Here is a 53,378-nt window from a genome sequence, read left to right on the forward strand (position 1 = left end):
GCCTTTGCAAAAACGTTCCAAATTCTTAACAACCATGACTTATATTTTCACAACTTAGTTTTTAAGGACCAGATGACTGAGTCTCAAATATTGAAATTTCCAGTAAACAATGAAAAGTCTAAGTGTTCAGTGGGTTCAAAGGAACACACCAGTAACAAATATTTAGAAAAATTAATGTCAGATAATTTGATGGGATTTTATAGAAGTGTTGGTTCTCACAGATTTAGTAATGTTTAAGATGATGGCCCATGAGTTCGCTTTCTGGTTCCTTGAATAAAATGCCCGACAGTGCATTGTCCTATCTTATCTCTGTGTTTAGGCCACTGCCGTGCAGAAGCATCCTTTCTTTCATAGGCAGGCAGGCAGCGTCCACAGGTGTGAATCCAGAAGTCAATGGCATCTGCACCTTCAGAATATCTACCTGACTTTCCCTACAAGACTGAGGTTTCAGAACCCACACCAACTCTGTGGGTCTTATTACCAGATTCACCCCCAGTGTCTGCTCTGGACCAAAAGGGCAAAAATCAAGGCATCTGGATAAGTGGCTGCTAGTCCTGTCCTTCCACTGACAATTAATTGAATCTGTCTGTACAGGTCCCTGGACCTCATCTGAAAAGGTGGTTGCGGAAAGTGAGAGGAGCCGATGCTTCTCTCTCTGCTTTCTTTTCAGGCCTAAGCCTCTGTTCTCATTTTAGTTTCTCTGGAGAATTTAATGGACTTTATAGACACAATACACCCTATTCCATCCTACAACCCAGAATCATTAGAAATAAGACTCGCAGCCAGGCTTGGTGGCTCACACCTATAATTGCAGCACTTAGGGAGGCCGAGGCGGGTGGATCACCTGAGGTCAGGAGTTCGAGACCAGCCTGGCCAACATGGTGAAACTCTGTCTCTACTAAAAATATAAAAATTAGCAGGGCGTGGTTGTGCACACCTGTAGTCCCAGCTACTCGGGAGGGTAAGGCAGAGAATTGCTTGAACCCGGAAGGCGGAGGTCGCAGTGAGCAGAGATCGTGCCAATGCACTCTAGCCTGGGCGACAGAGTGAGAATCTGTCTCAAAAAAAAGAAAACAAATAAATAAGTAAAAAGACTCGGTGGCCAGGCACAGTGGTTCATGCCTATAATCCCAGCACTTTGGGAGGCCAAGGTGAGTGGATCACTGGAGGGCAGGAGTTTGAGAAATAAGGCTCACTGGATTTCAAGAGGCATTCGGTGACATCAGATTTTCCCAAATTTGCCAGAAAGATAATTTTACCTGATTAAAAAAACTTGCCAGAAAGACATAAGACATGTGGTAAAAACTCTTTATAGTTTTCTTTGAACTGAAATTCTTTTTTTTTTTTTTTTGAGACAGAGATTTGCTTTTGTCGCCTAGGCTGTAATACAGTGGCACGATCTCAGCTCACTGTAAACTCTGCCTCCTGGGTTCAAGCAATTCTCCTGCCTAAGCCTCCCAAGTAGCTGAGATTACAGGCCCCCGCCACCATGCCTGGCTAATTTTTGTATTTTCAGTAGAGATGGGTTTTCGCCATGTCAGCCTGGCTAGTCTCAAACTCCTGACCTCAAATGATCCACCTGCCTCAGCCTCCCAAAGTGCTGGGATTACAGGCGTGAGCCACCACGCCCGGCCTGAACAGAAATTCTTGAAGCCAGAGAGTTATTAAAGCTAGACAGAAATACACTTTTGCATCCCTTTTGCTAAAAGCCACCAGGCCTGGCAAAGCTATGACTCTATTCAGCCACAGCATTCAGAGGCTGGGCCGCAGCATTCAGGGGGAGCAGTTCCTGCTGAAACAACTGGCATGCCCAGACTCTAAGAGAAGGCCAAATACTAGTATCAATCAACGGGTGCTTCCTGAGTGCCTGCTACAGATATCACACATGCTACACGCCTGGTCCTGACAACTAGTCCTAACTAACTAACAGCCAAGCATTTTGGCCCATTAGAGAATCTGTAAGAAGGGCACCATGGCTGCCTAGGACTCAAATGAGAGAGACCAAAGCCCCAGAAGCTAGAACCAATTGAGAAAAAGTTTCCGAGAATTTGCTAACATTTCACTTGCCCTTATTATTGTGGAAGCTGAAATTTAGGTCTTTATTAAAAAAATCATATTAATTTATTTGATTAGAAAATGGTTATTGGGGTACTGGTGTATATGAGTCAGTGTGGAAAGCAAAATCAATGCTGGCCTTGCTTTTTAGAAGTGCAGGTGTTTGAGATGCTGTCTGAGAAGAACATGTTATGATACAGATGTTGCACATCTGGAATGTGGAGCTCATTTCATTTATTTATTTATTTTTCTTTTTTTGTTTTTTTTTGTGTAAATTTATGGAGTACATGAGAATTTTTTTACAAGGTATGTAATGCATAGTGATCAAGTCAGGGTATTTAGGGTCTCTCTCTCTCTCTCTCTCTCTATATATATATATATATATATATATTTTTTTTTTTTTTTTGAAGCTGAGTATCTTTGTCACCCAGGCTGGAGTGCAATGGCGCGATCTCCGCTCACTGCAATCTCTGCCTCCTGGGTTCAAGCAATTCTCCTTCCTCAGTCTCCTGAGTAGCTGGGACTATAGGCATGCATCACCATGCCCGGCTAATTTTTTTGTACTTTTAGTAGAGACGATGTTTCACCATGTTGGTCAGGTTGGTCTTGAAATCCTGACCTCAAATGATCTGCCTGCCTCGGCCTCCCAAACTGTTGGGATTACAGATGTGAGCCACCGTGCCTGGCCACAATATATTTTCTAAGTGTAGTCATCCTACTCTGGTATCAGACATTGAGTGTCTTCTTCCTATCTTCCTGTATGTTCGTACCCTTTATCTCTCTCCTCTGCATCCTCTCCTTCCCCGCACTTGCCCTTCCCAGTCTGTCATCTGTTTTTCCACTCTCAACTTGCACGCGTTTAAATTTTTTAGCTCTCACGTATAAGTGAGAAGATGTGACAGTTGTCCTTTTGTGCCTGGCTTATTTTCGCTTTAAAGTGAGAGCCGAGGTCAGCTTGTACATGGCAGCTCCCAGGATTGTGATCTGAGGATCTCCGCAGAGCATGGCTCGGAAGTACAGGCTTCTTAGACCAGTTAGTACAGGAGCGGGGCCAGGAGAGTGCTGTCCCCTCAGCTCCAGTGAGTGGCTGCCCATCCAGAGCAAGCCTGCAGCCCCCACCCGCCTCCTCCTTTCACCATTACGTTGTACTCCCTATGAAACTCCCATGTTTACTGTTGGCGACACCCTCACATTGTGTCTGACTTCTGTCACTTTCCCATCTCAGTGCATAAAGTGCAGCCTGCCTGTGGTGTTTGTGATCTTGTCTTGTTTTAAGTCATCTGGGCGAGTGTCCTTTCTCTAGTTTCTTCTCTGTTGTTGACAATTTCTAGATTGATTTCAAAACAGGCAAATCCTCCCTCCCCATCACCTCTGATTAGGGAGGAACAGAGCCGTGTGCAAAGGACCTATTCCCAACACCAGGACACCCCAAGCTGCTGCATTCCTGCTGCACTCCAACAGGCAGCATGTCCATCTCCTTGGAAAAGAAAGACATGATTTTCTAGGGGAACAGCTCCTAGCATATGAACTGCCTCTGGCTTTGGTGTTGGGAGCAGACCTCTAATTTGTACCTTTTACGAGGAATCAGCAGGCTACAACAGCAGATTTCCTACCAACAGCAGCTTTATTCCCCTGTGGCCAGGCCGGGTCCCTTAGTGTTGCCTTGCTGAGCTTTGGCCATCCTCAGGCAGCCCTGCAGCACAGCCCAGAAGCACTGAGGTCCCCAGAGTATCACCTCATCAGCTCCCTGGGGTCTCAGACAAACACAGCCTTCCTAGTCAAGGAAATAATGTCCCCCTTGTGATGCAAAGCCCCCTGGAGGGACTGAGAGGAGCTTCCTGGCTTCACTTTGAGCGCAGCTGTCCTCAGTTCCTCCTGTGAAGCAGTGGGTAATGGGTGGCCTGGCTGGGCTCAGGTGGGCAAACAGTCCTTCTGAAGGGAGAGACACCAGGCTGGGGATGTGTATTCAGCCCCTCAGGAAGTGTCCAGGTTCCATGCTGCTCGGTGTGCCATGGAGATGCAGATTTCCTCTCAGCTGCCCGATTTCAAAGCCAGACCTGGCTGGAGACTTTTCAGAGCGTCACACCTGGGACCTACTCCTTCCAGAAAAAAAGGACTTCCACTGACTTTTCAGGGAGGTTGGCTGAACTCTGAACTCTGAGTCTCTTCAAGAGACTTCAAGAAGGGGAGTGTCTAACGGCTTTTTCGACTGCATTAAAGCAGTGACTGGTTCTCTTAACATTCAAGGTGCCTTCCCTAATTTCCTTAGTGAGCAATTTAAGATACATTTGAAGATTCCTGCTTTTGCCTTTTCTCCCCTTCACCAGACACACTTCTTAAGAACAAAATGTAAACTCTTCTACATTGTGCCATTTTGATTTTCAAGAACCTGCTATAGCTCCCTATTATCCGAGAATGAAATGAACCTGATCTCCTCAGGGACACCTATGTAGCCTGCCGGTTACATGTATGTCACATCTTCAGGAAAGTCTCCCCAATGTCTGGGCCTAGGCAAAGTCAGTGTCTTCCTGCACTGCTTGTATGTGTGCAGTCCATGAGAGGAGACCCAGGTCTGGTTTGCCTGCTGCTGGCTCCTGATGCCTAACTCAGTGCTGTGCACAGCAGGCTTATCAAACTTGAATTACACATTTTTTAAAGGAGTCTCAGGAGAAATCTTTGTGCTGCCAGGCTAACACACAACATATCCTTACGTCCCTGATCACTGATTTCTGCTCCAAAATACCCACAAATTATCCACTCTTTGAAGCCCAGCTTGTCATATTTTCTCCATGCACTTTTCTAATGACTGTAGCTCATGATATTATTTTCATTTTCACACACCTTTTCACAGGCTACCATGTGGTATAAATTAGCATCTAAGCATCTTTCTCAGTTTGTTTTCTGCTATGTTGATGGAATATCATGGACTGGGTAATTTATAAAAAGTAGAAGTTTATTTGGTTCATAATTCTGGAGACCGGGAAGTCCAAGAGCATAGTGCTGGCACCTGGTGAGGGTCGTCCCATGGTGGAAGGCTTCACGTGGCAATTGAGAACACAAGATAAAGAGAAAAAATGGAGGCCAAACTTTTTTTTTAAGATGAGGTCTCACTCTATTGCCCAGTCTGGAGTGCAGTAGCACCATCACAAGTCACTGCAGCCTCAAACTCCTGGTCTCAAGAAATCCTCCTGCCTCTACCTCCCAAAGTGCTGGGATCACAGGCATGAGACACCATGCTCAGTCGAACTTATCCTTTTAGCAGGAGCCCACTCTCACAACAACTAACCTACTCCCCCAAGCTAATGACATTAATTCGTTAATGAAGGCAGAACCCTCATGAGGTAATCACCTCTTAAGGGTTCCCGTTTTTAATACCTTTGCAATGGCAATTACGTTTCAACATGAGTTTCGGATATTCAGCCATAGTATTCCATCCCTGGCCCCCCAAAACTCATGGCTTTCTTACATACAAAATACATTCGTTTCATCCCAATAGCCCCTAAAGTCCTAAGTGTTCCATCATTGACTCAAAAGTCCAAACTCCAAAGCCTCATCCACATCAGCAATGTGTGAGGCTCAAGGCATGGTTAGTCTTTGGGCAAATTTCCCTCCAACTATGAGCCTGTAAAATTAAAACAAGTTATCTGCTTCTAAAATACAATAATGGGACAGGCATAGGTTAGACGCTCTCATTTCAAGAGGGAGAAATGGCAAGAAGAAAGGAGCAACTGGTCTCAAGTAAATTTAAAACCCAACAGTGAAAACAACTTTAAGTGTTAAAGTTTGAGAAAAATCTCCTATGATTCCACGACCTACATTCTGTGTACACTGGGGTGAGGGTTAGGTCCCCAAGACCTTGGGCAGCCTGACCTCTATGGCTTTGCTGGGTGGGAATCTCATGCCTGCAGCATTTCTAAGCTAGAGTTGTATGCTGGTGGCCCTATGCTTCTGGGGTTTTTCAGGTAGCCCCACTTCCGTGGCTCCACTTGGCATTACCCTAGTGGATGGCTCTGCCTCTGCAGCAGGTCTCTGCCTGGGTCCCCAAGCAGCCCATGGCATTCTTTAAAATGTAGGTGGAGGAAGCTGTGGTTCCATAGCTCCTGCGTTCTATGAGCCTGCAGAATTAACGCCACATGGATGCTGCCAGAGTTTACTACTGGTATCTTTTGGAGCATCTAGTCGAGTCACACCTGGGACCACTTGAAACATGGCTTGAGATGTCAAGGAGTGCTGTGCTGGAATGTGAGGAGCAGAGTCTCCAGGTGACCATGGGCAGTGAGGCCCAGAAAGGTGCCCCAGGTTCATCTCCTGAAACCACTCTGCCTGCCTAGAGCTCTGGGCCTGTGATGGGAGGGCGAGCCTCAAAGATGTCTGAAATGCCTTTGGGGTCTTTCTCCTATTGTGTTGATGAATAGCACTTCCCTCCATTCTATCCATGATAATCTCTTTAGCAAACAATCATTGACCACACCCTCGGTTTGTTCTCCTGAAGATACCTTTACACTATTTACATGGCTGAAAATTTTCTATATTTCTCATTTTACTTGCCTTTTAATTATAAATTCTGTTTTTAAATAAGTTTTCTTCACTTCCCTCTTACAATATGCAGTTAAAAGTAGCCACACAGCTGCTTGAATGCTTTACTTCTTAGATTTTTTTTTTTTTTTTTTTTTTTTTTTTTTGCCAGATATCCTAGTTTAGTACTCTTTAAGTTTTGCATTGCACAAAACCCTCGGGCCAGTATACAATTCAGCCAGGGCTTTTGCTACTTTGCAACAAGGATTTTCTTTTACTTCAGTTTCCAATACTTTGTTCCTCAGTTCCATCTGAGTCCTCATCAGAATGGCCTTTACCTTCCATATTTTGACCAATGTTCTGGTCACAAACACGTAAGTAATCTCTAAGAAGTTCCAGACTCCCCCCTACAGCTATCCTGTTCTTCTGAGCCTTCATTAGAATTGCCATTAACATGGCCGGGTACGGTGGCTCACGCCTGTAATCCCAGCACTTTGGGAGGCTGAGGTGGGCAGATCACGAGGTCAGGAGATCAAGACCATCCTGGATAATATGGTGAAACCCCGTCTCTACTAAAAATACAAAAAATTAGCTGGGCATGGTGGCAGGCGCCTGTAGTCCCAGCTACTCAGGAGGCTGAGGCAGGAGAATGGCATGACCCTGGGAGGCGGAGCTTGCAGTGAGCTGAGATTGTGCCACTGCACTCCAGCCTGGGGGAAAAGAATTGCTCTTAACATGTTATTTGCAGTAATCTAGGCTTTTCCTAACCAGCTACTTCAAAATCTGTTCTGTCCATACCTTTCACAGGTATTTTCAGCCTCTGTCCATTACTCAGTTTCAAAGCTGCTTCCACATTTTCAGGTATTTGTTATAGCAAAAACCCCACTTCTTCATACCATTTGATTTCTTCATCTATTTTCTGCTACTATAACAGAATACCACAGACTAACTTACAAAAAACAGGAGTTTATTTGGCTCATGGTTCTGGAGGCTGGAAAGTCCAAGAGCATGGCATCAGCATCTGGTCAGGGTCTTGCCACTGCAGAAGGCTGTGCATGGCAAGGAAGTGTGCAAGACAGAGAGAAAATGGGGGCCAAATGTATCCTCTTATCAGGAGCCCACTCCTACGATAACTAACTCACTCCCATAATAACAGTATTAATCACCTTTTAAAGGTCCCACTTCTTAATATGGTCACAATGGCAATAAAATCTCAATGTGAGTTTTGGAAGGGACATTCAAACAATAGCAGGATCTGTTCTATCTCTAAACTCTTTGTACTGTCTTATGTTCTGGAAAAATATGTTAGAAAAATGTATAAATATGCACTTATCTATGACAGAGAAACATACTTAGAAATCAATGCTGCATTATTTACAAATCTTTCAGTGAATATGTCAAATGTGTTCAATTTAACTATAAGCTCCCAATGGGGAGACATTATGGTGTATTTTTCTTTTATAACTTGTAGATCTTAGCATTGTCCCAGGAGTATAATATATTATAAACTAGTGTTTTTGAATGAATTTGTTTATTGGTTTTACATGGGGAATGACTTTGGCATGCAATCACACCTCCTACCAAAACTCTGTATTAGCTGGATGTCACTGAATCCCCAAGTCTGGATGTGACATGATCCATGTGATGCTCTTATTATGGGGGGAAATCATTTATTGGTGACAATCTGTGGAAGGCTGACCACATTTTTAGCCTCCCTTGCAGTTAGATGTGATAATGTGACTGAGTTCCACCAATTAAATGTGGGCACAGGGATGTACACTACTTTCTAGGCCCGCTGCATAAAACTCTCTGATGCATCACCCTTTCTGTCTTCCTCTGTTGATTGGATTGGCACTCAGTGTGGCCATAGAATTTACATGCTGAAGATGACTATGCCACTGTGTGGAGTGTACTTTCTGTACCCAACCCCACCCTCCACCACCTATCTTAATGGCTCATTTTGGACTTTACATGAGTGAGAAATAAACTTCATCACAGTGTCTAGTACTTGTCTTAATAACTACATTGTGGAGAACCAAAGGGCACAAGAGAGAAATCCTGCCCTCCTTTCCCAGAAACTAATTTAGAATGTTCAAAATAACCTTTTACTTTACATGACCCTGTAGAAATCCATGGCTTTTGTTAGGGACAGGTGGACAGCATCTAGGATGTCAGAACTCTATACAGGATTATATATTTATAAGCTCTTACTCATCATATACTCCAACTTTCTCATTTTCAACCTTGAGGTGAAACTCTTATGTATATTTTTGTGGAAGCATTTTTAAATGACAGAAAGTAATTTATATATATATGCAAATTCCTTATAATTATGAAAATAATACTTTCAGAGAAACTTTACTTCCCAATTTTGTCAGCTGAGTTTCAATTTCTAATCATCCCCACCTCAATTCATTTGAACTAGCTGACTCTTCCATTCCCTTTGACTCAAATTCTCTGCAGGAACTGAAGGAGAAATCAGAGAGAGGATCTGAGTCTGAGAGTGAGTTTATATTAATGCCTATGGTCTTTGAAGCCCTAGCAAAATGTTCCTCCATAGATCCTACAGTTGATTTCAAAGCTTATGATCTGTTGGCTTTTTTTCAAGATTCGATGTTGCAGGTTTGTTTTTAGCTGGTGCTTGGGGACCTAAACCAGCCTCTAAAGGAATTAAATTACTAACTGATCCTTGAAGCATAGCAGAAACTTTGGACAAGATTGTCAATCAACAAACATGTCCTCTGCTCCTTAAATGAGTGAGGCAGAATCTGAGTCCTGAAGGAGCTTCAGAAGATGTCAGTCAAAGTGGTTCTGTGCTCAAGGAGGCTACAATTAAGTTGGAATATATAAAGGAGTTGTGAAGGTGTCATATCAGGCAGTTTTTGCTGGATAAGAGACCAATTCAAATATAAAGATTTAAAGTAAGAAAAATTACTTATCTGTCAGGTTCCTTGGTTCCTGGACAGCTTTTCTGCTCTGGATCAGCTCAGCTGAAACTGGGTTATCTTAGACAGTCTCACTCACATGCCTGGTGGTTAGCTTGATGTTATCTGAGCAATAGTCATGTGACTCTTTTCCTTCAGCAGGACAACCCAGTCTCATTTTCTCGGAGGCAGAGGTATCCTGAGCAACAAAAGAGGCCAAGATCCAATGAACAAGCACTTTTCAAATCTTCACTGTGCCATATTTTCTAATGTCTCCTTAGCCAAAATATTTGTCCAATCTGGATTTAAGAGGCATCAAATGGACTCCATCTCTTGATGGAATTTGAGTCAGATTGCAAACAGGTGTGAATATATGCTTGGGAGGAGCTTTGGGGCCACTTTTGCAAACCATTTATCAGATGTGCCAGGGTCTCAAGGAAGAGCTAGGGAGTCAAGGCAGGTCAGCAAGGAACATGAGCACTGCTTTGAATGGTGGTGAGATTTCAACAAAGAAGGATGGGTTGAAGTGAAAGGCAGCCCAAGCAGAGGCAGCGTGAGAGGAATGCTCTGGAGAAGAGAAAACTTTGAGCCTGGTAAAGGAATAACTACAGTGTCATTAGAGTGAAAGGATGGTATCAAGAACCCAGAGAAGCAAAGCAGAAAGATGGGAAAATAGAAAATAAACTACCTCAATGAAATTTCAACATCAGCATAGGCATGTACAACAAATGCCATGTGTCAATCTGCATTCTGTTTGATATATAAAGTGTGTAAAAAAAGATTTTTTCCAGGATGCATACAACCTAACAAGGTTGAACTATGAAGAAATAGATTGATAGACTAAATAGACTGATAATAACAAAAGGGACTGAATCGATAGTAAAACATCTTCCATCAAGGAAAAGCCCAGGACCTGATGGCTTCACTGTTGAATTCCACCAAACATTTAAAGAAGAATTAATATCAACTTTTAAAAACTAGGCCAAAAACTTGAACAAAAGGAAATTATTTCAAACCGATTTTGTAAGGCAAGCATTATCCTGATAGCAAAACAAGACAAGGATACAACAACAACAAAATAAATTATGAGCCAATACCCCTGAGGAAAATAGATGTAAAAATCCTCAACAAAATACTAGAAAACCAAATTCAATAGTGTGACACAAAGATCATTCAGCAGGATCAAGTGGGATTCATCCTAGGAATGCAAGGATAGTTCAACATACTCAGATCAATAAACATAATATATCACATTAACAGAATGAAGGATAAAAACCCTATGATTATTTCAATAAATGCAGAAAAAGCATTTGACAAAAATCAACATCCCCTTCATGATAAAAAACAAAAAGAAATTAGGTGCAGAAGGAATGTACCTCAACACAATAAAGGCTTTGCTATATATGAAAAACGCACAGCTAACATTATTCTGGAAGGCAAAATGTTGAAAGCTGTTTCTCTGAGATCAGGAACAAGACAAGGATGCCCACCTTTTCCACTTTTATTCAACAAAGTACTGAAAGTACTAGACAGAGCAAATAGGCAAGAGAAATAAATAGAAAGTATCCAAGTTAAAAAGAATAAAGTTAAATTGTTCCTGCTTATTGATGACATGAGATAATAGATAGAAAATCCTAAGCACCTCACTAAATAGCTGTTAGAACTAGTAAACCAATTCAGTAAAGTTGCAGATTCCAAAAATCAATGTACAAAAGTTAGTAGCATTTCTGTATGCTAATAATAAACTACCTGAAAAAGAAATATAGAAAACAATTCCATTTACAATAGCTACAAAAACACCTAGGAATAAATTTAAGAAAGAGGTGAAATGTCTCTGCAATAAAAACTATTAAACGTTGGTGAAACAAATTTAAGAAGACATAAATAAATGAAAAGGAGGTTCCATGTTCATGGATTAGAAGAATTAATATTGTTGAAATGTCTATACTACTAAACATATTTATAGATTTAATGCCATCTGTATCAAAGTATCAATGATATTCTTCACAGAAATACAAAAAACAATTATAAAATTAATATGAAATCACAAAAGACCCCCAATAGCCAAAGCAATCTTAAGCAAAAAGAACAAAACTGTAAGGCATCACACTACCTAACTTCAAAGTACACTATAAAGCTGTAATAACCAAATCAGCATGGTACTGGCACAAAATCAGACAGATGGACTAATGGAACACAAAAGAGAACACAGCAATAAATCTATACACTTACAGCCAACTAATTTTAGACAAAGATGCCCAAGAACACACAATGGGAAAAGGACAGTCTGTTCAATAAATAGTGTTGGTAAAACTGGGTGTCCAAAGAAGAAGAATGAAACTAGATTTGTATCTGTCATCATATATAAAACCAACAGAAATTAACTCAAGATGGATTAAAAACTTAAATGTAGGCTGGTGTGGTGGCTCAAGCCTGTAATCCCAGCACTTTGAGAGGCCAAGGCAGGCAGATCATGAGGTCAAGAGATCGAGACCATCCTGGCCAACATGGTGAAACCCCATCTTTGCTAAAAATACAAAAATTAGCTGAGTGTGGTGGTGTGCACTTGTAGTACCAGTTACTCAAGAGGCTGAGGCAGGAGAATCACTTAAACCCGGGAGGCAGAGGTTGCAGTGAGCTGAGATTGTGCCACTGCACTCCAGCCTGGTGACAGAGCAAGACTCCATCTGAAAACAAACAAACAAACAAATAAAAACTTAAATGTAAGACCTAGAACTATAACATTCCTAGAAGAAAGCATAGAGGAAATACTTTATGACACTGATCTGAGCAAAGATTTTTTGGGAGAAGACCAACACAGACAATAAAAGCAAATGTAGACAAATGAGATCACATCAAAATAAAAAGCTTCTGCACAGCAAAGGAAACAATCAACAGAGTGAAGATACAACCTACAGAATGGGAGAAAATACTGGCAAACTCTATATCTGACAAGAGGACAATATCTAAACTATATAAGAAACTCAAACAACTCAATAGCAAAAAGAAAAGAAAACAAATTAAAAAACCTAAATAACCCAATTTAAAGTAGAGCAAAATACCTGAATAAGCATTTCTCAAAGGAAGACATACACATGACCAACTGGTATATGAAAAAATGCTCAGCATCACTAATCATAGGGAAAATGTAAATTGAAAGCACAATCAGATATCATCTCACCCCAGTTAGAATAGCCACTATCAAAAAGACAGTAGATATAACTGCTCGTGAGGATGTGGAGAAAGGGATAACCCTTTTATGTTGCTGGTGGGAATGCAAATTAGCGCAGCCATAATATTAGTAGTTCTATTTTCAATTTTTTTTTAAGGAATCTCCTTATCTTTTACTATATACCCCACCCTCAAAGCCCTGGTAGATGGTGGCCTCCATATTTCTTCATTCACTCTGCAGGCAGCGGCAGAGCAAGAGAAGCAAATGCCAGCCTTTCAACTTTCTGGAAGCTTTCAGGAAAAATGTGATTCCCCAAGGACAGAGGCACTGGGCTCTATGCTTCCTGCATACTCCAGCATTAACTCATGAGATTATTTGTTTTTTTTTAGAAGAGGGGTTTCTAAGTCCACTGAGTCAGGAACCATTTTGAGAATCTGATGGAACAGTGGTTTTCCCTCCTAGAAAAATCAATATATGAACGGCATTTTGCATCTTATTTTAGGGGGTTTTGGGGCTTCTGTCATAATACATCCTTAGACCAGGACAGGAATCCCTGGTTTAGACATCAAATTGTTACCACTCATCAACTTCATGTATATGTGATAGAGTGAGTTTTTCCATGCTGCCATTGGCAGGAGGATTTTCCCTGCCCTTTTGGTTTAGTTTTGTTTCTCAAATACATAATACATTGACACGATCTCAGAAATCATAATCATATACCAGGTACTCTCAGAGAAGTGTCACTTCCTCTAGGTCAGTGAGGTTTGACAGAAGATGTAACGGTTTCCCCAAATCAAAATCTAGAACATTCCACTGCTGCAGAAAGTCCCTTACATGTGTGCCCAGCTAACCGCCTTCCTTGACCCTACCAGGGCAACCTCTGACTTGACTTTTATCAGGCTAGGTTAGTTTTGTCCAAATTTTACATAAATAGACTACCAGCTTAGGTTGACTGTAATCCACATCGATGTATTCAATTTTATTCCCATTGTTGGATGCTAATTGTCTTCAGTCATTTGATACCTTTGCACTAAACAGGGCAAAACTCACGGACAGCGGGGACCTGGTTTACTGCATCCACCAGCGCTGTGGGCAGAGCAGGTCCCTATTTGTTGACAAATGGGCAGATAAGAATGTGTAATTGAGCCAAGCCTTCAGGGGGAGCGCTGCAGGTTGCCTGTATCCTACCTAGAACTGAGCCGCCATTCTCACCTGTTCCTTTCCTGTGTACAGGAAGGATTACCCAACCCAGAGCAGAGTGAGGAATTAGCACATACACAAGGCTTGGGTGGGGGGTGCTGGAAAGGAAAGCGTGACACTATCAGGGAGGGAGGCAGGAGGGCAAGGGTTGAAAAACTAACTATTGGACACTATGCTCAGTATCCAGGCAATGGGATCATTTGTGCCTCAAACCTCAGCATCATCAACGATCAGGCCATGTCTTCCCCATGCAGGCATGGGCCTGCCTTCCCCATGCAGACCACATTACTGGGAGAAATGGAAACAAGAGACTCCCGACTTAGCTACTCCAGGTGCAGCAGAGGGCAGGGTGGGACCCAGGGCTTCACCAAATAAAGTTTGTATGACATCCTGAAGCTGAAGGGTGAGGTGCAGACACCAGCCCCTATCAATTCTGCATCACCCACAGTGCAGGTGGCCTGCTCCTCATCCCACTGTTGATAAAAGCTTAGAGAAACTTTTCTCTTTAGAGTTCAGAGAAAAGGTCTCCTTATCTTGACATTTATGGAGTGAGTTCCCTAATGAAAACTCTAGGTCACTGCTTAAATAAGTACAAACTTATAGCCAACTGGTTTCTTTATGCTGTCACCATCATATCATTTCATCCAGTAAATGTTTTGCTGTGTACCACTAAAATATAAGAAGTCATCTTAAAAAATATAATCATATCGACTGGATAAAGAAAATGTGGTACAAATACACCATGGAATACCATGCAGCCATAAAAAAAGAACAAAATCATGTCCTCTGCAGCAATTTGGATGCAGCTGGAGGCCCTTATCCTAAGTAAATTAAGGCAGGAACAGAAAGCCAGTAGTTCTCATTTCTAAGTGGAAACTAAACATTGGGTACTCATGGACATAAAGAAGCAACAATAGACACTGGGCACTGCTAGAGGTGAGGGGTAGGCAGGGGGTCAAAATTGAAAAAGCAACTATTAGATACCACGCTCAATATCCAGGAAATGGGCCGGGCGCGGTGGCTCACGCCTGTAATCCCAGCACTTTGGGAGGCCGAGGCGGGCGGATCACGAGGTCAGGAGATCGAGACCATCCTGGCTAACACGGTGAAACCCCGTCTCTACTAAAAATACAAAAAATTAGCCGGGCGTGGTGGTGGGCGCCTGTAATCCCAGCTACTCGGGAGGCTGAGGCAGGAGAATGGCATGAACCCAAGAGGCGGAGCTTGCAGTGAGCCGGGATAGCGCCACTGCAGTCCAGCTTGGGCGAAAGAGTGAGACTCCGTCTCAAAAAAAAAAAAAAAAAAAAAAAAAAAAAAAAAATATCCAGGAAATGGGATTATTTGTACCCCAACCTCAGCATCACGCAATATACCCAGGTAACAAATCTGCACATGTACCCCCTGAATGTAAAATAAAAGTTGAAAAAAATACAATCTTAATACTATTACTGTATGTAAAATAATGAGCAACAATTTCCTCAGTATCATCAAATATCCAGTTTATGTTTATATTTCCAATTGTCTCATAAATATCATAATCTTTTTTTAGCGGTTTCTTTAAATTAGGAGCTAAATTACCTATTGCAGTGAGTTGTTTTCAATCTCCTTTAACTGGCAGGTGTCCTCCCCAACTCTCTCCCTTTCTTTCTCTTTGCCTCACACTCCACTGCCCTGACCTCCTTTTCTCCCTATCTCCCCGTCTCCATTCTTTGCAACTCATTTATTCGAGAAGCCAGGTTGTGTTTCCTGCAGGATGGGTACCTTCCTAAACTCTGTGCAAGGAACAAATGAGCAAATGGGCCCCGGTCTTCTGAGCCTGCTTCAGCTGGTGACTTTCTGGGCACTTCCCCTTTTGAGGGTGAGCTAGAGAATAGACAAGCCCACCAAATGAAAATCCCTAGAGCTCTCCCGGGCTGCTGCTATCAAACCAGCAGGGCTGCGTGGATGACGCCTTGTGCTTGGGGTACGATGAGGCCACCCATCCCTGGCTTTCTCAGATGTGGCCGTGTATAGACGCCACTGAGCCATAGGTCTGGTCGGGCTTTTTTCTTTTTTTTTTTGGAGGGAGTCTCACTCTGTAGCCCAGGCTGGAGTGCAGTGGCCTGATCTGGGCTCACTGCATGCTCCGCCTCCCGGGTTCACGCCATTCTCCTGCCTCAGCCTCCCGAGTAGCTGGGACTACCGGCGCCCGCCACCATGCCCGGCTAATTTTTTGTATTTTTAGTAGAGACGGGGTTTCACCGTGTTAGCCAGGATGGTCTCGATCTCCTGACCTCGTGATCTGCCCTCCTTGGCCTCCCAAAGTGCTGGGATCACACGCGTGAGCCACCGCGCCCGGCGGGTCTGGCCATGCTTCTTAGAGTTATGTGGTCAGGAAGAAAGGGAGAGAACCTGTTTATTTGACATTTTTATACACCACTTCATTTGATAACTCAACAATGTTACATAAGAAATAAACAACATAAAACAAAACATAGGCGTATTGTCACACATGTGAAGTAACTAAAGATTCTGTCTCCCTTTTGCTGACTCTCCAGACAGCTGCAGAGGCTTGCACCTCCTACCTCCCTCCTCTCCTGATTTCTATTTGTGAGTCATGGGAAATAACTTACACCGAAGATAACCAGACATTCTGTCCAGGGAGTACTCACACAAGGGCGCAGTTTGATCCACCTTGTCCTGAAAGCTTTTATGCCAGATTTAGGTGAATTTGAAGTAAGCACCAGGCCAGGAGACTTGGACTAGCCCTAGGGAATGAACAATCTTCTTACAGATTTGAGGGCAGGTTAGAATAAATCTGCCCAGAGACAGAAACAGAAGCCACATGTGGGAGGAAATATCGATGGTCAACACTGACAGGGAAGAGGGGTCTACGGTTCAGTTCTCAAGACATGCAAATGAAAGTACGTGGAGGCATTTCATGGTAAATAAAGTTCTAGGGGTAGGATGGCAGGGTCATTTATGCATGGTTGTGCTATTTCATAACAGAACACAAGATGGTACACCATCTGAATGTAAGCAAATTATAAAACATGGCAAGTAAATTGTAGCATTTTGGCTTTAAAATACTATTCAGCTATTTTATATAATTTCAAAAGAACACTTTAACAAGGGAAAGGTGATTTCAAAATAGCATTAGAAGGCAGAACTAATGTTTATATGTACAAAATGTCACATACGACATATAAGCATGTATACATAAAGCTGGTATAAAACTAGAAGTCAAAACTTGTCTGTCGGGCCAATGAGCAAATACTTTCTATATTTAGGCTGACAGTGAGGAAGTAAAACAACATTTGTTGAACCCCTTCTTTGTGTCAGACAATTTTCCAGTGATGCCATTTAATCCCTGCAAACCTATGAGTAGGATTTTACAGTATTTGCTTTCATCCTACAGTGGTTATATATTCTTAATAATAATCACGATAATCATTATCATGGGTTGAATTATGTGCTCCCCAAATTCCTATGTTGATGTCCTAGCCCCTAGTACTTCAGAATGCTACCTTATGTGGCAATGGGTTATTTGCAGATGTAGTTAGTTAAGATGAGGCCCTATCAGAGTAATAGTAGTCATGTAATGCCACTATGTCCTTATAAACAGGGGAGGCTGGGACGCAGACACACACACACAGGGAGAGAGCCATGTGAACATGAGGGCAGAGACTGGGTGATGTGTCTGCAAAGCCAGCAATGGAAAGGTTGCCTGCAAACCACCCGGAGCTGCAGAGAGGCGTGGAACAGTCTTCCTCACAGTCCTCGGAAGGAACCAGCCCTGCCCACACCTTGATCTCAGACTTCCAGCATCGGCACGGTCAGGGTCTGTTGTTTTCGCCCCCAGGGTGTGGTACTTTGTTGCAGCAGCCCCAGGAAGTGAATGCAATAATGATCGCAGAATGGCAGTGAGCGTTTACTGAGGCACCTGCTGTTCTAAGTGCATTAAAGGCACACGGTGCAGGTCATCCTCATGGAGAGCCTGGGCAGAGGCCCTCTCACCCAGTCTAGGGATGTGGAACTCAGGTCTGGGGTGAATTCACTTCCCCTCCAACGTGCAGCTCATTGGTGGTAGAGCTACGATTTGAACGTGGCTTCAGAAACTTATAGGAACGTAAATGTTCTTCAGAGGCTTGGAAGGTGATGAGCTTATCCAGTGAGATATGGGTTTAGAAGCATCCCCTGCTGCTGGTCCTGTGCTCCTCCCTGGCTGGGTTTCTCAGAAAGGGCTGACCCATGAAAACTGAGGGCTGCCCATGTGGAGCTGGGGTTTTGGTTCTGATCCATTAAGCCCAGGGCTTTACTGGGTCCCAACACTACCCACAATCCCCGTCCCCTTGATTTTAATGAAACTCTTAGGCCGATCCACCCCGAGGAGAGTGGGCCACCACAGACAGGCAGAGTCTGAGTAGGGCAGTCAGTGGAGACAGGTTTGTCTGCAGTGACGCTGTCAAGGCTCCTTTGGATTCTTCTGACTGCCGGCGTCGCCTCCCCAGGCATCACCGAGCCTTTTCTTGCTACACTCGGCTCTGTGACTCTGCTTCAGAGGATAGCCCTTAGGCTGCTGGAGCTGCTGACAATATAGGGACAAAGTGCAGATCATTGGTTTAGTGTCTGTTACTTTTGTTTAGCCACAGTCCCATGTCTAGACAATGTCCAGGACAGTGGATTTGTCAGAGAAGGAGAGAGGGTCCGGGCTGCCACCTCACTGCCCCTTGGTGTATTTATCAATGCTAAAATCGGGAGCATTTCCCTGTCCCTCTGGACAGGGAAAGGAAGGGAGACCACCAACCGACCAGCCTCTCCGGGCCTGATGGGAGGAAGGTGTAGGGAGCTGTGGTGCCAAGTGGCCGGCCCTGTTCTGTGTGGCCCGCATAAGAAGGAGCTGCAGTCCTATCACCTCTCCTAAACTTCTTCTTGCTCACCTCAACCTCCTTAAAGCCTCCAGGGGCTACCACTGTAAAATGGGTAAAGCCTGGGCTCCTTAGCTTTATCCTCAGGGAACTCCGTAATCTCCATGCCTTTTAATCCTTAGTTCCCACTGTTCTGTTTTCCATACCCTGTTTTCCCACTGTTTCCAGTTTCCACCCTACATAGCCCCTCCATCAGGCTTTTGCTTATTCAACAGCCTCTGGTATTGAAATTATCAGGAATAATGTATCAGTTAGCTATAGCTGCATAACAAAACATCCTCATATCAATTGCATAATCCAGCAGTCATTTGCTGTTGCTCATGTGCCTGTGTGTTCTCTGGGTTCAGCTGGTCAGGGCTGGGCTTTGCCAGGCAGTTTTGCTCCAGGCTGCCTTGGCCCAGGTAGTTTTGCTCTCAGTGCTAGTCTGTGGGTGGGCAAGGAGGGCTCGACTCCACCATGCTTGTTTTGAGCCAAGGCTGCAGCACAGTAGTGACCCAGGGGGACTTCTCCTCATGTCATTGGCAGAAAAATAAGAGGGAACGTGGAAACACACAAGGCTTCTTGATTCCTAGGCTCAAAACCGGAAAACAATCCCTTCTTCTAGAGGCTATTGGTGAAACAAAGTTGAATGCTCCAGCCCAAAGTAAAGGGGCAAGAAAATAGCTCACACCCACCTTACCTTGGAGAGGGTGTGGATGCAGGAGAGATGAAGATTTACGGCAAATAATGCCTCCTACCACAAGAGGTGACAATAGCAAATAGCACAGTAGTAGCAGAGACAATCACACGTGCTGTAAAGTACTTACCATGTGTTAGCCCCAAATTATAGGATTATCAGCAGTGTTGATTCTCACTGTTGCCCTGTAGGAGACCACCCGAGGCTTCTAATGGTTCCTAACATCCCCTAAGACCGCACAGTTTTTAATGACAGAATCTTGAACTGAGCTGAAGATTTGTCTTTGTGGATCTGAGCCCAGAATTTGGAAGCTGCAGTTTGACTCCAAAGTCCAATTCATGTCAAAATCTTACCTCTCCTTCAAAGTCTCCCTCAAATGTTGGCTTCCTCATGAGCCATTTCTCAATTTAGTACAGGTTGAATTTGCAGATCTAAAAATTTGATCTCTGAAATGCTCCTTATTGAAGGCCAACATGATGCCTAAAGAAAGTGCTCACTGGATTTGGGATTTTGGAGTTTGGATTTTGGGATTCGCAACACACAACCAGTAAGTATATTCCAAAATGTGAAATCTGAAACACTTCTGGTGCCAAGTATTTCAGATAAGGGATACTCTGTCTGAATTATACTATGCCTGCACACTCGATTAGTGAGATTGTGGATATAAATCTTTGCTGTATTCTGCCACTGTTGGATATTTTAATGGAGTTTGGTCTAATAGAACTTCACAACAGGCATGTGTAATAAACCCAGCTCTACACACACAAACACAGTACTGAAAGACCAAGAGGGATTCCATTGCTTTTCACATCTGATGTTATTTGTTAAACGAAGAAGTCCTTTTCTTGAGAACAGAACATGTTAATGATTTGTATTGTCCCAAGCTTGGAAGTAAAAACCTTGGAATTGCTAAGCATGAATGTGCTTATCTAGGGTCACTGAGCAACCATCAGAAGCCCCAAACAGTGTTGACATTCGGCAAAGGCTGGGTATCCCAGACTCGGTCACCTGAAATGGAAAATACTTTCTCACCAGCAAAAGTATAGATACCTTTTGGTTAAACGAGATTGAAGTCACACCTTTGTGAGAGGAATAGCACAGCCAAAATTTAGGGGGCCCACCTGGTGATTCTGAACATTTTATTTGGACAAGTTGCATACTTTTTAAACGCAGGCTCTTGAAAAATTCCTTTAGAAATGTCAAGGTGACTGGTGTATTAAAAAAGTGAGCCAGAGCAAACAAAGGTGACATTCTTTTAATTCTTTCCCTGCTGGGTCATTTTCTCCTTGCTGTCATCTCTGCGTACGGCCATCGTCCATAATGGACCCTCGACCTGCTCAGAGGTTCACACTTGAGGGAAATTGCAAAGTAGAGGAAATTTTGACCCAGAGGCCTCTTCACCTCTTCCCACCAAAGCTCCAGCAGAGGCTCAAACTTAAAGCTAGGAAGTGAGAGAACCAAATCATGCTGGCAAATTTTCTCTGCTACATCTTCCAAAAACATGGTGATAAGGACAGGAGTCACCAAAGGTGTTGTTCCCGGCATCTTTCATCATCCACTGGGGAAGAGGCTCCTGCTCGGGGACCCTGAGCTGCCTCTAATTATCGGTCACACTGCCAGCTCTGTCTCTCCCCATGACCCATGACACTGCCAGCTTTGCAATTTTGTTTTCTGAATAAGAAGCTTCACATTTAGCTTTTAGATTTGAAATCTGGTTTGGGATTTTTTTTTTTTTTAATGAGCATGCCTGTGCATCATATCAGTAAAGCTGATGATATGAGTGTATTCTATCAGACTGAATCATATGTTAATACATTTGCCACTATGTTTGACATACAGAAATAATTCCATATTGTTTTACCCATAGAATTGCTTGCTTCCATGACCCCAAAGATGAATACAAACACACAAAAAAACCCCAAAAGTTACAGATATAAGTGAATTTTGAAAAATAATATACTTTCTGGACAAATTAATACCTAATTTCTACACACTAAATATTATTTCCCACTCACATAACAAAGTCAGCAAACTGTTTCTTTGGTAAACAATTGGCTCTGTCGATGTTATAAAATCATTTTTAGGAAAAAGACTAACATGAAACAATGGTAGAAAATCAGAATGCAAACTAGTCAACATTCCTTGAACTATGAACGTGAAGTAAAAATTTTACAAGTGGCAACCTAAGCATTTAAGAAAAAACAGTTACTGCTTAAATAAGAAACCTGTTGCATGGAAAAGCCACCTTCCTCTGTACTTATAGGACAAAATGTGTTGTACTCTTGGGGATCCTCAAGTTCAAATGAGAATCTCAACAATTTCCATTTCCATTTTCCTGAAGACTTGGCACACGCTGGCTAGCAAGGCTGCCCAACAGCAGAGCTGCGCAGCTGCAAAGGCCTTTACGTCTTTGTCACCAAGTTGGCCAGGAGCTGCCTATGTGGGAAGTCTTATAATGCATCAACAAGAGGGAAGCAGCAAGAACTGAATCTCACTGGCTCATCAATTCCCAAGTGGCTGGCAGCAGCTAAGATACTACCCTTTTTCTGAGCCAATAGCTTTCTCAGGCTGTATATGTGCCACCTTGCAACTGGCCTCTTGCAACACAGAGAATATGAAAGAAAATTTTTATCATTCTCTGGTAGTCTTTTGCTTTCTGGAGTACTCTGTTCTGTAATGCACAATTAGAAGTGATTTCTCCATCAACATAATGAAACTGTAGTTAAAATGAGTTCACTATTTTCAGGAAAATTACTGAAAATGATGATGATGATGTCACCAAAGCTGGTCCATCAGGAAAGCATGCAGCCAAGACATCTTTCTACTATTCAACATGGACAATTTAGTTTCACCCAAAACGCCATCTATCATGTTAAACTAATGCTGATAATTTGAATTTGTTGGTTTTATAGGGTTTAATAAGTGTGCAAAGTTGTATGTTGCTCTTGGTTAAGAGCTACATTCACTAGGTGATTCTTCCTGGAGTTGTACAGGTTTATGAGATATGTTGATAATTCCCTGATGTCTTTTTCCTTACAAGCAGTTGATACTTTCTCAGGTTTGGTGAGGACCCATGTAGAATTACAAGAGAGAATCCACCTGTGGCTACCCACTGCTGAGTCTTAACACTGCAATTGGCTGGATTGGGGCAATTCATACAACTTGTCACAGAAGCAGAACCAGGATTCTTCCCTAGCAGTAAATAGACAGGGACCGTGTGGGGCACCAGAAGCAGCTATGCAGGCACTCTAGACAGACCTTCCCATCTCTGCACAGGGCAAAGTCGGTCCCAGCCAGCAGCTGCCTCCCCGGGCATGCACCAGCACATGCAGTGCAAGCTTCTGCAGGTTGACTTAGTGTGATGTGAGAAAGTATCATTCACATGTTTCATGTCGTGTACTTTCAGAGTTGGGCAGAGAAACCGTGTCCCCTGTGTGGACTGCCTGCAGGCTCTCTGGGACAGACCCAGAGGTAAAAAGCCAGCACATTCCCCGTGTGCCTGCCTAGGCTCTGTTTCCCAGACACTCATTAGAGCCTGACACATTCTGACATATTCCACTTAGAAACACCTTATCAATAAAAACCAAATGCTTTTCGTCTTTGGCCACTTAGGAATCCCACACTGGGGACACAGTCCACGTTTAGTGGGCAATGCTTTTGGCCAGATGAGGCGCAACTAAAACTTCAGTACAAGTTTGGGGTAAAGTGCTGCATTAATTCAGGGACTGGCAAACTGTGGCCAGGAGGCCAAATCTAGGCCACTGCCTGCCTTTAATAAATAAAGGTTTATTGGTACACAGCCACTCCCATTTGTTTTCATTTTGTCCATTACTGCTTTTGTGCTACAATGACAGAGTTGAGTAGTTATGACAGAGACCATATGGCCTGCAGAGCCTAAACTATTTATTCTCTGGCCTTTTACAGAAAAAGTTTGCCAACCCCTGCATAGGAATAAAAGGAAAATAGCCCCTTTCAAGGAACCCCTGGAAGGGTCCGGACACAATGCCGGCTCATGGTTGTTTTCCATTCCTGCTCTGACTCCCAGGCTGCAATGCAGTCAAAGCCCTTTGAGCTCCCCTTGCTAAATAACTTTAACCTTTGTGAAACAAGCAGCCATCCTTCTTTTGCAGAAGGAATGACAACGATCATTTTTCCTTGCAGGTTATGGGGTGGTTAGCCATGTGGGCAATGGGTCTAGACAGCCAGGTTTGAATCCCTCCTCACCTTTTGAGCCCTCTGTGCCTTGGTTTACCTTTATGTAAGATGAGGATAAGAAAAGCGTGTGTCCTCTAAGGCTTTTATGAAAATGAAATGAGATACTAAGAACAAAGTGTTTGTTTTAACTTGGACTGCCTCATCCTACACGATCAATAGAGACAGGGATTCTGGAGTTAGAGGATATCTTGAGAGGGCATCATCACTGCTGTCTTTCTGAGGAGTAAACTGAGGTCCAGTGAGGAAAAGTGACTCTGCTCCCACCCTCCATAGATATTGAGGCAGGTTTAGGAGGCAGAGGCTCCAATGGTAACGGCTGCTAATATTTTTTGAGCTCCTCTGGGTGAAGGGCCTGGGCTCCACACTTGACTTGTCATGTCTCATTGAGCGTTCGTGGCTGCCCTGTGAAATAAGCATTTTGTTTACCCCGACTTTACAGACAGGGAAGAAGCGATGGTGCTGGAACTCACATCTGCCCAAGGTGAGCTTGCAGGAGCTCACGGCCAAGCCCTGGCTGCCTCTCCACGCAGCGGCACTCATGAACACACTTGGGAGCAATACAACATTTTGGGTTCCAGGGATAGAAGGGGTCAGGGGAATTCAACTAGAAAATGCCTCAAACACCAAATTCTCCATCTGGGTAAAACTGGAACCTTTCTGGCTACCCCTCTTCTCCTGTGTACAGCATTGCAATGGGTCCATCTAGTGGTCAAAGGCAAGAATGTCCACCGGTCGGGCCTCTGAAAAGCAACTGAGCCAACAAGCCCTCCCATCTCGGCCAATCTCAGCAGGCCAAGGGACAGGCAGCCTGGCCAGACGTCGGCCTTAAGGAGGACCTGGCAAGGGACGTGTCCATGGATGTGCAAAGGAAGGGGGACACTGGCAGTGGCCACCTCTCCCTCCTCATCTTTTCAGAGCCCTGTACCCCAGTTCCACAGGAAGCAACATTGCCCCTCAGAGGACATTTTACAGTGTCTGGGGACATTTCTGGTTGTCACAACTGGGGGATCTTTCTGGTGTCTAGTGGGTAGAGGCCAGGAATGCTTCTTACCACTCTACAGTGATAGGGCAGCCCCCCCACGGCAAAGAGTGAGCCTCAAATGCCAACAGCGCCACACAGCACTGGAAACCCTGAGGTGTCCTCCTTCCAAATGGAACCGGGCAGGCCTGGGGATTCCACGAGGCTGTGCGTGCTCAGAACCCTTGCATGTGCATTCCTGCCTAGACCGCTCTCCCCATCCCCACTCTCTTACCTCATCCTCTTCCTTCACCTCTCAGCCCACTTGTCTCCTGTTCGGGGGAGCTCATCTGCTCATGTCTGCCTCTTTGTCTGGGTTTTATCTCTCCACATGCAGGCCTGAGACAAGGATTTGGAGGCAAGCAGTTTATTTGAGAGAGGATTCCAGGAAGCATCTGTAAGAGAGTGAGGAAGAGGGACCGGAAGTGTGGGGGTGGAAGCATTGAAGGGTGAGTTGATGGGCAGCCATTGCTGTGAGCAGCCGAGGTGTGGTCTCTGAAGGAGGGGGGCGGGGGCATGAGGACTCAGAACTGTCCCCTCCAGGAGAATGAAGCCAAAGTGTTTATCCTTCAGCTCCCTGGCTGTTCCTGCACACTAGCCACTTACATTGCAGCTACCTGTGCACTGATAAAGGAACTGATGTCTGTCCGGTCTGCACACATCTCTCCATTGTGAAGGGCATTCAAGTTTGCCCTCTCTCACCCTGGTCCTCAGAAGCTAATGGGTCACTTTCCCAAATTGAAGCTCCAGAGACCAGGAACAGAGGACTGGTATAGTTGATGAGTCTACACAACAGGAGGCTGGCCCCACCTAGTGCAAGGATTTGGGAATTGTGACATCACCCTGGAGGCAATGCTAGCTCCCCCATGATCCACGGCCACATTGTTAGGGCTATGGAAACCTGACGGTTTGAGGGCAGACCACCAAGAGAATTGTTACATCACATCCCCAGCTAGACCAGGCTTAGTTTGCTTAGTAAGAAAGGCAATATTTTTGTTGAATTTCACATTTTCTACCAAGTAACGAATTAACCTTTTTGAAATCGCAGAGGAGATCACAGCAGGAAATGAAGCCATATCCTGTACACGCTGGCTACCACATATGAACCATCAGAGAGATGGAGGGCAATGTCTGGAAGAAGGACGGGAAGAGGGAATATAAGAACATTCAGTATTAATGGATTCCAAACTCCGTGTGATAACCAGCCGGTCCTGGACCAGTTTATCATCGCAGTGTGGACTGATTCTCTTTTGCAGGAAGTTAGTTTTGACTTCACCAGCTGGATTGGAGGGCACCTGTGGCATACCTTGTCCTATTGCTGTGGGGGACTTCGTCCAGCTTTTAGACATGCAAGACTAAATGTGAATACCATCTATACGTAAGTGGCTGAGAAAATGCTGTGGAGAAGCTTACAGCTCTCCATCATCAGCGATATAAGCACACTTTGATTAATCAGGTGAACTGCATACAATCAGGTAGTCTTGCTGAGGATGAAGAACTTTATATGGATTTGGGGTAATAGGACTAAAGTCCTTAGCATCACTTGTTTGGATTTTTCTCGTTTCATGAGTAGTTGATAATTCAGCAAAGGTTTCTTAAGCACCTAATCTGACCATTGCACAGAGGGCTAACTGCGGGGAATACAGCAGAAATGACATCTAAATGGCACATAGGGTACCACTCCCCAGCTGTGCCCATGCGCTGCAGCGAAGGGAACTACATTTCCCGGGAGGCCTTGCGCTCTCGCTTCCTGGTAGATTCAGCCAATGGGAGGCACTGGCCGGAGATTGGCTGCTGGGAGGAGGAGAGAAGCCTGGATGTGCCAGCCTCTTCTTCCTGTTTCTCATGGCTTCATCCATGATTTTAGCTCCAGCACAAGGCAGTCTCTCTCTGTGCTCCCATTGTGCCTGGCTGGGAGGGCACAGAGACCTTGGGCTCAGAGAGCCCCACATGCATTCTCCTTTTGCCCCCCTGGCCTAGGGGTGAGATCAGTTTCCTGGTGTTGCTCATATCTGGATTTTGTCTCTACTTCTTGTTTGACTCCTCAACTCTTCATTCACCTGTGCCACAAACCCCCATATTAAGTTCTCTCTGCTTGAAATACCTAGTGTAGTTTCCGGGATTTTGGACATCTTGCCTACTCCTTCAAACATATTTCATATCCCTTTCCCTCCTGCATGAGGCGTCCCACTCCCTGGCATCCTTCTTGATGTTCTTTTTTTTTTTTTTTTGAGACAGAGTCTCACTCTGTCGCCCAGGCTGGAGTGCAGTGGTGCCATCTCGGTTCACTGCAAGCTCCACCTCCCAGGTTCACGTCATTCTCCTGCCTCAGCCTCTTGAGTAGCTGGGACTACAGGCGCCCACCACTGTGCCTGGCTAATTTTTTGTATTTTTAGTAGAGATGGGGTTTCACTGTGGTCTCGATCTCCTGACCTCGTGATACACCCGCCTTGGCCTCCCAAAGTGCTGGATTACAGGTGTGAGTCACCACGCCCGGCCACACGTCCTTCATGTTCTAAGACTCCCACCTCTTTCTTACCCCAGGGCCTTGGCACTTGCTTTCCTTCTGCTTTAAATATTCCTTCCCTGGAGCTCCATGTGGCTGCCACTTTCTCATCCCTCAAACTTTCTGTTGCCCTCTCAGGTAACATGGGAACAAAAAGCAAATGTTACTTTATCAGAGGCTCTCATTGAAAATCATAGCTAATGCACCCACTCACCCCACCCTCACTGCAATTTACTTTACTTTCTATCATGTTGTCCTGTTTATTTGTTTCACATCGTGTATCCCAATCTGCAATGATTTCCTTTACTTGTTTGCATAGTTTGAACTCACGACAAGGTCAAACGTAAGGTGGTTTTAAAATAATGTGTTTCTTTATCATTTTTGGAGCTAAATTTTGGGCAAGGGGACATGGGTGTTAGAGTTTGTGAATTCATCTTCTTGCAGTGGATGTGCCCTCGCTCACTGTTACTCATCCTCCTGAATGGGGTCAGGGCCTGTTTTAAATGGTAGGTGGCATTTCTCTGCTGTTAAGCATGTGATTTTCTCTGCATCAGAATCCTGGGCAGTCACTGTCTGGGTGGCAGTGGGCACCCTCTTCTGTCAGTGCTTCAAGGGTGACAAGCATCTCATTGCAAAACAGACATGATTCTTTTCACTTTATGACATGTTGATCAAACCCCTCAGATAAATTGTTGGTGCCCCATCCTGTATCCCCTCAGCCTACCTGTGTTCATCTTCAGCCATGAGGGGCAGATTGCTGTAAATTGACAACTTCCCATTCAAGCCCTTGTCTCTGCCTGAGGGCTTCCCCATCACAGGAGCCTGCTTCACTGTGAATGTACTTACCTAGAAAGGGGAGCACAGGCAAGACCCCCAGCCCAGAGAATTGAGTTTGGATGCTCACACGGGTAACCTGCCCTTGACGCCTCCATTATCTTTTTCCTTGCCTCCTCCATTCACTTCCCTACTCCCTCATTTGTGCTTCCTGGGACCACCTTCCACATAAGCTGCCTGCACCCAAGCCCTTGTCTCTGGATCCACTTTGGGAGGATCCACACCAAGCAGAACTCAATTCCCTTTTTCTTAGCAGCACTTCCTCTTTGTGCCACATCAAGATCCACTTCTGTGGAAAAAGCCTGTGTGGGCATGGGGGCTTAGGCCTGCCAAAGTCTAAGAAACCACGTGGACCACACCTGGGAATTGTTCCCCTGGGGAGTTGGAGACGTGGGCATTTTGTCCTCTACTCGTGTCCCTACCCATGTCCACCTCTAGCCCTTCCTGCCCTCTTGGCCATTTACCTTCCCTGTTACCCTTTGCTCACCGTCTTCCTCACCAGAATGGAGAACTGGCCCCTGGCAAGCTCGCCCCATGGCTGCACCTTTAAAGTTGTCTTCTCCAAGCGTGTGCTGGGCTGTCAGCAGCGTCACCCAGGAGCTGGAAGTGCAAATGCTCAGGTCCTTCCCCAGACCTGCTAAATCAGAGACTCAGAGGGTGGGCTCCACCCTTGTGTGCCCACAGCCCTCCAGGGGACTCCAGGGCTTGCTGCAGCCCTAGAAGCACTGCTCTAAAGCCATACTAATTAGCATTAGATGTATAGTTCACAACAGCTTGTTCTGCTTCTAACCACTGGTCGGAGGGGTTGGGGCCTGATTATGTAACAGCATATGATGACTCATTAATGATGAGAGATGTTCTCGTGTTTACCAATATCTTCATATCAGTTTGCCAAAGTAATTCTTGATACCACACCCAGATGCTGGGAAGAACAGGGGCTTTGGGAACTGAAGCCCTCACATTGACCTCCAGCCCTGTCAGTGCCCCATGCATCCCTGGGGTACCTTTCCCCATCTGTGCATGCTGTTCCTGGGTGCCGCTATGACCCCCACAGCCAGTGCCAGCTTCTCTCTGTGAGCAGCTGTCCCAAGGCTGCTGGAGCCCTTGTGCTCACCCTGCTTGCATGGGGGCCTGAGACAGTCCTTACCCAGTGATGGGTGGATGCAAGGGACGCAAGACATCCCTCAGGTTCAATGATTCAAGAGAACTCATAGGAACCAGAAAGGTCACCAGATTCACGATTACCTCTTACTACACATGGTTCCAACACTACACAGCAAGTCGAAGTCAGCAGTGGGAAGATGCACCTAGGGTGGGTCCCAGGAGAGCTCTAGCTGTGGTGCTCCAGTGTCCTCTCCTAGTGGGGCTCTGCAGCAGTGCTTAGTTCTCCCAGTAATGACATGGGGCAGCATGCATGGAATATTGCTGACCAGGGACACTGACCTGAGCCTTGGCGTCCAGGGTTTTTATTGAAGGCTTGGTCACGTAAACATGATGGACAATCTACATGGCTGACCTGGTCTCCAGCCCCTTGACAGATCAAGCTGATACAAGACCTCCACTGTGAATCCTATCCTTAGCATCAACTACCTGGTGTGGCCTAAGGCCTCGGTAAACAGACACTTATCAGACAGGACATTAGAGATTAAAGGACTTAGAGGCTGCCTTCCAGGAGCTGTGCCAGGGCCACACCTTTCTTTGGGCAAGGTTAACCCTTTACTACTTGCAGAATATGAATATTCCAGCTCCTTCATCGCCAGTGCGGCCTCTCTGGGGTGTGACCAGCCCTGACTCTGTCTCAGAACTCCCTAGCAGGAGGAAGCCAGAAGCACCCACGTGGTTCCTGGCTCACTTTTTTCACTCCCCAGTCCCACCTTTCCACTGTCTTGCCTCTTTTTGTTGTTGTTGTTCTGGGAACACTTTCTAATAAATCTTCACACAAAGACTTGTTTCAGATTCTGCTTCCAGGGATCCTAAAATAGGACACTGTAAGAATTTACAAAGTGATACATTTCCTGTATTTCATTAACCTGCTTATGTGAATTACTGTTATTTTCAAACCTCAGAAATTAGCTGCAGCTGCTCTTAAGATTAAATCTGGAGAAGCCAAGATAGAACTTGGAGTTGAGTCTCGCAGTGGCAACCGGGTCTAAGGAAGGGTCACCTGGCTAGAGCTGGAGTTGACACCCAGCCGGTCCAGGAGGGGCCGCTCCCACCAGGGACTCCAATCAGAGGTGAAGGGTCAGGGTGAGGAGAGAAATGCTCTCACTTCCCTCTTCCTCTCACCTCCATCTCTTGACATCACTTCCCGTTGGATGAACCTAAATGGAAGCCAGTAGGCAAGAGAGCCTGGAAAACAGCGTTTGCAGGGGGCGGTTGTGAAATGGATCTAAAGGCAAACAACACGTGATGGACACATGTTTCGTAACCACTGATAGAGAAAAAGGCAATAGAAAAACATTGATATTAACTTAGTAGCACTTTGGATAATTAAAGCTAAAACAAAATCAGAAGCCAGAAGAGCTGTATATACTTACAAACAACAGTGCAAATGTGTGTGCAGCACCTGTTGGGAGGCCCTGGCATTAATTCTAGGTCCCTCCATCCTTCTCTAGGGGTGAGCAGCCAACAGGGTGGTGCTTTCTCTACTAGAAGAGTCAACAGCCACAACCCCTCACCCCAACAGCTTCAAATGACATGCCGAGAACAGCACGTAGAATCCCCTTATGTTTACATGGTGTTGGTGCCCTTTGAAAATCTGATTAGCTCTTTTAATTACCATGGACCCTTTCAGCACTTAGCTGGTAAATAGCTAACTCTAATTAATAACTCTCTGTATGCTTGGGAAATATCACTTATTTTACTGTCTGTCCTTCTGGTGCCAGTGGCTGCCAGAGCTCAGCACCTGGGAGTGACCCCACTTCACTGTCCCCTGACCTTCCACTGTTGCTCTGCCTCATTCCCCTAGACCCTGAAGCTTCTCCACCTGAGGGGAACGGGATCAACTGTGCAAACTGCCCAGAAAGCAGGCATGCCAGGGAGCACTTCCTGGACTGTCTGTAGTGAGCTCTGTGGACAATGGGTGTGTTTTTCTCTTTAGGGCTATAGATAAACCACCTGACGGCCAAGCTGTCTGAGCGCTATGTGGTTCCACCATACGGAAGCATCTGAAGAGCTGGCGAAAAAGCTGCCAGCACCCTAGGGGGTAGAGTTCGCGTCTCTGACTGCTGTCCCATCCCTGCTCCCAGAGAAGTGCCTGGCATGTAGCAGGGCTGCAGTGTGTCTTTGTGGATGGAACAAGCCCTGATATTTGGGCCAAGCAACCAAATGCCAGGCTGGTGGTCCCACATAAGTGTGGTGGAGTGGGTCTGCCTAGCCACCCACCAGCTGTTAAGGAGGAAGCGGTGGTGCCTGTGGTCCATAGAGCCTGAAGCCTTAGTTGGTGGTTGATCTGCTTTCTGGGAGGATCAGAAATTCCCAAACTTTAATCAAGTAGCGTTCCAGATGAGTCCAGCGACTCTGCACAAAAAAACTGGAAGCCCTCGAAGGAGACCTAAGTTCAGATCAGGGCTCACACGTTTTCTGGCTACTGGATGTGTTTTTCTATTGCACAGATTTGCAGGCGCTTTAAATGAGAATGTGTGCCCCGGCACTTACTAAGCACATCAGCGAAAGCTTCACAGCGCACCATCAGCCAGGCCTGCTGCTGCTAGACCCTCTGCCAGACACTGAGAAGGAAGACGTTTGTGCCCTAGGTCAAAGGCAAACCCTGGGTCCTAGGGAATGTCATTGAGGTTTGCTTAAGTAAAATGTTTTCATTTAGGTTATCTATGCCAATAAAATGATGCAAAATTCATAAAAGCAGGTGGAAGCAAAATCGTGTCTGAATGTAGGACCCTCTTCTAGTTCCCTTTTGAAGCAGCCGCTTAGGCCGTCTGCAATTAAGCCGATTTGACAGTAGAGGGCAGCAGAGGGTGCCGTTTCAGGGTTCATTCGGCCGCACAGGCACAAGCTCCCTACCGGCTCGGCCTCAGCCGGAGGCCCTGGCAGAGCTAACAATGGCCGGCTCCGCCAAGGCGCGAGCAATGAGCTGGATAAAGTCTCAAGCGACCCCCAGCTCAGGCCTGATGGAGAAGCTGGTTATGTGCACAGCCTCTAACTCTGACCAACAGCAGGTTAGGTCAGAGGCAGGACTAAGGGGAGACACATTCCCGGTGTTTCTTTTCCTTGTCGGCATGTCCAGGGTGTGGGGCAGCTGCCGGATAACCCCAATTGGGGTTATCGTGGTGTTCAGGCTTCCCTGTCCCTCCTGCAAGCAGCGAGCAGTACCTTGAGCCTGCAGGGAACATATGAAGATGAAGAACCTCATCTTCTAACTCCTCCAGCTCCCAGAAAGCTTGCCTGGAAGCTTCCTCCTTGGGCATCCTCTCCCGGTGGGGATGGCTGGGCATGGCCAGACAGCCCTTCTTCCTTCCTCTCTCCATCAGTGCTGAGATGAGCACGGTGAAAATATCCAACAATGGGGAAGAGAAAAGATGGAGGCAAAATGCAAGCACTTGGAGAGGAAAGAGGGCCTGGGAAAAAAAAGTGAATCACATTTTGAGCCATTTTCCTTGTTTTTTGTTTCTAAAGATGCTGTTGCCCTAGCTCTGAGTATCAAGGTTAGTAAGTGATCCACGCAAAGACAGTGGGACTCTGGTTCCTTGTAGAAACCACCGATGAACCCAAGCTATTTTATTTTTTTAAATTTTATTATAAGTTCCGGGATACATGTGCAGGATGTGCAGGTTTGTTACGTAGGTAAACGTGCCATGGTTGTTTACTGCACCTATCAACCCATCACCTAGGTATTTAGCACTGCATTCATTAGCTAGTTATCCTGATGCTGTCTCTACCCCTGCCCCACGACAGGCCCCAGTGTGTGTTGTTCCCCTCCCTGTGTTCATGTGTTCTCATTGTTCAGCTCCCATTTATTATTATTATTTATTTTTTTGCAAAGTGAAAGCAAGGTTATTAAGAAACTAGGCCAGGCACAGTGGCTTACGCCTGTAACCCCAGCACTTTGGGAGGCTGAGGGGGGTGGATCACGAGGTCAGGAGTTTAAGAGCAGCCTGGCTAACATGGAAACAAAACCCCGTCTCTACTAAAAGTACAAAAAAAAAAAAAAAAAAGAAAAGAAAAAAAAATTAGCTGGGCGTGGTGGCAGTCGCCTGTAATTCCAGCTACTCGGGAGGCTGAGGCAGAGCATTGTTTGACCCCAGGAGGCGAGGTTGCAGTGAGCCTAGATCATGCCACTGCACTCCAGCCTGGGTGACAGAGTGAGACTCAAAAAAAAAAAAAAAATGTAAAGGAATAAAGGAATGGCTACTCCGTAAACAGAGCAACCCCTAGAGCTACTGGTTGCCTATTTTTATGGTTATTTCTTGATTATCTGCTAAACAAGGGGTGGATTATTTATGCCTCCCCTTTTTAGACCATATAGGGTAACTTCCTGACATTGCCATGGCATATGTAAACTGTCATGGCGCTGGTTGGAGTGTAGCAGTGAGGATGGCCAGAGGTCACTCTCGTCGCCATCTTGGTTTTGGTGGGTTTTGGCTGGCTAATTTTTTTTCTTTTTTCTTTTTTTTTTTTAATAAGCAAGGTCTTTATGATCTGTATTTTGTGCCGACCTCCTGTCTAATCCTGTGACTTAGAATTCCTTAACCGTCTGGGAATGCAGCCCTGTAGGTTTCAGCTTCATATTACCCAGCTCCTGTTTAAGATGAAGTTGCTCTGGTTCACATGCCTCTAACATTCCCTTTTATAAGAGAGCCCTTAATCCTAAGGGTTGCAGAGGGACAAAGATCCATCTTCTGTAACTTCTTCAGGCTGAATAGGGGCAATGATATTGTCTAACTATGAGGGTCTCTTGCATTCAGGGTAGAGAGGCAGCTCCCACTTATGGGTGAGAACATGCAGTGTGTGGTTTTCTGTTCTTGTGTTAGTTTGCTGAGGATGATGGCTTCTAGCTCCATCCACATCCCTGCAAAGGACATGACCTCTTTCCTCTTTATGGCTGCATAATATTCCATGGTGTATATGCACCACATTTTTTAATCCATTCTATCATTGATGGGCATTTGGGTTGATTCCGTGTGAACCTAAGCTAATTTCTTACCCATTCCAGGTTTCATATTTTTATTCAGGCAGGCACCCCTCCCTGGAGTTTATCCATCTACCTCTCTGTCTGAAAGGAAGGTCTACTGGTCCCCACACTTACCTCATCCACCTGCTGAGCTGCCATACTCAGGACTGGCTCTTCCCCAGGCACTGGGAGCACCCATCCCAGGCCACGAGAAGATCAGTCAGCAGCTCCCAGCTTAGTAAAGTCAGCCTCAGTGTTGGTTGTGTTGTCCAGCGTGTTCTGGGGGTCAGATGTCCCATATTTTACCCAGATATCCTCATAACCCTGTTCTTGCCTGGGGTACTAACCCAACTAGCTCAATTCTGCTTGTGCCCTATTTCTTGGTTCCTGGACCCAGGAAGCACTTCCACCTCCCCAAGTTGTAGTTCTCATGTATAGAACTAAAGTTCGTGCCATCTCTGAGGACAAGGGGCAGCTTCTATGTTGTTTTTTTTAAAACAAAATATTTAACATAATATTTTTTAAAACTTCTATTTCTTGGGGAACTCAAAGCATTCCTTGAGCCAAGGTCTGCTCCTCAGAGGTCATATTTGGGGGTGGTCCACAGAACCCGAGAGAAGGATGCTAGGGGAGCTGTAAGCAGAGGCTGGGGGTTCTGGTCCTTCTGCTCAGCCAGTCTCAGCTCCAAGGAGTGAGGCTCCATGTTGGATTCCTATCTCTGACAGTAACCATGGCCTGTCTTTTCTTTGCAAAACAATTCCAAATTTATCCTCTCTTCTTTCATTTAAGAAAATTAACTCCTGCGTTAAATTGTTCAGTCTAATTTCAATTGTTCAAATTGCTCAATCTTTGGTTCCCTCATAGCACCATCGTTTCACAAGGATCTTGGATGGAAGCCACTCTGGGTTTTAACTTCATAGTCTTTATGTCATCATAATGCCCACGGTGCAGAGTGCAGGGTGCCTTAGCCCTGCCAATAAAGCCAGGACTGTTTAACACTCACTCCTTCCTAAACTGGGAGAGAGCGAATCTGGTTCAAAAGTGCACCAGAAATATAGAGCAATTGAGATGCTTAAAGATATGAAGCCCAAGAAATATTCCATTAAAAATGGCACAGTCTAAGGCAGCTCAAGCTCAAAATAAATGAAAGGTTCAGGCTGGGATAACCCCACCAACATATTCAAGAAGGGAGCTATTTCTGGATTGACCACATCTGACCTCCAGCTTCATTTCTTGCTGCTGTGGGGACTAGATAGGCAACAGGAGGAGAAAAGGAGAGGATTTTTTGGTTTTTAGGCCCAAGCCTCTGGCCCACACTGATCCCAAAGAGGGTATCCTCAGTTGCTGCTGCCTTTCTGTCCTCTTCCAACTTATTTCCCCAAACGCAGGCCAGCGCTGTTCAATAGAACTTCGTGCCATGATAGAAAGATTCCATAACTGCTTGTGCAAAATGATAGCCACCTGCCTCGTGTGGCTACTGAGCACTTGAAATCTAGCTGCTGCAACTAAGGACGTATTTTTTTAAACTTTATTTAACAGCAGTTAAAGTTTAAAAATTAAAATGGAAATAGCCATGCACAGCTAATGACTGTTGTAATGGATGATGCTGTTCTAGATGATTAATGATCCTGGCTTGCTGTCATTCTCTCCAATATTGCATCTATCTTCATTCTTAATAGTTTCAGTGTGTGCACACATGATTCTTTGTAGAACCTGGCCTCTCAGTTATTGAACCCTGATTCTTCACCCATCCTATCCTCCACTCACTTTTATCATTGATTTGAGATGTCATTAGCAATAACTACAGCTCTGCTACTATCTTACTTTTAAGGACTTCCCTTTCTGACCATATTTCTAGTTTACTTTCTCTAGAATTCTAAGGCCAGCAATCCTGCAAGCCTACTAGGATATTCATCCCATTGATCCTACCACATTTCACCTTGTTGGTCCTGAATATTTTTATATTATTTTAATACAAAAAAATTAAAGCTTTGTTCTGGGATGTAGGTAAGGGGACAGAGGCTGGGTGCTGTGATGAGAGCCTGTAGTCCCAGCTGCTTGTAAGGCCGAGACAGGTGGATTGCTTAAGCCCAGGAGTTCAAATCCAGCCTAAGCAACAAAGTGAGACCCTGTCTTAAAAAAAAAAATAAGAAAACAATTTTTGATCTTTTAGGATCTTGCTTTTAAGTTTTGCTCAATAAGGCCAGAGTAGCCCGATTTTGCCCCTCTGTTGAGATAATAACCTTCTGAGTACTCTACTGATGCCTGTGTGTTAGGAGGCTTTGCAGAAGAGCAGTGGTAAAACACTCGCTGTTTTACCTGCATGAGTGCTGCAGGCTGTCCCCTCCTCTCCTTTCTGATGGTTCTTCTTCAGCCTTGCCCACTTGCCTCACACTCAAGTATGCTCTGCTGAAGACCTATAGAGGACTCTGGGCCCTCTGTGGCCGTCTGTGGATCTCTGCAGCCCTCTCCGGCCCTCTGCAGCTCCACGAGGCCCTCTGTGGCCCTCTGCAGTCCTCTGTAACCCTCTGTGACTCTCTGTGGCCCTCTGTGTCTCTCTGTGGCCCTCTAGCTCTCTGTGCCTCTTTCAGTCTTCTAGAGTTCTCTATCTATGCAGTGGACCTCTCTGGGATTCTACCGCTGTAGCCTCCCCAGATTCCCAGCTCCATCTTCTAAACTCAGGGAGATCACTGGGTCCTGTACATATGTGTACACACACACACACACACAGAGAGAGAGAGAGAGAGAGAGAGAACCAGTTATTTAGTTCTTTAAGATGGGAGGGTAGCTCTGATTCCTGTTACTCCATCTTTGTTGGAAGCAGAAATCCTCCTTTCTACTATTCCTCACCCCCACTTTCCCAGCTCCAATCTCGTGGTCAGTCACTATCAACACCACCTTGCTCCTCTCTCCTCCTAGCTTGGCAACCCACAACCCTGGTGAAATCAAATCTGCCTACTCCTTGCCTACTTTGGTGCAGCTGAACATGCCTGCAGGGAAGCACACACCACGGCCGCATGTCTGGCTTCAACTTCATGGCTGTGAAAACCTGAGGCCCTTCATGCTGCCTGGCAGTGCCGTTGCATGTCCCTCCTCTCTCATGTTCTCTAAATGGCCATGTCACACCTTCTCTTCTCTTCTCTTCTCTTCTCTTCTCTTCTCTTCTCTTCTCTTCTCTTCTCTTCTCTTCTCTTCTCTTCTCTTCTCAATTCCCCATATCTCTTACCCCATTCTCTCTCTCAGCTTCTACCTTTACTGGAAAAATTTAAGTAACCAGATAAGTTCCAAAGACAGTCACTGCCACCTTTACTCATCCACCTTTCTTTGCACCTTCACTTCTGCCTTCTTGCCTCTTTCGCAAAGTAACACCACCTTTCTCTCTAGTGCACGAGGTCTCAGCTTTGTTAGGGATTCTACCCTCTCTCTCCTACGTTGCCAGCTGTTGGCTTTGTATTGGATCATTCCCATCACTCAACAAGCTTATATAATTTCTCTCATCTGAAGATCACTCTCATGACCCTTCTTCCTCCAGCTTATGTACATTTCTTTGCTTTCCATTTGAGACAAAACTCTGAAAGATGTCACTTGCTGTCATTAATTCATTGCTTCCCACTTTCTTTTGATTCCACTCTCATCAGACTAGAATCCTTGAACTCAACTAACTGCTCTTGTCAAGATCACCTTGACCTCCATGTTGCTGAAGCCAAAGGTCCATTCTCAGTCCTCATCCGATTTGACCCTTCAGCAGCATTGGAAAAGATTTATTGAGTGCTTCCAACTCCTTGAAACATTTTCTGCATTTGGCTTCTAGGACACCACACACTGCTTTGTTTTCTCTGTCACCTTTGCCAGTTTCTCCTTTGTCCATGACCTTGTAATGTCAGCTCTTTGTCTTCTTTTTAAAGACACTCCCCTTTGATGACCCCATTTTGTCTCATAGCTTTAAATACCATTGGTATGCTATAACTTCCATGTTTATATTTTTAACCTAAATCTTTTCCTAAATTCCAGATTTATATACCCAACTGCCTACTCAACCTTTCCACTTGGATGCCTAAGCACATCTCAAGGTGATCATAGCTAACACAGAACTCTTGGGTTTTAGCCTGAGCCTGTTCCACTGCCACCTTTCCATGCCAGTTAATAGAAACTCCACCATCCCAACAGCCCAGGGAACATCTTGGTGGCATTCTCAACCTCACTTTTTCACTTATCTCTACATCAAACCTGTTATAAAACCCATTGGCTCTATCTTCAGAATACTGAGAACCTGACCAATTCTCACTATCTTTTCTGCTACTACCCTGGTCTAAATACCATCATCTAATTTTTGTTTTCTTGTTTCTGTCCCTGTTTCCTTGTAATCTATTCCCAGCATGGCAGCCAGGTTTAAGTAATCCTTAGAATACTTGAGTAACCTGATATCAGTGCTGTGCTAATAACCTTCAGGGCCTCCGTTTTATTCAGAATAAAAGTTTTATTCTGAATAAAACTCCTTGCCGTGGCCTGGAAGTCCCACAGATGTGGGTCCTGCTGCTTCCTGACATCAGCTCCTGGGATATTTCCTTTTGCTCATTTTGTTGCAGCCACGCTGGCCACTGTAATCTCTGAAATGTGAACACTCTTCCTCCATATGTCAGTTTGACTCACTCCTGCACTTCCTCCGAGTCTTTCCCAAATGCCACCTTTCCAATGAGGCCTCCCTGAGCACTTCGTTTAATTCTGTAACTGCCCCACCCTCTCTGCTCTGACTCAATTCTGCTGTACTCTTTACCATTTCCTAGATAATTTACTCACTTATTACTCTGTTTTACCTGTTTCCAACTGCTAGGATGCAACCAAGTTCAAGGAGGGCCAGCATTGTTTTGTTCATTGATGTTTTCAAGTACCCAGAACAGTGTCAGCACATGTGAATCTTTAATAAATATCTGTTAAATAGAAATTGACTTTCACAATTCTCTTGTCTAAGTTTGTGTGCTTTTTTCATCTGTCATGGAATTTCCTGCTGTTCATTTTAATCTGATCTGACCTGGATAAAAATATCAAAGTGAGGAGGCAGAGAATGCTGTTTCAATAGCTTTGGACCATGAACCTATTTTACCTTAAAAATTTTATGCCAAAGAGGCTGGGTTTAAGACCAGGCAGGACAATGTGCTCCTTCTTTGGACAAAGATGTCACAAGTGCCCCCGTCCATTGTGATGACAAGAGTCTCTGCTGTCCTCCTGCAGTGGTGGTAACTGTGCACTGATTTTTCACCTGCTGTCTTCCCTTCAGGCCATGGAGTGAGAGCGGGCAGCCTCTTTCCCAGTTAGGGCTCTGAGACAGAGTCGTGCCAATTGAGCATACAATCTGATGACCTCTGTGCTTCCAATTAAGTTCAGTCTCCCAACTCTCTGCTCAGCTTCACTTGATGGTTAATGGAAATGAGTTGTGTTTCTAGATCTGAGCCACACACTTGGTGTTTCCACTGTCATTTGCTGAGTGCAAGTGCAGTATCAAATGGCTCCCCTCTGTGCCTCACAGGTGAGACCTAGGAATCCAAAGCTTTCACCTCCTCTGCTCCACCCCATTATCCGTGGATGCAACTATTGCACGTGGGCCTGCCCTGTGAGGCTGTGGGCGACATTGCAACAAGATTCTCTGCTGCCAGTTTGTAGCCCCTAAACCCAGTGCATCCCTGACATCCAGCACCAGTGAGGAACATTGCAGAATGAACTGGTGGTGGCCAATTCAGCAGCCACAGCATCTTCAGTGGTTTAATGTAAATATACACAATTATGAAAACAATGCCCTGCAATTGTGCTCAAAGTCTTTGCCACAACAACTCCTCTCCTCTTCTCCTTGCCGTAATTCTCTCTTCCTATCTTATGACTTAGGAGGTTCAATCTATTCTCCCCTTGCCAGAGGAATTCAGAACGCTGTCAAACTTAAATAGCTATGTAATGTATCTATGGGCAGGTTGGCTGTGGGAGGCTTGGAAGTCAATGGTATTTTAAATATTCTCTCTCTGTGTTCAAGACTGGACCTCAATGTGTCTGGACAAGTAGAGAGAAAGAAATGGCAGTAAGACCTGCCCTGTCTCTGTTCAGTGTGCAGTGGGAAAGTCCAACTCTTCACTCATGCAGGCATCCTCTGATAGGCACAGTAGTGTTTGTGTGCATGTGTGTCATGCATGTGCATGTACATGCATGTGTGTGCACATGTGTGCGCATGTGTGTGCTGAGCTACCTGTAAAGAGTAAAGCAGTAATTACTCCCGATGAGCTGGACAGAAGCCTCCCTCTTTACTGGAGAGAACGACTTGAAACTGAGTGTGGCAGGGTTGGGGGAGAGAGTGCTGGCACCAGCAGCTGCTTTAATAATGCCACTCACCTTTGCTGATTAATATGCTTGTCAAAATAAAAGGCAAATGGAAATGACCCCACAGCACAGAGAGTGGGATGGGATTGGCCGAGCCATCTGGCCCCAGATTAATTGCTAGCACTTTCATCTCCTCTCCTGGGCTCCAGATACAATGGGATGATAATGGAAAAGAAATGCACCCAGATCTGTCTATCTTGCTCCTTGTATTCATAGCTGGGCCCAGAGCCAGTCATGCTTTGCTGGCATTTAGTTCCCCAGGGGGTTGAAAGAACTCAGGCATCTTTCCCAGAAAAACACTCTCCAAAGGCCTCAACAGTTTGCAGCAGAGCTCTACTGTAGCTCTACTCAGCTTCATCAATAAGGGCACCATAGGGCAAAGCAAAACAGCTTCCCACCTGAAAACAAGAGCACCCTATCAGAGGAACTCTAAGAGGTCTGTTTGCTTTACCCAGAAATGAATGCAGCTGAGTTAGGAGGCCCAGGAAGGGAAGAGCTTGTCCACAGCAGGGATAATGGAGAGGCACTCCTGATAGCAGACTGGAAAGAGTTGGACACTTTGGTCTGCACAAATGGATCTTGAGTTACACTGGAATTGTAGATGATATAGACAATGAAAATGGTTATTCCCACAGCCCAGAATAATGGCACTAGGAATCATCCCAGGAAGCTTCAAAGGAGCTCTGTACTTATAGTTCAAAAAACAGCTTGCATTTTGGGGAAGAAACAGTGAAATGCTATGTTTTCACCAAAAATGCTTTATTTTCCCCCTAGATATACAGAAAGAGGATATTTCCATGTCCCTTTTGGTTGAGGGTAGGGAATCTGACTTTGTTCTGGTAATAGGATGTGGGTGCAGTGAGGTAGCTTGATCCTGAAGCCTCCCATGGGGTCTCTGTGTTCTCTCTATTCCATCTCTGCTTCTCTTGTGGAGGTCCTAAAGGAAGGTGGAGCAACAAGAGAGAAGGATCCTGGGTCCCTTAGTGACTCTGTGGAGCACAGCCACTCCCACCCCTACCCCCAGCTACTCCTCTGAGCCAAAGTCAGGGCAAACAAGGAATAACCTCCCTAGTGTGCTAAGCCTCCGTAACAAAGTACCGCAGGCTGGGTGCCTTAAGACAAGAGAAAGGTATTGTCTCACATTCCCGGAGCTTGCCCTGGGCCATGTTCACTATCAAGGCTCCAGGGAAGGATCCTTCCTTCCTCTTTCTTGTCTCTGTGGTTGCTGGGAATCGTTGGCACCCCTTGGCCCATAGAGGCTCCACCCCAGTCACAGCCTCTGTCCACACGTGATGCTGTCCTTCTGTGTCTGCATGTGTCCACATTTTCCTTTCTTATAAGGACACCAGACATGGCTCAGGGCCCACCTTAAGCCAGCATGACTCCTTCCTAAGTTGATTATATCTTCAAGGACCCTGTTTCCAAATAAAGTCACATTCACAGGTACCAGGAATTAAGAGCATATCTTTTCTTTTTGGGAACACAGTTCAGCCTGTAACAGTGTCTATAATTTGGAGCTCATTTGTTACAGCAGCTGGTGTTACTTGCTCTGACTAATGTATGTCTGGCATTGGTCCCAACTTGGGCATAACTTTCTCCAGGAAGCCCTACCTTCCTGACTTCAAACCTAGATGGGGTGCTGCTTCACAGTGGGTTCTCCACATTGCCCTAAACTCCCTCTATCACAGCATTCACCATGCTGTGCCATCATGTCCTGCTCACATGGACAAGTGGACTCTTGTCTCTTCTCTGCTACACTGTTCATGCCAAAGGCAAGAATCTGCCTTTCCTGCTCCTTGTTGAATATCCTGGACCTGGCATGCAGTACATTTCTTAATCAATAGCTCTCACATGAATCAGTGGATGCTGTGAGAAAGACTGCCTGATGTGGCATAAGCAGCATCAGGTCGACTTTCTGCCTTCAAGAATCTTGCAGTCATTTATGGCCTCCTTGTTGCCAACTCCCCTGGCTTATTCTCCTCCTCATGCCCCTTGTCTTCTCTGCTTTATTCATAACTGTGGACACTCTGGAACGTGTACACATATTAATGTCATTTAAGAGTCTGGCTCCTAGAGGTTGTTATCTCAGCTCTCTGCCGCTCACCCCAGCATCAATCCCACCTTGAAACCTGCTTGTTCTCATTACTTTGGGACTCCTTGACTCTCCCCTTAAACATCACACCTCTAACAGAAGGATTTTCACTTACTCCATGCATAGAAGGTGTTGGTCACATTGAGTGGAATTCCTTCTAAATCCAGCTCCCAGTCCGTGACCTGCATGGCAGTGGCCCCTCACACTGAGAGAGTGAGTCTCCCCTTGAAACTTAGTTGCTTCTTTCCTCTATTTCTCAGAAGTATCACATCTCAGACTGTTAAAGCTGTTCTCGTGGAACCATTGTAGCCCTCAGGGATGGCCGGGTCCTGATGATCACTTTGTCCACAAGCACTGATGTTTTTTAACTTAAAAAAATTGACTTTGTTTTTGTGTATTCATTTATATTTTTTAGAGACAGGGTCTCACCCTGTCACCCATGTTGGAGTGCTGTGGTGTGATCATAGTTCACTGCAGCCTTGAACTCCTAGGCTTAATTGATCCTCAGCCTCCCAAGCAGCTGGGACTACAGGTATACACCATCATTCCTAGCTAATTAAAAAAATTTTTTTGTAGTGACAGAGTCTCACTATGTTGCTTAAGCTGTTCTCAGACTTCTGGCCTTAAGTGAGCCCCCTGCCTCAGCATCTCGAAGTGCTGGGATTACAGGCGTGGGCCACTGTGCCTGGCCAGACTTTATTTCCTGAGCAGCTTTGGGCTCACAGCAAAATTTAGCTAAAAATACAGTTTCCATCTATCCCCTGGCCTCGCACATGCAAGCCTCCCCCACTGTCAACATTGCCACAACTGAATGGCTCATTGTCGCAATCAATGAATCTACACTGACACCTCATTATCACTCAAAGTCCATAATTTACATTAGGGCTCACTCTTAGGGCTATACATTTTGTGGGTTTTGACAAACAGGTAATGGTGTCTATCAACTATTATAGTATCTTACAAAATAGTCTCACTGCCCTAAAAATTCTCCATACTCCACCATTCATCCCTCCTCCCCCAACCCACAGGAAAGCACTTTTTACTTTTTTTACTGACTCCATAGTCTTGTCTTTTCCAAAATGTCAAATAGTGGGACTCATACAATGTGTAGCCTTTTTAGATTGGATTTTTAAAATTTAGTAGTATGTATTTAAGGTTCCTCCATGTCTTGTCATGGCTGAATAACTCATCTTCAGCATTGAAGAATATTCCATTGTCTAGCTGTATCACAGTTATTCACCCATTCACCTACTGAAGGACATCTTGGTTGCTTCCAAGTTTTGGCAATTATAAAGAAACCTGCTATAAACATTTATATGCAGGTTTTAGTGTTGACAAAAGTTTTCAACTCACTTGGGTAAATATCAATGAACACATTTGTTAAATTGTATGGTAAGAGTATGTTTAGTTTGGTAAGAAACAGTGAAACTCTCTTCCCAGACAGCTTTACCATTTTGCATTCCTACCAGCAATGAATGAGCTCCTGTTGCTCCACATCCTTGTAAGCATTTGGTGTTGTCAGTGTTTTGGATTTTGGAAATTTTAATAGGTGTGTGGTGGTATCTCATTTTAATTTGCATTTCTTTTAAAACATATGATGTCACACATATTTTCATATGCTTTACTTGTCATCCATATATCTTTTTTTGTCAGTGTTTGTTATTTTTTGTCTTATTGAAAATAGCCATACCAACTGGGGTCAGGGTGAGATGATACTCATTGTGGTTTGAATTGCATTTCCCTGTTGATTAGTGATATTCAGCATTTTTCATATATTTGCTGGCTATTTGTATGTCTTCTTTTGAGAATGTCTGTTTTTAGATATATGTATATATATATATATTTTGCTGTTGAAATGTTTGAGTTTCTTGCATATTAATCCCCTTTGGGATGAATAGTTTGCAAATATGTTTTCCCGTTCTGCAGGCTGTTGTTTTACTCAGCTAATGGCTTCCTTTGCTGTGCAGAAGCTCTTTAGTTTGATGTAATCCCATTTGTTTATTTTTGCTTTTGTTACCTGTGCTTTTGAGGTCTTATTCATAAAATATTTTCCCAGACCAAAGTAATGAAGCATTTTCCCTGTTTTCTTCTAGTAATTTTATAGTTTCAGGTCTTACAATTAGGTCTGGGATCCATTTTAAGTTTATTTTTGTAGAGTGAGAGTTTTATTCATCTGCATATGAATATTCAGTTTTCTAAAGACCACTTATTGAAGAGACAGTCCTCTCCCTCAGTGAGCGACCTAGGCAACTCTGTTAAAAATCAGTTGGCTATAGATATGTGAATTAACTTCTGGGTCCACTGTACTGTACAATTGGTATTTGTGTCTGTTTTTATGCCAGTACCACACTGTTTTGGTTACTATAGCTTTGTGGTATATCTTGTAGTCTGGTAAAGTAATTGCCTCCAGTTTTGTTCTTTCTGCTCAAGATTGCTTTGGGTATTTAGAGTCTTTTATGTAGTTTAGATTTTTTTTCTATTTTTGTCGTTTTGTCAAAAATATCTTAACTATTTTGATACTTTATTTTCTTTTTTTGTTGTGTCATTTTCTGGTTTTGGTCTCAGGGTTATGCTGGCTTTGTAAAATGAGTTAGGAAGAACTCACTCCTCTTCAGTTTTTTTGAATAGTTTGAGAAGAATTGGTATGCATTTTTCTTTAAAGATTTGATGGAATTCAGCAGTGGAGTCATCTGGTCCTAGACTTAACTTTATTGGGAGACTTTTTATTACCTATTTAATATTTTCACGCAATATTGGTCTATTCAGGTTTTCTATTTCTTCTTGGTTCAATTTTGATAGGATGTATGTGTCCAGAAACTTATCCTTTTCCTCTAAGTTTTTGAATGTATTGGCATATAGTTGTTTATAGTAGTTTTTAAGGCTCCTTTTTATTTCTGTGCTATCCTTTATGATGTATCCTTTTCCATTTTTGATTTCATGTACTTGAGTATGTTCCCTTTTTTTTCTTAGTCTAGCTAATGGTTTGCCAATTTTATCATTTCAGAAAAATCTATTTTTTGTTTCATTTATCTTTTGCATTTTTTTTGTTTTAATTTCATTTATTTTTGCTTTTTTTTTTTTTTTTTTTTGACAGAGCTTCACTCTGTCACAGGCTGGAGTACAGTTGTACTATCATAGTTCACTGCAGTCTTGAACTTAGGCTCAAAACATCCTCCCACCCCAGCCTCCCAAGTAGCTAAGACTAGAGGCATGAATCACCACTCCTGGCTAATTTTATTTTAAATTTTTTGTAGATACATGGTCTCACTATGTTGACAAGGCTGACATTGAACTCCTGACCCCAAATGATCCTCCCTTCCTGGCCTCCCAAAATGCTGGGATTACTGACATGAGCCACCATGCCTGGCCTTGATCTTTATTATTTCTCTCCTATGAATTTGGCATTTGGTTTGTTCTTGCTTTTCTGATTTCATGAGGCGCATCATGAGGCTGTTTATGTGAAATCTTTCTAATTTTTTGATGTAGGCATTTATTGCTATAAACTTGCCTCTTAATACTGCTTTTGCCATGACCTATAGGTTTTGCTATGTTGTGTTTCTATTTTCGTTTGTTTCAAGGAATTTTTAACTATCATTATTGATTTCTTCCTTCACCCATTGGCCTTTTAGGAGAATGCTGTTTAATTTCCATATATTTACATTATTTTGAATATTCTTGCTATTGATGTCTAGTTTTATTTTATTTCATTGTAGTCAATAAGGTACTTGATATAATTTTGATTTATAAATTTTTTTTCAAACTTGTTTTGTATTCTAACATGTGGTCAATCCTAAAGAATTTTCCATGCACTGATGAAAAGAATGTGTATTCTCCAGCTGTTGGGTGAAATGTTCTATAAATATCTGTTAGGTCCACTTGGTCTATAGTGCAGTTTAAATCCAATGTTGTTGTTGTTGTTTTAATTGTCATTGTTAATTTACTGTCTAGAAGGTCTGCACAATGCTGAGATTGGGGTGTTCAAGTCCCCAACAATTATGGTAGCTTCTCCTTTAGATCTAATAATATTTGCTTTATATATCTGGGTATTATTAGGTGCATATTAGGTGCATATATATTTATATATATATTTATAATTGTTATAGTCTCTGGCTGAATTGATCCCTTTGTTATTACATAATGTCTTTCTTTGTCTTTTTTGACAGCTTGTGACTTGAAGTCTATTTTTGATACAAGCATAGCTACTCCTTGCTTTTGGTTTTGTCCAAAAAACCAAAAGGGATATATTTCTTAGATACATTTTTATCCCTTTACTTTCAGGCTACATGTACCTTTACAGATAAGATGAGTTTCTTGTAGGTAGCATATAGTTGGGTCTTGGTTTTTTATTCATTCAGTTAGTCTACATCTTTTATATGGGTGAATTTATCCTGTTCACATTCAAGGTTATTATTGATAAGTGAGGACTTACTCCTGTCATTTTATTGATTGTTTTCTGCTTGTTTTGTATATCCTTTGTTCCTTACTTTCACTCTTATTGTTTATTTTTGTAGTTGGGTGGTTCTCCATAGTGATAAGGTTTGATTTCCTTCTCTTCCTTCTTTGTGTATCAGCTCTACCAGTGAGTTTTATAGTTTTCTGTGTTTTCTGATGGTAGTTATTGTCTCTTCACTTACACATGTAAGACTCTCTTGAGCATTTCTTGTAAGGCCAGTCTAGTGGTGTTGAATTCCCTTTGTTTTTGCTTATCTGTGAAATATTTAATTTCTCCATTTCTGAAGGGTAGCTTTGTTTAGTATAATTTTTTTTTTACTGTCAGCTTTTTATTTTATTTTATTTTTTAGTACTTGGAATATATTATCCCATTCCTCTCTTGTTTGTATGATTTCTGCCAATACATTTGCTGTTAGTCTACTGTGAAATTTCTTTATATGTGACCTGATGCTTTTCTCTTACTACTTCTAGAATTCTTTCTTTGTCTTTGAATCTTGATAATTTGATTATACTATGCTTCAGAGATGACCTGTGTAAGTTGAATCTATTTGAGGTTCTTTGAGCTTCCCGAACATGCATGTTCATCTCTAGTCCATGACTTGGGAAGTTTTCAGCTATTATTTTATTAAATATGTTTTCTATACCTTTTCCCTTCTCTTTTCCTTCTGGAGTATCCATAATACAAATATTGGTTTACTTAATGGGTCCTAGAAACATTGTAGACTTTCTTCATACTTTTTAATCTTTTATTTTTCTTTGCCTGTGTTATTTCAAAAGATCTGTCTTCAAGGTCAGAAATTATTTCTTCTGCCTGGTTTAGTTTGTTGTTTCACCTCTCAATTGTATCTCCATTTCATTCATTGAACTCTGTAGCTGTAGGATTTCCATTTAGTTCTTTTTTTAAAAAATAATATATATCTTTTTGTTGAAATTCTCTTTCAAATCATGACTTGTTTTCCTGATATAGTTAAATTTTCTGTCTGTATTCCCTTGTACCTCACTGAGTTTTAAAAACATTATTATTTTGAATTCTTTTTCTTTATGATTCAGGTCTGTTACTTGAGAATTATTGTTTTCCTTTGGAAATGTTATGTTTCCTTGCTTTTTCATGGTTGATGTGTTCCTACATTGATTTATATACAACAGATGGAAAAGTTGCTTCTTCTAATTTTATGGAGTAGATTTCTTAGGGAAAAATTTATTCATATGAGTGGGTCTTGGATTGTCAGTTTGGTGGACATGTCGGCCTTGGCTCTAGGTGGATGCAGTGGTATAGTCTCCAGGTAGTTTCTTTAGCTGTAATCCACACTAGTGATGTTTGAAGTTTCTTAGTGGCCCAGGCTGAGACAGTTTGTGGTGGTGGAGGCACAGCTTTGCCAGGAGTGGACTTGCAGGGCTATTTCTCAGGTGAAGCATGTGTGTGCACACATTGGGTCAGCCAACTTGGGGTCTGGCTCACTAGGGTTGGGACATGGAGCTGTTACTCTGGCTGGGACCACGGCCATGTGGTTACTCAGCTGAGCTGGGGTCTGTTTTCCAGAGGCAGCCCACAGGGATGTTTCTCAGGTCCAGGAAACAATCTCATGGCTTCTTGGCTGACCTGAGTATGTTTCTGCTAGTGGTGGCCTGTGGGGCTTTTTCTCAGCTCCAGTATATGGGTGCAAAGCAGCTTGTCTGGCCTGGGGGCCCACAGGGCTGTTTTTCAGGCCTGAAACATGACTGCACAATGGCACAGTTGGCCTGGGGACATGTCTGCAGAAAGCGGCCTATATGGCTGTTTCTCAGGCCCAGGATACAATCTCACGGCATCATGGCTTGTCTGGGTGCATGACTGCTAGGAGTGGCCCATGGAACTTCCTTAGGCCAGGGATGTGGGTGCGAGGCAGAAGTTTACTGATAGAAATATATTGGGGTCCAGGGTGAAGTTATGATACACTTTACATTTTTAAAACCCAGGCAGAAGAGTATATATTTGCAAAAGTCAGAAAGAAAGAATACTGATAAAAGAATAATAGGGTCCACCCAGCCAGAATGGAGTTTTCCGGGCTATGGAGTGGGAGGGCAAAGGAGGGAAGAGGGAGATTGCAGTCTGTCCCACTTGCCATAGGGTTAATGGATATAGATGGCTGGAGCTGCCTCAGGCCAAGGCTGCCACTGGAAGAGGGTCGGACTGTGCTCCAGAACCTGTTCCCCTTACCTTCCCAACATCGTCTCACCTTAACCATCCCAGTGTCCAATAAAAATGGCCACTAACTAATGCCTGGTAACCAGCACAATTGTCAGCAGTGGGTTGCTGGCCTCCTCCTGATTTTCCCTGGACCATGTTTCTGGACCCAGGGCATCTTTCCAGGTGTTCCCCACAATGGTTGATCAGAAACCCTGGGGACACAGCTGGAATTTGAGTAGTTTGAATCATCTATAACCTCATCAGGAGCTAGATTCTGGTTTCTGGCCAGTATCATTTTCCTTCTCTGAAGAACTTCTGTAAATATTTTTTGCAAAGCAATTCTACTGGCAACAAATTATCTCATTTTTTGTTTGTCCAAGAACACCTTTATTTCACCTTAAATATTGGATAATAGTTTCACAGACTACAGGAAATTTAGATTGGTGGGGGTTATTGTTCCTCAATATTTTAAACATTTCATTCTATTTTCTTCTTGCTTGGATGATTTGAGAAGTCAGATGTGATTATTTTTGCTCCTCTGTAGATCAAGTGTTTTTTTCCTCTGACTTCTTTTGAGATGTTTTTCTTTATTTTTTATTTTCTGCACTTTGAATATGATATGCCTAGGAGTCATTTTTCTGGCATTTATGCTGGTTGGTATTCTTTGAGCTTTGTGGATCTGTGGTTTGTTGTCTGACAAAAAATTGATGAAATTCTGTTACTATTGCTTCAAATGTATCTTCTGTTTTTGTCTATTATTATTATTATTTTTTTTGAGGCAGAGTCTCTCTCTGTCACCCAGGCTGGAGTGCAGTGGCGCAATCTTGGCTCACTGCAAGCTCTGCTTTCTGGGTTCACTCCATTCTCCTGCCTCAGCCTCCTGATTAGCTGGGACTACAGGCACTCGCCACCAGGCCCAGCTAATTTTTTTTTTTTTTTTTTTGTATTTTTAGTAGAGACTGGGTTTCACTGTGTTAGCCAGGATGGTCTCAATCTCCTGATCTTGTGATCTGCCCGCCTTGGCCTCCCAAAGTGTTGGGATTACAGGCGTGAGCCACCACGTCCAGCCTTATTTTTTGTTGTTGTTGTTGCTATAACAAAACGCCACAGATTGGGCTATTTATAAAGAAAAGAAATGCATTTCTTACAGTTCTGGAGCCTGGGAAGTCCGATATGAAGGTGTCAGCATCTGAGGAGGGCCTTCTTGCTGAGTCATAACATGGTGAAGATCATTTTATGGTGAGAGGGCAAAAGCATGTGTGTAAGCCTAGGTCTTTCTTCTCTTCCTATAAAACCACCAGTCCTGTCATGGGGACCTGATGACCTAATCTAATCCTCCCAAAGGTCCCACCTCTAATCAACATGTGAATTTGGTGATTGAATTTTCAACATCTGAAATTAGGGAGACACACTCAAACCACAGCTGCTCCTTCTTCTTCTTCTCCTTCTGGTATTCGCATTACACATATATAACCTCTTTTGTAGCTGTTCCATAGTTCTTGGATATTCTGTTTTATTTTTTCTGTCTTTTTCTCTTTGCTTTTCAGTATTGGAAGTTTTTATAGACATATTCTCAAGCTTAGAGATTCTTTCCTCAGCCATGCCCAGTCTACTAATGAGCTTATCAAAGGCATTTGTTATTTCTGTTACAGTGTTTTTGATATTTATAGTTTCTTCTTGATTCTTTCTCAGAATTTCCATCTCTACTCACATTATCCTCTGTTCTTGTATATTGCTTATTTTGTCATTTAGGGCCCTTAGCATACTAATCATAGTTTTAGGAAAATCGCTGGTCTTACAATTTCAACATTTCTGCCACATCTGACTCTGGTTTTGATGTTCACTCAGTGTCTTCAAACTTTGTTTGTTTTTTGCCTTTTAATATTCCTTGTGTTTTCTTCTAGATACTTGAATATGATGTATTGGGTAAAAGGGATGCCTTTAAACAGGCCTTTAATGATGTGGTGGTAAGGTGTGGGGGAAGGGGAAATGTTCTATAGTCCTGTGATTAGTTTTGAGTCTTTCAGAGAGTCTGTGACTCTGGGTTGTAAACTTTGTAAGTGCTTTTCTGTCTCCCCACTTCTTAGGTGGGACATGATGGATAGACAAGTCAGGAATTGTGTACTTCTCTTCTATGTGGAAGGGTAGAGCTGCTGGAGTTGGGAATTTTGCTTCTCCCAGGCAGGGTAGAGTCTGGTAAAACTTAACCTTAGGTTAGGTTCTGGCTAAATAGTTTCTCCTGAGGGCAGATCTTGTTAAAAAGAGCAGAGTGCTCTGGCATATTTAATAATGGTTTCTATTTCCCTCCTCCTGCCAGAAGCATGAAGAAATTTTTCTCCCATTTTTGTTGTGAAGCATGCTGGGCTCCTGGAGGTAAAACTCACAAAAGTGTTGAGGTTTCCCTCTAACTGCACTCTCCCAGCCTGTTTTCATCTTGCTGGCTTGGCCACGCTGAACCTCCAGCAATTTGTCAGTTATGGGTCAGGTCTTCCTACCACAGCATGGGTTCCCACAGAGGTGTCTGCTTTGAGTTTCTTCTATGCTAAGTTGTGATTCGCTGTACCACCATCTTTACACTTTTAAAGGCAGCAGTTTACCTTGTGACCTTACTTTTCTGAAGAGTCTATAAAAAGTTATTGATTTTGTAGTTTGTTCAGCTTCTCACTTGTTGTGAGGACAGAGCGACAGCTTCCAAGCTCCTTACATGCTGGACTGGGAAGTGGGAGTCAGCATTGTTTTAAGTTGAGAAAGTCACAGCGCAGAGAGGCTGGCTTGCCTATGGCCACCTGATTAGCAACAGAGATACTTCTGTGAAGCAGGTCTTTAGACATTAGGGTATGAGTAGACTCCATGCCTTCTCTCTAGTTGTTCCTCAGAGATACCACAAAGAAACAGAATATAGGCTTGCATCTTTTGCAAAATGGTTGCAATCCACTTTGAACTGTGATCAGCCATTTGTTGGAAGCTAATTTGCTCTGCTAGTGGCTGTTATTGTGCTTGATATGGGGATGAGAGGGAATGTTTACTGAATGTCCACCATGTGCCAGAGACTGTTAGGACTTTCATGCACTCTATCTCCTTTAATCATCCTCAGGGATTAATGGGCTAGATCCTATTTCAAAGGTGAGGAAAAAGGTTTAGATCAATGGACCAGATACCACTTTAAAGATGAAAAACAGGTTTAGAGGTTAAACAAGGTTAAATGTGGTCACACAGCTTGTAGGAGGTGTTCTTTAGATCTCTGACCCCCAGGGCCCATGCATGGTGTTTGGGGCAGGGTCTGGTGGAAATGTTTTAGGCAAGAAATGAAACCCACTAACCCTGACCCTCACTTCTTTGAATAATAAAGAGAAGTGACTTCTAGATAAGATGACTATATTTGCTATCTATGTTGTATAACAAATTACTCCAAAATTTAGGTGATTAATACAACAAATATTTATTATCTTTGTGGGCCAGGAATCCATTTGTGGCTTAGCTGGGTGTGTCTGATTCAAGGGCTCTCATGAAGCTTCAAATTGTGGGCCAGGGCTGCAGTGTCATCTGAAGGTCTGATGAGTTGGGAGTGGGTGAAGCTCACTCATGTGGCTGTTGGCAGGCTCGGCTCCTTGCCATGTAGGCTCCCTGTACAGGGCTGACTTACTACCTGCTGCCCTGGGGTGAGCAATCCAAGAAAGGGAGGAGAGGGGGCGGGGGGAGGGAGAGAGAGAGAGAGAGAGATCGATCAAGACAGAAGCCACAGTCATTTTTTAAAAAAAATTATCTTTAAGTTCCAGGGTACATGTGGAGGATGTGCAGGTTTGTTACATAGGTAAATGTGTATTATGGTGGTTTACTGCACCTATCAACCCATCACCTAGGTATTAAGCCTAGTATTCATTAGCCACTTTTCCTAATGCTCTCTCTCCCCCAACCCCACCCCACTACAGGCTCCAGTGTGTGTTGTTCCCCTCCCTGTGTCCATGGGTTCTTGTTGTTGAGCTCCCACTTATAAGTGAGAATATGTGGTGTATGGTTTACTGTTCCTGTATTAGCTTGCTGAGGATAATGGCTTCCAGCTCCATTCATGTCTCAGCAAAAGACATGATCTTGTTCCTTTTTATGGCTGCATAGTATTCCATGGTGTATATGTATTACATTTTCTGTATCCAGTCTATC

The 53,378-nt window shown here is 43.8% G+C and overlaps 2 long non-coding RNA genes across 4 annotated transcripts, besides 3 other annotated features; one reads left to right on the top strand and one right to left on the bottom strand.

Annotated features, from left to right (window-relative positions):
- Positions 3,366–4,359: an enhancer, noted in NCBI's record as "OCT4-NANOG-H3K27ac-H3K4me1 hESC enhancer chr20:22643831-22644824 (GRCh37/hg19 assembly coordinates)". NCBI's record gives its function as "activates a minimal SCP1, AML or CMV promoter by ChIP-STARR-seq in primed H9 embryonic stem cells {active_cell/tissue: H9 hESC(primed)}" and the evidence as "EXISTENCE:reporter gene assay evidence [ECO:0000049][PMID:30033119]".
- On the bottom strand, positions 7,466–25,517 carry LINC01747 (long intergenic non-protein coding RNA 1747). Of its 2 annotated transcripts, none has more exons than NR_146527.1 (3): positions 25,289–25,517; positions 24,918–25,077; positions 7,466–9,693 (listed from the first exon to the last, which is right to left on the bottom strand). It is a non-coding gene; the product is annotated as a long intergenic non-protein coding RNA 1747 (long non-coding RNA). The 2 variants fall into 2 exon arrangements; NR_146528.1 differs by lacking the exon at positions 7,466–9,693 and adding an exon at positions 23,835–24,066 and having other exon boundaries at positions 24,918–25,021.
- Positions 24,668–25,867: an enhancer, noted in NCBI's record as "MED14-independent group 3 enhancer chr20:22665133-22666332 (GRCh37/hg19 assembly coordinates)". NCBI's record gives its function as "activates an origin of replication core promoter dependent on BRD2, BRD4, P300/CBP and CDK7 cofactors, and independent of MED14, by STARR-seq in HCT116 cells {active_cell/tissue: HCT116}" and the evidence as "EXISTENCE:reporter gene assay evidence [ECO:0000049][PMID:35650434]".
- Positions 25,606–31,883, top strand: LOC124904963 (uncharacterized). Of its 2 annotated transcripts, none has more exons than XR_007067728.1 (2): positions 25,606–26,060; positions 31,123–31,883. It is a non-coding gene; the product is annotated as an uncharacterized LOC124904963 (long non-coding RNA). The 2 variants fall into 2 exon arrangements; XR_007067729.1 differs by having other exon boundaries at positions 31,637–31,883.
- Positions 31,978–32,077: a silencer, noted in NCBI's record as "silent region_12718". NCBI's record gives its function as "represses an Ori minimal core promoter by ATAC-STARR-seq in GM12878 lymphoblastoid cells {active_cell/tissue: GM12878}" and the evidence as "EXISTENCE:reporter gene assay evidence [ECO:0000049][PMID:35858748]".

Source organism: Homo sapiens, chromosome 20 (assembly GCF_000001405.40).
Source record: "Homo sapiens chromosome 20, GRCh38.p14 Primary Assembly".
Classification (NCBI taxonomy): Eukaryota; Metazoa; Chordata; class Mammalia; order Primates; family Hominidae; genus Homo; species Homo sapiens.